General features: G+C 35.4%; 1 protein-coding gene and 1 pseudogene across 1 annotated transcript; both read left to right on the forward strand.

Moving 5' to 3' along the window:
• The first annotated feature begins 5332 nt into the window (after nt 1–5332).
• On the forward strand, nt 5333–51410 carry lingo3a (leucine rich repeat and Ig domain containing 3a). Its single transcript, XM_051094621.1, has 2 exons — nt 5333–6149; nt 49000–51410. The coding sequence occupies exon 2, from the start codon at nt 49044–49046 to the stop codon at nt 50859–50861; it is 1818 nt and encodes a 605-aa protein (XP_050950578.1). The 5' UTR covers nt 5333–6149; nt 49000–49043; the 3' UTR covers nt 50862–51410.
• Nucleotides 42568–54814, forward strand: LOC127153379 (leucine-rich repeat and immunoglobulin-like domain-containing nogo receptor-interacting protein 3; annotated as a pseudogene).
• The last annotated feature ends 808 nt before the right edge of the window (nt 54815–55622 follow it).

Raw genomic sequence — 55622 nt, forward strand, 5'->3', positions numbered from 1 at the left:
ATAAAAAACATTATTTTATATTGTAAAAACATTTTGCAATATTACTGTTTTTTTTTTTTGTTTGTTTGTTTTTTTTAATCAAATAAATGCAGCCTTGATGAGCATAAGAGACTACTTTAAAGACTATTACAAGTCTTACTGACCCCAAACTTTTGAACGGTAGTGTACCTACCAACATACACTGTAAAAAATTACAGTGAATTTTACAGTGAAATTTACCGTAAACTGACATTCCCAAAATTCCCTGTGTTACCTTTTTTTTTTTTTTAAATTTGATGTTTTTTTGTTGAAATAACCCTTTCTTCTTAGGTTTTTCTTAGCTGTTTTGTACATTAGGGTTCTATGTTACATCTAATGTTGTAAAATTAATGTTTATGCATTATTTTGGTTTCATGTGCGTTACCATGATGGTGTTTAGTGTTTGTGTGAATGACACTGTGCACCTTCTATATGTTAATATTTAAAAGCTGTTTGTAATGACCTTTGGTTCATCATTTGACTTTCTCATCACCACCTGCTTTTGGTGGTTATCAGTGTATTACAAAGGTACAAAACAGATTTCAGTACTTCAATAGGTCGGTACATTAACATTATATCAGTTAATGAAATTACGTTATTTACCTGTAAATTTAAGTGAAAACCGCAAAACATAAAATGTTGCTACCGTATTTTTTTTACGGTAAAAATTCCAGCAACCACAGCTGCCGTTTTTTACCGTAAATTTTACAGAATATTTTTTTACAGTGTATGCTGTTTTTTTTCACCAGGGTAGCCTGGCTAGCTACAGTTTCAAACATGCTTCAGACTGGAACTACAATTATCACTTTATAATTAATGTTAATTAACACAGTGCCCCCTAGTGCTTTAGATTACCCAGGTCACCATATGCAACAAGCCATCTAGCATTGTGCATGATAAATGCACAAACGTTAACTCTTCTCGATGCTTCTCAGTGTCCCACGCTTTATCACCTTGAAAGCATTTTAACAGGGTTTAGCGCCCTAAGGGAAAACACACACACACGCGTCAAGGTGACCTCTTCCAAGTGCCAAGGGAAGACCCTTGCCTTCGCCACATCGAGTGTCCCTATCATGGGTTTATTTTGCTGCGAGCTGTTCTCACTGTTCTCAGTAATGCAGATGGTCTCACCGGACAGAGCTCAAACACGTCCAGGTGCCCTTTTGCCGCCCTCCACCAAGGTTTGTTGCTTCAAATAAAGCGTGACGCACTCTGGCACTTCCACATCTCGGAAAGGTCAGTCAGTCTTTTTTTCCTTGAAAAAGAAGACAAAGGATGTTTTTCTTCTGCTGCCCCAGAATTCCCCTGTCTCTTCACTGTTCTCTAACCGCTTTTCACAGCTGCCACTCAAACGAAGCCATCTTAGAGGTTTTAATGCTCCGGCTGAGGTGTTGAAGTGTGTTTCAAAAAACACCCACATCTAAGGCTGGCTGAGGCCATTAGGAGCAGAGACAGCTTTGCTATGTGTGCATTGTTATCTGGTTGTTTTTAAAGAAAGGTGCCAAATTCTTTGGACTCTACACTTCAAGGTACCTCAATACAGTTTTCTGGACAGACTCTGATTATGATTTAGTTATGTAGTCTGTTTGTGACTGTCTTCAAAGAAGGCCTTCAGCAAAACCGAGAGGTTGGTCATTTTTTAACCTCTTTAAAAGAAGTCTTGTGTTTACCAGGGCACATTTATTTGCTTAGAGAAATGCAATAAAAACAGTGATATTGTGAAATATTATTATTACAATTCCTATGATACCATTACTCCAGTCTTAAAAAAGAAAATTTTGTCAAGCTGGAAGACCTTTGTTCATCTTCAGAACACAAATTAAGATATTTTTGATGAATTCCAAGAGCTGACCCTGCGTAAACGGCTACGCAACTACCATGTTCAAGTCCCAGAAAGGTAGTAAGAACATCGTTAAAATAGTCCATGTGACATTAGGGATTCAACCGTAATTTTTGTGTGCGGAGAAAACAAAAATTACCAGTTTTTTAGCCCAAAATATTTGTGAAAATCCCATTATCATGCTTTTGGCGTACTATTTTCAGCGTGCTATGATTTATGGTTTTTATTTCGGATACTATGTAGGACAGATGGGATGTGAACAGGGACGAAAGGGCCTCTCACAGTTACAGTCCAGTGCATGTGTAACTTTTACACCAATAAAAATACTTTGCTGTTATTGCGAGCAGCTGCAGTGGTGTGGTGCTTTGAGTTTTGGCTTAACGTGGCTGATGAATGTAGCTTAAATGGCCAATGTACAGCAGTAGCTGGTTATTTTAGGGATGCAGTTTCGTGCATCTCCTCTTACTGTTGCTATCTGTTTTACTCCTGTTGTACTGTCATTCCAATCCTCTATGGCTTTTCTTCCATAGATATGTTTAGGTAGATGCCACATTAGACCACTCCAGACAAATCGACGTGTCAGCCATCTTGTAATGGTCAACGTGTCGTCGCTCACAATAAAAAGAAATGCGCCACAACTTTATGCAGCATCTGGTTGAAAAACTGGCAAGATTGAAACTTTCACAGGTAAGAATGTGTTGGTTAAAATATATTAACTCAGTATTGCAGGTTTTTAAACTACAGTTGAGGTCAAAAGTTTACATACACCTTGCAGAATCTGGAAAATGTTAATTATTTTACCAAAATAAGCGGGGTCATACAAAATGCATGTTATTGTTTATTTAGAACTGACCTGAATAAGATATTTCACATAAAAGACGTTTACATATAGTCCACAAGAGAAAATAACAGTTGAATTTATAAAAATGACCCTGTTCAAAAGTTTACATACACTTGATTCTTAATACTGTGTTGTTACCTGAATGATCACAGATGTTTGTTTTTTTTTTTAGCGATAGTTGTTATTGAGTCCCTTGTTTGTCCTGAAGAGTTAAACTGTCTACTGTTCTTCAGAAAAATCATTCAGATCCCACAAATTCTTTGGTTTTTCAACATTTTTGTGTATTTGAACCCTTTCCTACAATGACTGTATGATTTTGAGATCCATCATTTCACACTGAGGACAACTGAGAGACTTATATGCAACTATTACAGAAGGTTCAAACGCTCACTGATGCTCCAAAAGGAAACACAATGCATTAAGAGCTGGTGGGTGAAAACTTTTTGAATTTGAAGATCAGGGTAAATTTTACTTATTTTGTCTTCTGGGAAGCATGTAAGTATCTCCTGTTGCTTCTGAAGGGCAGTACTAAATGAAAAAAACTATGATATTTTGGCAAAATAAAAAGAAATGCACACATCTTCATTCTGTTCGAAAGTTTTCACCCCCCCCCGGCTCTTAATGAATTGTGTTTCCTTCTGGAGCATCAGTGAGTGTTTGAACCTTTTGTAATAGTTTCATATGAGTCCCTCAGTTGTCCTCAGAGTGAAAAGATGGATCTCAAACTCATACAGTCAATGCTGGAAAGGGTTCAAATACACAAAAATGCTGAACCCCCCCCCCCCCCCCAAGAATTGTTGGACCTGCAGGATTTTTCTAAAGAACAGTGGGCAGTTTAACTGGTTAGCACAAACAAAGGACTCATGAACAACTATCACTAAACAAAAAGAAAAACACAGTTGTGGATCATTCAGGTAAGGACACTGTATTATGAATCATATTATGAACTTTTGAACACGGTCATTTTCAGTCAGTCACGTTCAGCGTTACATCAGAAAGACTGACGAATTGGGATTTGTCAGTCATTCTGACATAACGTCTCTGTTCCCTCCTTCAGGGAACGAGGGTTACATACGTAACTGAGACGTTGCAGACATACAGGCAACCTGCTCTTGAATGTTTACGAATTGGCTTTGACTGTTCCAATATGGCGGACAGCTTATGTATAGCGGCCTGTAGGGCATCTATTTATACGTTTTCTTCTGTGAAACAAAAAAAAGATATGAAAACATGCCTCAGTGTTTTTGTCCATTCAGTAAAAGTCAGTCAATCAGTCAATCACGTTTATTTATACAGCGCTTTTTAACAAAACAGGTTGTTTTAAAGCAACTTTACAGTTGTAAATAGGATAATAGTGTATCAATAATTCAGAAGTTCCATGTTGCAGCAAAGTCAGATTTCAGAGGACTCATCTGGTTCCTGTGGTCTTGCGCCAACGGCCGTCTAGGTAATAAGTTCCTCACTGTTGATCCGTCTCTGGGGCTCATCTAGTTGACATGGTCCCCGCTGACATTCAGGGATGTAGAGGTCGTCTCTAGGTGCTGATCCACCATCTGGGCTGGGTACGGACTGGATCCGGGGGACTGCAGTGACCATCTGATCTGATCAGTGAGTCTAAATGTTTTTTTGGCTGCCATAGACTTTCATTGTACAGACAAAAACAGTTCTTCAGTTCTTCAAAATACCAGTAGCAGCTTTGAAATTAGTAGCTAGCTTCTGTGAAACCATGTTTCCGCCTCAAAAAAACGTATGCATGGGCATATGGAAGTTGACCAAATGACAATGAGTTACTAATTCATAATTATGAGATTAAAAAGTCAAAACTGAGATACTGCGGCATAATCATGATATAAAAACAAATAAATTGACATCCTTAGTCAAAACATTGAGTTTCTACCTAAAAACGTATGCACTGATAAATCAAAATTGACAAAATGTCAAAATTATGAGGAGATAAGTCATAACTATAAGATAAAGAAGTCAAAACTGAGATACAGCATCATAATCATGAGATAAAAATGTATAGATTGACATACTAAGTCAAAATTATGAGTTTCCGCCTCATAAAACATATGCATTCATAAATGGATTAAAAAGTCCAAAATTTGAGATACTATATCATAATCATTAGATAAAAATGTCTAAATTGACATACTTAGTCAAAATGATGAGTTTATCATGATCATGAGAGAAAATTTTATTTTTGACATACTAAATTGTAATTATAGGGTAAGTCGAAACTAAGAGTCATAAATATGTTATAAAAAACAAAAATGACACACTAAGTCATAAGAAAAAATTCTAAACTGAGATGCTATGTCATACTAATCAGACATACTAAGTTAAAATGATGATAAAGTTGAAATTATGAGATATTAAGTCATAATTATGACCGTCTTTTTTGCCCTGTGTTATGACTTTATGATTTCGTCTTTATAATGTATTATCTCAACTGAATTTTGTCATTTTGATTTACTAAAGTGTGTTTTCATTCTTTTTTATCATGCTTAATGGCTTTCCATAAGCTACTCTTTAACGCTGATGAAATATTATCTCTCTCTCTCTCTCTCTCTCTCTCTCTCTCTCCCCCTCTCCCACTCAGCATCCACTAACCTCCCGCTGAGGGACTCTGGAGGAAAACAGATGGGGGAAAAAGCAGGAAAACTGAAAACAGGACAAAACATAAAAGGATTGTGCATTAAGAGGGACACATGTCTGCTAAAATTACATGATTCCAGCTGCTGGTCTTTGCTTGAGTAAAGCCCTCGTGGACCTGGAGAGCTTTCAGTGAGGGACTAGGTTGAGAAGTCAGCGGTGAGTATGAAAATATTACAAACCCACCTAAACAAAACAGAACAGTCGATTCCCATTGAACTTTCTGCAAGAGTCACTGAGTCCTTTAGGTATCACCTCAGGGATGCCAAGTGGATTAGATCCTAGTGGACACCTCTTGATTGTTTTATGTCAGTTTGCACTTTTGAGACGCTCCCTAAGCGATCAGTTAGCTGGCAGTGTGAGTTTTGAAGCCATACAGCCGTAGTGGAGAGTAGAAGAGAGGCAGGCTCGCTCTCATATCACCGCTTCACAGAGTACGATTCATCCCGCCTGATACGCTCACACGCGCTCTCGCTTTTCCCTCACACACTTCTGCAGAAAGCCACACATCATCCCTTCTGTCACTGGGACAATGTGTACGGAGAACCTGATGACTACTAGCTGGTGACAATAGAAAACAGAAGACGATCCAACGGCGGGATCCGGTTGGGATCTTGGAAGCCGATGCTGCAGCCAGGAGCATCTGCAAGCTTAATTGGGCGACTCAACCCGAGCAGCTGTGCACAGCCCACACGCAGAAGCTGAGAGGGACAGCCGAAACCGAGGATAGACGCGTACGCCGAGCTGACAGGGCTGGCTGATGTGGACGTACCACCTGTCAAGTTCTAGCCCTGGGTGAGCACTTTTATTTTCTCCAGAAAAGGGGCTGTTTAGTAGGGCAAATTGGTGGTGTCCCACCTGTAATTAGGGCTTAAATATAGGATTAGGGAAGTCCGACTTCTAACTTGTCATCTTTTCCGTTGGTTTGACACAGACTCGGCAGATGCCGTGTGGTTTATTTCAATCAGTTCCAATTGCTTTAGCACCTTCAAAAGCTTTTATATGTCTGATGTAATGCAACAATGCTGCATGCGTCCACTAACAAGAGCTTAATTACCTCTGCGGTGTTCGTGCATGCAAATAACGAGCCTCATCATTTAAACACGGCTGGACTGTCTTCAGTGGACGTCCTCTTCAAGGTGGTTTTAAAAGGGTAGCTCTTCTAACAATTAATTTTTGTAATTTCTCACTCACTCTCATGCTGCTTTGTAACCCGTATGCTCGGCTTTTTTATGGAATTGAGGTGTTTTGAAGATTTGTTATGCAGGTCTAAGTTTACAGTAATCACATCTGTCCAAAAAGGACAAAAAAACGAGTTTAGTCATACAGAATGTGTTTTTGCATTCAAAAACAAGATGCACGGCTGTGAAAGTGAAGAATGGTGCAATTCCCGAGACGTTATTTTTGACGTTGAATCAAGTTTAATTTGAGAGACAATTTCATAGTGACAACATCTGTCCAAATTGGACAAAAAGCCACAAGCCACAAAAAAACACATGATGCAGGGCTGTAATATGTTTTGGGGTGTATTTTGCAATAAAAGATCAAAATTAAAGTCTTAAAGATAAAAAAAAAAAAAAACTTTGAAATGCCATTCATGTTGTCCGATTCAAAAATCATCTATATTCCATATTCCATATTTAACGCCATTGATGTCAAACCTTGTTTCACATGGGTCGCAACCGAAAATCACATGCTAGTTTGAAGATCAGTGTTGGAAATTTGGATCTGTTCCTCACATAAAACAAGTGTTGGGAGTAATGCATTACAAGTTGTGCTAGTTAGGTAATCAGATTACTTTTTAAAAAGTAACTAGTAAAGTAATGGATTACTTTACAAAATTTAAATACTTTTTCCCATTTATTCAATGACACGTCTCCTGTCCCTTGTTGACAAAAAAAAGGAGCTAGTTGCAAAAGTACTTCCTTCTGGTTGAGACGTAATTGGTTTCACTTTCACCTGATCTCATGATGAAAACGTACCTGTGGGAACTTTTTCACAAGACTCTAAATGTGTTCCAAAAACTACATATCACTGCAGTTTCCAACAGAAATTAACACTAGAGGTGGTAAAACAGTGCACTTGTAATCGTTTTCATACACAGTCATGACTACAGCTCCATATGTTTCGCTCTCCACACATAACAAGTTTGCTCCATAGCTCAGGTGGCATGGAATTGGACGTAGGATGTGGAATCCATGGGTACGAATCCTGTGAAAAACAGGACTCACGATAAAGAGCTGAAAGATGAGAGATCGAAAACCAAGCTAAAACGGCACGCTTATGATTGAGTTTTTACGTCACATTCACTTCTGTTCATACTATCGGCTAGGTTTAGGTGTAGTGTAGATTGTATGTTATTTTAGCATTATAGCACCACTCAACAGACATTTCTGACACGTAAAAAAAAACAACGTCACATAAAACATATGTATGTTCATCTGTTCCGAACAGTCTTTTAGCACAGCTCAGTGGACATTTCACATTGAATATGTCACGAAATGTACATGGCGGTACATGTTTCACGTCTTGCGAAAATGTTCCCACAGCTATGTTTTTGTCATGACATCAGGTTGCCAAAAATATAACTTTTGGGTTTTTGGTATTAAAAACAAATAAGTAAGCCCAGCCCAGGTGACAAAAAGTAACCAAAAAGTAATGTAATGCATTATTTTCCATAAAAAGTAACTAAGTAATGCAATAAGTTACTTTTTATGGAGTATCGGAATATTGTAATACATTGCTTTTTTTAAAGTAACTTTCCCCAACGCTGCGTAAAATTGACAATAAAGGCTCAAGGTAGTTCATGAGTCAAGAGATAGTAAATTTTTCTGTAAAAAAATCAAAATTGAAACTACTTTAGTGCGAGTGAATGACGTTTTCATTGTCGTTCATTATCTTTTTTTTTTGTTTTCGTATTACAATGTACTTGTGCAACATGAACTTGCACTATTAACAGCATTCATGTTCTCTTGGGAAGTTCGTATTTACAAATTATGGTGTTGTTTTCTACCAAAAATGCCTCTACAAAATGATGAGTAATGTGCATTAGGTCTGTTTTTGCTTTGGTTTTATTGAATTGTTGAAGGTGCCGTAAACTGAATCGTACTCCTGAATTAAAATTTCCTGAAAATTTACTCACCCCCATGTTGTACAAGATGTGTCTTTCTTTCTTCATTCAAAAAAAAATTAAGGTTTTTGAGGAAAACATTCCAGGATTTTTCTCCATATAGTGGACTTTAAAAGGGATCAATGGGTTGAAGGTCCAAATTGCAGTTTCAGTGCAGCTTCAAAGGGCTCTACACGATCACAGCCAAGGAATAAGGGTCTTATTTAGCAAAACGATCTGTCATTTAATAAAAAATAAATAAACAAAAGTGTGTATACGTTTTAACCACAAATGTTCATCTTGCATGTTGGAAAGGTCACACGCGGTTAATTTTTCATCTGTTTTACCTTTTTTTGTAAAGAGTTCTGCCTACGTCATGCGTGACCTTTCCAACGTGATTACGTAAAGTCCTGGATGCAAAGCTAGTGCAAGATGAGCATTTGTGGTTAAAAAGCATATGCATTTTTATTTCTTTTAAAAAAAGGATCAATCGTTTCACTAGATAAGACCCTTATTCCTCAGCTGGGATCATGTAGAGCCCTTTGAAGATGCAATGAAACTGCAATTTGGACCTTCAACCCATTCGCTCCTATTAACGTCCACTATAAGAAGAAAAATCCTGGAATGTTTTCCTTAAAAACCTTAATTTCTTTTCGATTGAAGAAAGAAAATGCTCAAAGGTCATACATCAAAACCATATCAGACACATATTTCGATGGCAGTAAAACAGATGTGAGGCAATTTAGTTTTGCCATCGCTGGTCTTGAGGGCATTATTGAAATGGGTTCTTCAGCCCCCACTTACTGTAGGCGACAATCGCAGCCTTTATTGGATCAGCAGCATAAGATTTCATTGTTGCCTTCATGACAACAGTAAGATACGAAGAGCTCCTGATGAAAGGATGATGAGCGGAGAGGATCACGCATGTGGGCAGTGGAGGAGGAGGAAAAGACATCGTGGCTCTTGTGTTCAGATCAGTACAGACAATAGAGATCAGGCTTACAGCTGGGAAAGATTAATCACTTTTCTGTCCACTTTGATCAGTCCAGCTTATGAGAAGGACAAGGAACGTCCTGTTTTTAAATTGTATCTTTATAAGCTTGTTTATATGCTTGATCTTTCTTATAGTATTCTAGAGTCTTATTTTAGAAATGGAATCAGAATTCCCATTCTTAAAAGTTTTATTTTATATTATTTTCTACACATAAAATTTCTGCTCCTTTACCTAAGTCCCCGTTAATGTTATTTTTCCAGTCACTTGTGTTCTCTATTGAACCCTTGTAAACTGCTGCCTTGTTTCTTTAGTATCATATTTAATGATCTAGTTTGAGATCCCTCTGCATCACTGCAGGACTGGGGGCTCCTCTAAGCCAAAGTACAGTAATTGGACACTTAAAACATCATGAAAAGGGGACAAAAGCAGTTTTGAGCCAATCGTTCATGTTTTATTCATTGCCTTGGAACAAGGCTGTACTTTGCATATCTGAGGCTCCCGATGGAGTACAACAAAACATGAGATTTGACATTCAGCACATATGACGAGTATGTTATGTTTGTGGTTTGCATATAAATTGCTGGTCAAAGATCACTGTATGTGAAGCCTGCAAACTCAGCATCCAGATTAAAGGATTAGTTTATAAATTTGCACTCATTTATTTAGCCTCATGTAGTTCCAAACCCGCAGGACTTCTGAGTAGCATGAACATGTTTTGAAGAATGTCATGGATGCTCTTTTCCATGCTGTTGCAGTGAATGAGGACTGAAGCTTTTAAACTTCAAAAACAACACAGAACTCCACAAAAGCAGTTCATATGATTAATTCATTGTTTTAGATCTACTAAATCATATGATGACTTTGTGTGAAGAACAGACCTAATTGAAGTTGCTATTTGTTGATCATTTTCTCCTCAAGTGTGTTGTTAACAGCTTCACTGCAAAAATTACTTAATGAGTCTTTGGTAATTTTTTTTTTTAACGTATTTTCCATTTAAAATATATTTAAAAAAAAAAATTCAAACATGATAGTGATACTGCACATGATATTAATGCATTTTATAGATTGTATAAGTGTTTTCTTTTAGACATTTAAACTGTGAAAAAATAAAAAATAAATTATACATACAGAGAATTTTTTCTGATTTTTTTATTTTATTTTTTATTTATTACTATTTTTTTAAATCGGACACTTTCCACTTTAATCTAAGTGCCTCTGATTTCAGCACAGACTAATTTAAATTCTTCTGATTGGCCCATTTTTAGTGCTGACTAATCTAAGCACCTCTGATTGGTCAGTTTTCAGCACAGACTAATTCAAGTGCTCTGATTGGTCCATTTTCAGCACTGACTAATTTAAATTCTTCTGATTGGCCCATTTTCAGAGCTGACTAATCTAAGCACTTCTGATTGGCCCGTTCTCAGCCCTGGCTAATCGAAACACTTCTGATTGGGGCATTTTCAGCCCTGACTAATCTAAGTACCTCTGACTGGTGTGTTTTTAGCACTGATTAATCTAAGCACCTCTAATTGGCCGGTTTTCCATGCTGACTTGTCTGTGCGCCTCTGATTGGCTAATCTGTCCTCTGCGTCATCAGGTTTTCAGCGCTGACTAATCTAAGTGCCTTCTGATTGGCCTGTTTTTAGCACTGACTAATCTAAGCACCTCTAATTGGCCATTGCATTCCTAAGTTTAACAGAAACTCGTGTAATTGATTATAAGGCTCAACGCTGCAGAAGACAGTGTGTAAAAAGCAATCTGATGTAGTGTAAGCGAATCTAAATGAATTTCAGCGAATTGACACTTTCATTTTCACATTTCATTTTAATCACGATAGCCATAATATGTTGTTTAATTGCGCAGGGACAATTTATGCCCCTTTGCCTTGTATTTGTGGGGCATTTTGGTGGCATTTTGCCACAAGCCCTCGCTCATTTCCAACCCTGATGCTAACGAAAGTGAGAGATGTTGAGACTTTTGACAAAATTGAATTAAATGGCTTCAGAAGTCTTGTAATGTGTAGCTTTAATCGTATGCACTGCTTTCAATCCCATTTAATTCATCAGATATCTCCTTTTGTTTTTTACAGAAGAAAGAGTGCTATGGTGCTTAATTCATGTACCGTAGTATAGTATACTAGGGTATAACAATAGTGCCAGGTTCACTCTGTACTGGCAGTGTTCACTGTAATTGTGTGTTTTTTTTTTTTTTTTTTTTGTACTTGTAGCTGCTGTTATTGCTTGAGGCAGGTCAGCCTGTGTCGCCTAATCGCACCGTGGGGAAATGTGACGCACGTAATGCTTTTCCCAATATCTTCGGCTTTAATGTGACACATTCCTCCAGCCGCTGACATCGACTTTCTTCCATTGGGTTCGGCGGACGGCGTGTAGTGCTTTTCCTCAGCTCAGTCATACACTAGAATTACCTTTTCACCGTCCTTGGCTACTTTCTGCTGTTCGTTGCGAAGCTCAGGTTGCATGTCTTCGGTGTCGCCCTGCGTTGGGCTTTCATTTCTGCCAGCTCTTTAATTATGTAATTGGATTAACAACCTACGCATCAAACAAGCCCTAAAGCTGTTTGTCCTCTTCTATCAAGATGAGATTGATTTGATGGGAAGGTATTCGATAACCCATCCCCTTAATTTCCACTCATCGGTTGCTGGCAGATGGAGGTTGATTAATTTTTGAAATGTTAGTCCCCAAAATAGCCCCTGTGGGTCGGACGTCCACCCACAGGTTACACAAGAGGCAGAAATTGCACGCTAGATGACATTAGTAGACGTTTCCTGACTGCTGCCGTGTTGATGTTGACATTAAATCAATTATTCATCGCGCTCTACAATTGGCCATATCTGATACAACCGGAGAGATGACATATTAAGGCCACGTTATGAACGCGCCTCAAACTTTCAGGCCGTCAACAGTCACATTCGCCATTCAGTGTTATGAAGGGTAATGATGCATAGAGACTAATAACTCTGTTCTGCTCATTTTCATGCATGAGACTCATAGTATCAATTTAAAGACTTCTATCTGCCCTCTGTTCTGCATTAAAGTCATGACTCATTTCATCAGGCAATTTTACTGGCTGAGACGGAAGCAGAAAAAGCCATTTGGCCTGGTGTCGCTTCAACGTGTAATTCATATCCATTCTGTGGAGGAATGATTGTGATAATGACAGGAAGTGAATTTGTAGTGCCTTCATTTTCTTTTTTATTTCTGTGTAACACTGGAAGGTTGCTAGAAGGGTCATTCTTTTGATTGTCGCTTAGTTACTGGGTTAAGTTTGCCTTTGGACGTCAACTTTTACGACAAAGTTGAGAGAATTGAGTTTAAATGAGAAATGTTTTGAGAATTATGATAATGAAGTGATTACTATTTTAACATAGTTTTTACTTTATTCTGAAAATATTAGTCCTTTTCTCAATTTTCACTTTTTTTCTAAAAAAAAAAAAAAATACTATTTATTTATTTTATAATTTTGACTGTTCACAAAATATTACTACTTTTATCAGTATTACTACTTTCATAATCTGACTTGGAGTATTCGCAAAATATTACTATATGGTTTTGGCTTGTTGACAAACTATTGTTACTTTTTAAAATGATTTTTATTAAATTTATTAACAAAATATTGCGAGTTTCCTCTCAAAATATAAAATATGACTATATTCTTCATAGTTTTGATTTGCTCAAAAATATTTTTTTTAAATATTAGTACTTTTTAGTACTTCTCATTTTCAACTTCTCAAATTATTGCTGATCTATGAAATTATTACTACAGTGCTCATAATTGTGACTTGTTCACAGAATATTGCTATTTTTTTCTAAATATTATTGTTTTATTCTCATAATTCCCAATTTTTTTTTATCTTATTCTCTAATATCACTACTTATTTCATTATTTTGACTATTCAAAAATATTACTTCTTTTCACAATATCTCACAAGTACTTTACTCTTATTTGTAATCAGAATATTGTTTTTTTTTAAATATATATTACAATGTTCATAATTCTGACTTGTTCACAGAATATTGCTATTTTGTCAAAATTTAGTTTTTTTTTTTTAACCTTATTCTCTGAATATCATTACTTATTTCAATATTTTGACTAAAATATTATTACTTCTCACAATATTACTACTTTATTCTCATAATTTCAACTTTATTAGCAAAACATTGCTACTCTATTCTTAATGTTGCTTTTATTTACAACATATCGCCCATTTTCTCAAAATATTAGTACTTTATTCTCATTTTTAACTTGTCAAAATATTGCTAATTTAGTGTCAAAATATTACTGCTTTGTTGATAGTTCTGACTTGTTCACACAATATTGCTAATTTTCTCAAAATATTGTTCCTTTACTCTTATAGTTTTCATATTATTCTTAAACTATTACTACGTATTTCAATATTTTACCTATTCATAAAATATTACTACTTTTCACAATATTACTTTCAACTTGTTTGTAAAATATTGCTACTCTATTCTTACTATAAATGGTATTATTACTGTACATTTTTCAGAATTTTCACTTACATCGCCAATTTTCTCAAAATATTAGTACTTTATTCTCACTTTCAGTTTCTCAAAATATTACTGTTGTTCATAATTCCAATTATGTTGCTATGTTTTCTCTAAATATTGCCACTTTGTTTTTTATTTAGATTTGATCACGAAATATCACAAATTTTCTCAGAATATTAGTACTTTATTCTCATTTTCAATGTCTCAGAATATTGCTAATAATAATTTTTATAAAAAAATGTTCATAATTCTGAATTGTTCACAGTATGTTGCTAATTTTCTTAAAAAAATTATTCTTTTATTCTTATAATTTTTACCTTATTCTCTAAATATCATTACTTATTTCATTATTTTGACTATTCACTAAATATTACTTTTTGCAATATTACTACTTTACTCTCATAATTTCATCTTATTTGTGAAATATTGCTACTCTGTTCTTAATGTTGACTTTATTCACAAAATATTTCTAATTTATTCTCAAAATATTACTACATTGTTCATAATTTTGACTTGTTGACAGAATATTGCTAATTTTCTCAAAATAATATTCCTTTTCTTACAGTTTTCATCTTATTCTCAAAATATCACTACAAATTTCAGTGTTTTAACTATTCGTAAAATATTACTTCTCACAATATTACTACTTTATTCTCATAATTTCAACTTTATTAGCAAAATATTGCTACTCTATTCTTAATGTTGATTTTATTTACAAAATATCACAAATTTTCTCAAAATATTAGTACTTTCTCAATTTAACCTCTCAAAATATTGCTAATTTAGTGTAAAAATATTACTGCTTTGTTGATAATTGTGACTTGTTCACAGAATATTGCTAATTTTCTCAAACTCTTATTCCTTTATTCTCATAATTTTTACTATTTACAAAATATTACTACTTTTCACAATATTACTACTGTATTCTCATAATTTCAGCTTATTTGTGAAATACTGCTACTCTATTCTTAATGTTGACTTTATTCACAAAATCTTGCTAATTTATTCTTTAAAAAATTACTACATTGTTCATAATTTTGACTTGGTCTAAAAATCTTGCTAGTTTTCCCAAAATATTAGTACTTTATTCTCATTTTCAATTTCTCAAAATGTTGCTAGTTTATTCTCAAAATATAACTACATTTGTTCACAGAACATTGCAAATTTTCTAAATTGTTCATAAATTTGTCTTGGTCACGAAATATCGCCTATTTGATCAAAATATTACTGTTTAATTATCTTTTTGTTTACCTTCTTAAAATATTGCTAATTTATTTAGTTAAATGTATTTAAACTTTTACTATAATGTTCATAATTTTGATTTGTTCACAGAATATTGCAAATTTTCTCAAAATATTATTATATATTATATTATTATTTTTATTATATTAATATTATTTTTACTTTTTTTTTTTATTACCTTATTCTCAAAATATCACTACTACTTTTTTCGTTTTCAACTTCTTAGAATTGTTGATAATTCTGACTTGATCATAAAATATTGCTAATTTTCTATATTGTTCATCATTTTAACTTGGTTGTAAAATATTACCTATTTTCTCAAAATGTTTCTATGTAATTTGCATTTTCAGCCTCTCAAAATATTGCTAATTTATTCTCAAAATATTACTACAATGTTCATATTTCTGACTCGGTTAAAAATACTTAAAATACTTTATTTTCAATCTGTTCATTTCATTATTTTGATTATTCACAAAATGCTGCTTTTCAGAATATTACTACTTTATTCACAAAATATTGCACATTTATTCTCAAAATATTAATGTTATAATGTTCTCTAAACATTATAATGTTACATTTAAAACATTGCAGCCTTTTCTCTGAACATTATTCTAAAATTTTTTGGAGGTGTGGGATGGGATTAGTTTTATTTATTTATTTTATTTATTGTTATATAACAAGCCGCTCTTTGAAAATATTCTGCTAGCATTGCTGTTGGACAGTGTTATTTTAGAAACATTAACAGTTTGGATGCTATTTCATCAAATATTTAATAGCATTTCATATAATTTTGTTTTTCTTCTTCTGCACTGCCTCAGTTGCAGAGTGCAAAGATCCCCAGTTGATCTTTTTGGTTTTTCTGTAAAAGAAACTATGCCACAGTTATTCCAGAAACTTTTGGACTTGAAGAGGCTTTGATGTTGATCATAAGCAAAACAGCCTTTTCCCCAAGGATGCTTTAATTGTTCATCTTCCTTTATTGGATGGTTCTTGACAATGTGGCGACAGATGGTGAGAGAGAGATCAGTTTAAACCCACACCCCTTCACTTCCCGTCCCCTGAGGAAGCCGTCAGAGAGACCTGGATCATTGCATCAGATGGATTTTGTAATGATGCTCCAATTCCACACACCAAAGTGAAATATCTGCAAGAGAGTTTGTTTACACAGCATATCGTGGTGTCTTCAGCATGCGGTTCTGGGGCGGCGTCCAAAAATGATTCACGTGCGCTTTGTGGAAATGGATCCGCTCCGTGGAGAGCTGGCCAGATGTCGTGTTGCTTGTCTGTGCTGTTGTCAAATGGAAGAAGGATGTAGAAAGAACAACTAAAGGCGATTGATTTTGTTTGTGTTGATGGACGGGACGCCTTGTTGAGCTGCAGAGCTCCGGGTCATTCCTTTGGGACGTTCTGTAAAGCTTATCGGACCTGAGCAACACTAACCAGTGGGCTGAAAGGACTATTGTTAAAAGCACAATCAGGTGCTTCACTGTCTGTGTTCGATCAGGGAGCGTCATCTTAAATGTTCTCAAAATGTATCTGTTTATTTATTTTTTTAACCTAATTTTTTACTACTGTTATTGTATTGCTAGTTTTCTCACAATATTGCTGCTGCTCATAATTTTGATATTTTTTTCTCAAAATATTTCTGTCATTCCCAAAATTTTGACTTTATTCTTAATATATTACTATTTTTCTCAAAATATTACTCCTTTATTCTTATAATTTTCACTTTATTCTCAAAATATTACCATCATCAAAAAAAAAAAAAAATTCCCGAAATTTTATTTCACCATTTTTTTTTCCAAAATATATATATATTTCTATAATTTTGACTTTTGATAAAATATTTTCTTTATTCTCAGATTTTTACTTTATTCACAAAATATTACTACTATCCTCAAATATTACTAATTTATTTTCACAATTTTGACAAAATATTGCTCCATTTTTTTTAAATATTACCAATTTATTCACATAATTTTAAATTTATTTTATCTTTATACATTATAAATTTTCTCAAAATATTCACACTTAATTCTCATCATTTTAATTTTATTCACCAAGTATGATCACTATCGTCAAAAAGTAAATATTATTAGAATTTTGACTTCACAAGATATTACTATTTTTCTCAAAATATTACTCCTTTATTCTTATCATTTTCACTTTATTCTCAAAATATTACCATCATCAAAATATTACTAATTTATTTTCATAAATTTTATGTCACCATTTTTTCAAAATATACTTTTTTTTTTATACTATATTTTTAAAATATTTTTCCTTTATTCTCAAATTTTAACTTTATTCACAAAATATTACTACTATCCTCAAATATTACTAATTTATTTTCGTAATTTTGACAAAATATTGCTCCATTTCTTAAAATATTACCAATTTATTCACATAATTTTAAATTTATATACACAAAATATTACTACTATTCTCAAAATATTGCTATGTTTCTTTGTACATTTGATTTTTCTTGATTTTTTTAATATTTATTCACACTTAATTCTCATCATTTTAATTTTATTCACAAAATATTATCACTATCATCAAAAATTAATATTATCAGAGTTTTGACTTCACAACATATTACTAATTTTCTCAAAATATTACTCCTTTATTCTTATAAATTTCTCTTTCTTCTCAAAATATTAGCTACTAATTTTCTCGATTAGCTACTAATATCGCTCCTTTATTCTCAATTTTCACTTTATTCACAAAAATTACTTAATTTTTCAAAATAATACAAATTTTTTGCATAATTTCACTTTTTTTTTTTTCAAAATATTACTACTTTTTCATAATTTTGACTATTCACAATATATTATTGCTTTTCTCAAAATATTAGTACTTAATTCTCACAATTTTAACTTCGTTCATAAATTATTGCTACTATGATAAAAATATTACAAATTTGTTTTTAGAATTTTTAGAATCACAAAATATTACTATTTTTCTCAAAATATTACTCCTTTATTGTTTTAATTTTCACTTTTTCCTCAAAAAATTAGATACTATTTTTCTTGAAATATCACTCCTTTATTCTCATAATTTTAACTTTATTCACAAAATATTACCGCTATCATCAAAATATTACTAATTGATTTTCATAATTTTGACTTTACAACAGATGGCTCCATTTCTCAAAATATTACCTTTTTTATTTTTGCACAATTTTACATTTATTTACAAAATATTACTACTGTTCTCAAAAAGTACTTTTTCATAACTTTGACTATTCACAAAATATTACTACGTTTTTCTCATAATTTTAACTTTGTACACAAAATATTGTTACTTTTCTTAAAATATTAGTACTTTATTCTCATAATTTTAACTTTATTCACAAAAACAAAAAACATTATTCTCAAAGTATTTCAGAATTTTGACTATTTACAAAGTATTACTCAATTTCTCAAAACATTAAACATTCGCATAATTTATTTACAAAATTTTAGTACTATTCTCAAAACATTATTACTTTTTCAGAATTTTGACTGTTCACAAAATATTACTGCTTTTCTCAAAATATAAGTATTTTAATCTCATAATTTTAACTTGATTCACAAAATATTGCTACTATTATCAAAATATTGCTAATTTATTTTCAGAATTTTGACTTCACAAAATATTACTCTTTTATTCTTATAATTTTCACTTTATTCTTAAGATATGAGCTACTTTTCTGAGAATTGTACTCCTTTATTCTCATAATTTTAACTTTATTCACAAAATATTACTACTATTCTCAAAATATTAGTACATTATTCTCATAATTTTAACTTTGTACACAAAATACGACAATTTTTGAAATATTACTACTTTTCCACTATTTTGACTATTCACAAAATGTTACTTTATTCTCATAATTTTAACTTTGCACACAAAATATTGTTACTTTTCTCGAAATATTAGTATTTTTTTCTCATACTTTTAACTTTGTACACAAAATATTGTTACTATTCTCAAAAAAATTTTACTTTATTCTCTTAATTTTAACTTTGTACACAAAATATTACTGTTTTTTTTAAATATTACTACTTTTTCATAATTTTGACTATTCACAAAATATTACTACTTTATTCTCATAATTTTCATTTTGTACATAAAATATTGTTACTTCCCCCCCCACAATATTAGTACTGTATTCTCATACTTTATTCTCAAAGTATTACTACTGTTCTCAAATTATGATGTATGAATTTTACATACTGTACATGCAACAGAGTATAACTTTTCTGTGCTACAGCTTCCAAAATGCTCTCAAAAATAAAGTTTCCTAAAGGGGGGTTTTGCAGTGATGCCATAGATGAACCATTTTTGGTTTCCCAATAACTGTTCACCGAAAGAACATTTTATCAAACAGTTCTTAATAGAACTATTTCTCCGTTTGAAGTAAATGTTACAATTCTAAAGAACTTTCTTCCACTATAAAGAATCTTTTGTGCAATGGAAAGATTCAAAGGCTTTTAAAGGCCCTTCCTGGAACCATCATTGCCAATAAAGAAGCATTATTTTTAATAGCGTGCCCTTAACTTCCTGTGTCAGTGTGTTGTTCAGCTGCCCACAGGGCCTCGAGGAGGCAATATAATGACCCCCATGACAATGCATCCGTCTAGGCAAGGCCGAATTCAGAATAGACAGTGCTGATGGGACCTTGGGTCCTGTGAGGACCTGCCATGAATTTCTCATGTGACTTAAAATAGAAAGTACAGACAAGCTTGAACGTCTCAAGCCTGTTGCCAGGCATTGATGAATTATTCAGCTATAATGGAAAACACACTGTGATCATAGAGCCACATGTGGCCGTTTCAAGCAGCAACTACAAATTCTCACTTTGTTTCTGTCTCCGTCTCCTCCTTTCTTTTAATCTTTCACTTTTTTCTTCTTACACTAGCTTGGCTAGCCTGGTCGTGCTTTGAGGAGTGCTTTTGATGTGTTTTTGACTTTGTCATTGTGGGGACATTTGTCAAGGACACAATCGTGTTCTCCATTGTCTCTGTTCGATCAGGGTAATGTAAAATTGCAGCGCTGTCAGAAATCAAAACTGTCACGCAAGAAAGGAAGCAAGAGCTGTAATTGGGTAATCCATCTTTTTTGTCACATGCACATCATTTCTCAAGTAAAGCCATCTGTGCAGTTTGCCGTCTGCTTTTAATGAGAAAAAAGGAAAATGTATGTCCTAGGATTTTTAATTGAAGAGATCTTTTGATCTGTTACAAAATATTACTGCTTTTCTCAGAATCTTAGTATTTTTTCACATAATTTTAACTTTATTCACAAAATATCGCTACTGTTGTCAAAATATTACTAATTTATTTCAAGAATTTTGACTTCACAAAATATTACTATTGTTCTCAAAATATTACTCCTTTATTGTTATTGTAACTTTCATTTTATTCTCAAAATATTAGCTATTTTTCTCAGAATTTCACTCCTTTATTCTCATAATTTTAACTTTATTCTTAAAATATTACTACTTTTTTCATAATTTTGACTATTCACAAAATATTATTTACTTTCTTAAAATATTAGTGTTTTATTCTCACATAATTTTAACTTTGTTCACAAAATATTGCTGCTGTTGTCAAAATATTACTCATTTATTTTCAGAATTTTGACTATTCAGAAAATATGACTTTTTTCTCAAAATATTGCTCCTTTATTCTCATAATTTGAACTTTATTTTCAAAATATTACTACTTTTTTTTTTAAATAATATTGACTATTCACATATTATTTCTTTCCTCAAAATATTAGTGTTTTATTCTCAAATAATTTTACCTTTATTTACAAAATATTGCTGTTATTGTCAAAATATTAATTTATTTTCACAATTTTGACTATTCTCAAAATATTAGTGTTTTATTCTCTGAATTTCACTCCTTTATTCTCAACATTATAACTTTATTCATAAAACATTACTACTATCCTCAAAATATTACTTATTTCGTTTATTGTAATTTTGACTTTTTACAAAAGATTGCTCCATTTCTCAAAATATTACCCTTTTTTTGCATAATTTTAAATGTATTTACAAAATATTGCTACTATTCTCAAAATATGAATACTTTCTCATATTCACAAAACAGATTAGTAAATATTAGTAAAATATTAGTACTTTATTCTCATAATATTGGACAAAATATTATGCACAAAATATTGTTACTTTTCTCACAATATAAATACGTTATTCTCATAATTGTAACTTTGTACACAAAATTAACACTGTAACGTTTTCATCAGTTTCAACTTAAAAATCTAAGTTCAGCGGCTGCCTTAAAAATGTAAGTTAAATCGACTTAAAAGTACAAGTCATTTCAACTCACATCTTAAATCAACTTAAAAAGTAGTCATTTTACCTCATTTTATTGTAATTATTGTAAAAATTTAAGGCAGCTGGTTAACTTAAGTTTTTAAGTTGAAACTGGTGAAAACTTTTTACGGTGTACATAATACCTGTTTGAAAAAACAATTGTACACAATATCGGTTTGACACACAATTCAAACCAAAAATTTTAGTTTTTTGGATACATTATATACAGAGAAGATTAAGCTTTTTTTCTGAAATATCAATAGTATTTGCTTTGTAATATTATTTTCATGAAAAGCACATTTTCACTCTAAATTCTCATTATGGTAATGTGGGATAAAATTCTCATTACTGTAATGCTTCAAATTATTAAAGAAAACTGTATAAAATCTGTACACTGGGGTATATTTATCAGAATATTATTTTTCATTTTTTCCTCAAACTCTTTTTATGTTTTGACCCTGGTAACCTTCTATAATGCAGTTTTAATAATAATTATTTTAAATTTCCTTTTTAAAAAATATACACAGTTTATTACTTATTGAATGTATATAAAAATATAGAATTGTTATTTTTGCATCATAGAAGGTTATAAGGATGAGAACTTATGCAGGGCTTGGGGCAAAAATATCACTGAAAGAGACAAAAAACTAAATATTTAAAATGGGAATAAAATTCCCTGTTAGTGAGTTCTTTTGATTTTTTTTTTCTTTTCTTTTCTTTTTATTCTGTTATCCAGTATCATATATATTTTATTGTATTCTATTCAAGGCCTTTCTAGTGTTAGACTTAATATCTTTGCAGACACTTGAGTGTCTGCAATCTACGTATTCCTTGTTTCAGATGTGAGTGTACTTGAATGTGGAGCTAATATGATTTTATAAAACCTCTCAACATTTTAAACTGCAAAAAATATCAAGCTACCGCAACAGCAGAGAGCAGAATAATCAAACACAGTTAATTATTTACAATGTGTTCCAGCAGAATATTTATTGTATTTAACAGTGTAGCTCCTGCTATTAGCTACTCAGTCATTTAGTGTTTAAGAAATGTACAACTATTTTAATCATTAGATAACAGGTCCACATAAAGGTTGTCATGTTCAGAAATAACAAAAAAAAGACTACAGTCCTTGAATTTACAGTGCTTGCTGGAAAAAAAGCCACACGTTGGATGTTCCTCTGCACTTTCTTCGTACTTCATATCTCATTTCATCCTCCTTCCTTTCTTCCCTCTTAAGCCTGTTCTCAAAGAGGCCTTAGGATTGTCTGTCATTTGCAGTGGCTCAGCGTTAATTCCCCCCCCCGCCGAATGCCGGTGCTCACACCCACAGGATTTATATGGTGACAGCCAAAACGCTACGTTTGAGCTCTCAGGGAGAGCAAGAAGAGAGCACCCGTCAAGTTCCCATTGAGAAGGAGGCTTTGTGAAATTCCTCTCTCCCCGAATCCCCTCTTTCTTCCCATCTTTCCCCCAAGCCTGGTTATGTCACGCTGTATAATCTCTCCGAGCGTAGTTTCCCTAACTTTGTATGTGAACGAATCATGAGCCTATAGCATTCAAGCGAAGAATCATTTCATTGATTGGATCTAGTATACAAATCTGTCTTAAAACGAGTCTTTTACTAGATTTGTAGGTATCTCTAATAAGAATATTGTATTTTTATTAGCCAGTGTTGGGGAAGCTACTCTGAAACTGTAGCTTGACCAGCTACAAGCTACTCGTAAATTAAAGTAGTTAAGCTACGTTCAAGCTACCCTTCTGAAAAAGTAGCTAGCCACACAAATTAGTCAAAAAATAGCTAGCTACATTGAAACTACTTTCAATTTCAATTTTTAATTATTATTTTACTTCTTTTTTTTACATTCATTACAAATAACTGAATCATTAATGAAAAATTATAATGACGTTATAAGAAAGATATCTGGTGGTGAAACAACACATTTTTTGGAATCGTCCCACAACCATCCTTTGCCAAATGATAACCACACTACAAAATTGTTTTTTTTATTTTCTGCTTGATTAATGTTCTAGGGCTGGGAATTGATTCCGAGAGTCGATTCCAAAGGTCGGAATCGATTCCATCAGGGGGAATCGACTCCCCATTCAGAGCCGTTTTCAGCTCAAAAAAGCGTAGAAGGGCGCCTCTCTGCATCATACGAAGGCTGCACATCTTGGCTGCTGTCATCAAACGTCGCTGAACGTCGATTCACGAAAATAAACTGAATGTAAAGAGTCAGAACTGAGCACGAGTTTGAGGATGCAGCCTTCCGTTAAAGTGCCCCTATTATGCCATTTTAAAGGTTGCTAATATTGTTTTAATAGACTCCCAAAACAGGTTTACATCTATGCAAGGTCAAAAAACACTTCAGTTTTTGCCAAAAATGGATTTAAATTTACCCCATTTCTAAATGATTCATAAACAACTCGTGCGAAGCAGTTCGAAGAATCAGTCTCTCTAAACCCCTCCTTTCCGTGAGCCCTCACTGCTGTGATTGGTCAGATGGCGCAGTCCTTTATGATTGGTCTACCGCGTACGGTGTGTCGGAAAACGAAACGCCCATTGCCATAACTGATTGACAGCACTGGATACTTGTCAATACATAGAAAAGATGGCATCGATTTTACCATACCAATTCCAGCCAGAGTCTGACGATGAAACGGCTGAAGTGGCTGATCGACAAGTTAGCACGGTCTACCGTCGAAAGTGCTGCCAATTTGCTTATGTGAGCAAACCGGGCACACCTCTATGCTGTAAACTTCAACATTGTATAAAGCATTAAGGCGGCTTTCACACCGAATGCGGAAAGCGCTGCGCTGGCCGCTGGGTTCAGTGCAGCCCTTCAGACCGTTGCAGCAAAAGTTCATTTGAACAACTCATTTGAACTTTGTCTGCGGCGTGCGCGCTCCAGTGCGCGTCCGCTTTGGCCGAGGCAGAAACAAGCCGTCCACGCAGGGTGGAAGAAATTGAAATGAATGGGTTTCATAGCACAGCGCTTTCCACATTCTGTGTGAAAGCCACTTCGTGCGCCATCCTTTATCATTACTCCAACTGATGAGACAGACAGACAGTCAAGCTGCATCAATCACAAATTGTCAGACTACAGTGGGTCCACAGCTGAACCACAGAACTACAGAAGCGTGATTTAGTCGGTGAGCAAGACATGTGCAGGGTTGTTACACAACATAACATACACAACCACGTATTTTGAACGATCGCTAGAAAAGACAATCTTTGTAGATTCATCATCTTTTGGAAGTGAATATAAAACAGTTTTACTCACAGTGTAGGATACAGCGTCTTCTGTATAATGTACGTGTAAATTTTCATGTGACGTAAACCCCATGGAAATTTGACTGTTTGTGGGCGGGCAAGTTGTTCACGACGTAGAACGTGGGTGGGCATTATGCAAATGTGTTACTTTGTGACGTGTGGCCATAATAGAAAAAGATTCGAATTGCTGACGACTCGTTCAGGCAAATGTGAGTCGACTCTTTTTTTTGATAGACAATAACTTTATTTATCGTGCACTGTCGGCTTCACAACTTTGCAGATAGTTTATGTTCACATACAGCTACGTGACACACTGCATGAAAGATCATATTTGAAAAGGCATAATAGGGGCACTTTAAAGGGTCATGAAACCCCCCTGTTTCAGCACTGGTTAGTTCTCACTATAGTTTTGAGAAATTCTGTAAAGGTGGGCGTGGTGCACTGCCGAGCGGTGGGGGAAGAGGGGAGAGAGTCAAGCTCGGGTTCAGACAGTTTCATTTCACTCCCATTGAGTTAACAACACAAATAAATCCACAGGCATTTGCACTCTGCATCAAAGACATATATATGAACGTGCTGTTGCACCTCTATTAACTTTTAAGGCTTATTTTGCGGCATTTATAATCCTTTTGATAGGTTGCGTTAAGGACCCTGGTGAAAAAAACAGCATATGCTGGTAGGTATGTTTTGATGCTGGTTTAAGCTGGTCCTTTGCTGGTTTTTGCTGGTCATGTTGCTGGTCAAGGACCAGCATGAACCAGGAAAGGACCAGCATAAACCAGCTAAGGACCAGCATAAAGCAGCATCAAAACATACCTAACCAGCATCCCAGCATCAAAACATACCTACCAGCATATGTTGTTTTTTTCATCAGGGGAGTTGTAAAAACCGCTATTACATTCACCTTATGAATGAATTGCGTTTGTGCCGAACTCTACTTACAAAGCAAACAAGAACAGTCTCCTTCGATCCATTAACGTTTCTCTCAGTTATTGTATGCAATCTCACTGTCTGAAGCGTCTGTCATAGCAAATCAACAGGCGCTGTTGTGAATAATTACACGAAGCCTCTTCTCATAGGATAAGAACGCGCAGCCTCATGAATAATTATGAGACACCGACGCGTCATCGATGTACTATAGTCCATTGCCACGTCACAAACTGTGACCTCAGCACAATGAAGATTTTAAACCCGGAAGATGAAAATAGAGCAAAAAAGCTCAAAATTAACCCGTTTTCTCCAACAGTTAAAATTAATGGATGCTAACATTGTCTCATATGATGTGCAACACAAACACCTCTGCTCAAATCTCTGAAAAAGTAGTCTGGGGTTTCATGAACCTTTAAGCACTTATTAATTTGCTTCTTGCTCCCGAATAGTGATCAGAAGTCGTTTTTCACGAAAAGGTTCTTTCGGATAGACAGTTTTAATGAACCAGTTCAAAAATGATGCAGAATTGTCCACATGAGCGCTGCACAACAATTGATCATGACGTGATCCAGGGTCTTGGTCCTATTTCGTGCTATTTTTAAGCTTTCTATCAGCCTGTGAAAATTCTGAAAGCGCTGAGAGCACAGATAAGTGGCCGAGAGCACATCTGACTGACAGATAAACCACAAGCTCTTATATCAGAGTTGTTGTTAATGTTCTGGTTATTTTGTTTCAGTGTACAGTTTAAGTTAGTGCAACGCATACGGTTGAAGTAGACATCATTCAGCTGAACTGTACGCATGTCTTGTTTCATTTATGCAATAAACGCATGTCCACTTCTCAGCTGTGGGCTATGACTAATTTCATGGGTGATGCAGATAAAAAATAATTGAAATACAGATATGTATCATAATTTTTTAAAAACAAAGCTTCATATTATGATAAGGTTACTTTCCTACAGTCATGGCGAAATTAGGTTCCTCCAACCTTAAAAAAAAAAAAAAAAAAAAAAAAAAAATCAGCCATTTAGTGTTCACTACAACTGGGGGGCCAGATAATATTATGATGGTTCATCATTGTAAAATATACTTTTGTTAGAGTGCAAAAGCAGGAAAATTAAAAAGGCTATTATTCACTATGTATGTGCTTTAAGTCTTCAACGTAGACTGCAATTAAATCTTTGATTTTCATAAATTACAGTTGATTCATGTGAAATATCCACTCCTTTGCAAACTCATCAGATGATCTTTTGTCAGTAGACAGATTGTAAAGCCGTGAGATCGCAAGCATGCCGTTTTAGCTTGTTTTTCGATCTTTAATCTTTCAGGTCTTTTATCATGAGTCATAGTTTGTCACAGGATTAATACCCGAGGATTCCACATCCTAAGTCAAATTCTGTGCCGACTGAGCTACCGAGCAAGCTTGTTACGTCTGGTTTTGTGCCTGTGTTCCACCCCCGCCAAATTATTACCCCCTCTTGTTGAAGTTGCTACATAATTGCCTAATCCTAAAGCTCAAAGTATACTTCGTTTTTGAATGCGGACACTAGCGTATGTGTAGAGTCGAGCGCGTAGCCTTTCATAGTATACTCCATCTGATGTTATGCATGAACGCAGACAGTCGACACATGCGGTCTAAAAAAGCTTCATCCACGTCCAGTGTCTGCTCTATTTTCTCCTATAAATTATGACCGATAACAAATATTTTTGAACTCTTCTAAACCAAATCTGAGCTGTTTCATCATACCTTCTCGTTTACATGCGCTTGTGAGCGTCTGTTGTTACATGCGCAGTGAGCGTCTGTTGTTGTTGCAGTCGCTGCTATTTTGTTGTTATTGTTCCATCTCTTTAGTTTAGTTTTCTACTGTGAAATAATGGCCTGGGACAGTGTTGCCATCTTGTGGAACAACTGGTTACTGCAAAATAACTTCAATGCACATATGTGACCCGCACGTACAAAGCATGCACGGTTGATGCACGCAGAGTAGGTGCGTACTATTCGATGACGAAATTTGCGTCATGTGCACTGTACGCTGTTCCTTGCGTACACATCAAAAGTGAAGTATACTCTGGGCTTAACCCCACTTCTAATCCTAACCCTTCCCTCACACCTAACCCTAAATCTACCAATACTAGGGGTGTAGTAATCTATCGGGGGTCAGAATTCACCACAACACTGAGAGAGTGAAACTTATGGAGCTGTAATCATAACTGTGTACGCAAACGATTACCGCCTCTACTGTTAATTTCTGTTGGTAACTGCAGTGATATGTAATTATTGGTACGTATTTTGCTTTGTGCAAAAATGTTCTCACAGGTAAGTTTTCGTCATGAGATTGGCTAGACTATAACCTCCAAATAATTGCGCTTTAGTCGTCATTTTGCAATTGTGTTTTTTAATCAACATTTTTAAAACATTGCAAATTTAGGCGAAAACCTGTAAAGGAAACACAGCTAATGACAAGTGCAGAGAAGATATTGTTAAATAAAGTCGCTATTTTTGTTTTTTTGCGCGCAAAAGGTTTCGTCGTAGCTTCATAATATTATGGTTAAACCACTGCTGTCACATTAATTATTTTAACAATGTCCTTACTACCTTTCTTGGCCTTGAACGTGTCAGTTGCATTGCTGTCTATGCAGGATCAGAAATCTCTTGGATTTCATTAAAAATATCTTAATTTGTGTTCAGAAGATGAATGAAGGTCTTACGGGTTTGGAACAACATGAGAGTGAGTAATTAATGACAGATCTTTCATTTTTGGGTGAACTAACTCTAATGCATTTCTTCGGCTATTTTTCAGCATTATTTACTAATTAATTCTAAGATTTTATAATTATTTGAAGCTGAAATTTGCGTAGACTTTTCATACAATAAATAGCAACCTGAGGATAAAACACAAAATCCAAAAAATTTCTATCCACAAGATAATCTAGTTCAGTATTGTGGGTGTTAGAGAACTGCAGCAAAACACCTCCTGATGTGTTTTCTGGGCCAGAAGGGATTGACAATAGCAGAACTGCGATAAATCCCACAAAGCGCAAAAACATTAGCGATGCAGCAGGTTTTACACGGGACCTCCTCTGTTGCTGGTTAGCCCGCTGTCGTGTGGTCTCTTTCCTAGAGACAGGATAAGTCTGCCAGCTGTCAGCGCTAGGCCACTGTTGTCTAGCCATTGCAGAGATTAGAGCTGGTTATTGGAAACAGCAAAAGCAGGCGGTGTGCCATAGGATTAAAGAAGACGCTGAAGTAGGCCAGGCTCACATCCAGAACAAAAATACGGGGGCCGCTGTCCCAGAACATCGCCCTGTGTAATAACGGTTAATCCTTCTATTTTACGTTGGCACATGCGTGTCATATTTCTGGCTAGGTTGGACTTTATGCAGCATGCTGCTGTTGTGACCAAAGGGAACCAAAACGAGCGTATGCTCCTTGGTTTTTCTTTCATAGGAGCTTGTATTAATAATTCTAGTTTGACACAGAGTGGGTGGTAAACATCATTACTTTTGGATGCTGCTGGTGTTTTTGAGTTTTCGTCATTGTTAGCAATCAGTCTTACAATGAGATAGGAGATGCTGGAATTGTATTATCCAGCAAGCTTAGGGAAACTCATTCAAGGTTTAAATTACCTTCTCTCTTGTTTAATAAAATCAAGCGCTTATTGCTTGAGATGCCTATTTGTTGAAGACTCTGCACACAGTTCTCTAATGAAGCCTGTTTTCAAAAAATTCAGAGGTAATTATGGTGTTACTCACAATTGTGACACTTAACAGACACATTTTAGATGTTTTTTCTAGTAATTGCTAATTGGCAATTGTTGCTATGTCTCATAATGTGACTATTTCTGACAACTGCAACCTGACATCTCATAAATCACATTTATTTTTTAAAGTTGCTTTTTTCTTGTAATAGGCACTTTTCACTGTGTGACTATATAATACATTGCAGCTTTATTTTTTGTACTTGCACATTTTTTCTTGTAATTGGGACTTTTATATCTCACAATGTGCCTACCATTAATTGCAGCTTTATTTTTTTGTAATGACAACCTATTTCTTGTAATTGGGACTTTTATATCTCAGTGTGAATATATATCATGGAGTGCACCTTTATTTTTTGTAATTGCAACTTTTTTTCTTGTAGTTGGGACTTTTATATTTGACTATGTGGCTAGCTCATGAATTGCAACTTTATTTTTTTGCAAGTGCAACTTTTTTCTTGTAATTGGAAAGCAGGGTTGCTAGGTTTTTGCAACAAAACCCACCCAATTGCTAACCAAAATTAGCCCAAAAGTAGCTCAATCACGGTTTGAGGGCCCCCCCCTTAAGAATTGCATTCCGGGGGTGAAATACATGTTTTTGGCGAGGTTCCCCTAGTAAAATTAGCATTCAAGAAGGTACATTTTATGTTATTGAGGTAGCTTCAACCCACAGACATGATAAACAACCCATGGCAACAGTGTTAAAGTAGCCCAATTCTTGGCAACACTGCTAGGAATTTTATATCTCACAGTGTGAGTATATATCATACAGTACAGCTTTATTTTTTGTAATTACAACTTTTTTCTTGTAATTGGGACTTTTATAACTTGCAAAGTGACTATATGTCATAAATTGCAACTTTTTGTAATTACAACTTTTTTCTTGTAATTGGGACTTTTATATCTCAGTGTGACTATATATCATGCTGTGTAGCTTTAGTTTTTGTAATTACAACTTTTTCTTGTAGTTGGGACTTTTATATCTGACTATGTGACTGTCTCATAATTTGCAGCTTTATTTTTTATAATTGCAACTTTTCTTGTAGTTGGGACGTTTATATCTTGCAATGTGACTATATATCATGCAGTGCAGCTTTATTTTTTGTAATTACAACTTTTTTCTTGTAATTGGGACTTATATCTCAGTGTGACTATATATCATGCAGTGCAGCTTTAGTTTTTGTAATTGCAACTTTTTCTTGTAATTGAGACTTATATCTAACTAATGTGACTATATATCATAAACTGCAACTTTATTTTTGTAATTAAAACTTTTTTCTTGTAATTGGGACTTACGTGTTAGTGTGACTATATATAATGCAGCTTTATTTTTTGTAATTGCAATTTTTTCTTGTTGGGATGCAGTGCAGCTTTATTTTTTGTAATTGCAACGCTTTTCTTGTAGTTGGGACTTTTATATCAGACTATGTGACTGTCTCATAAATTGCAGCTTTTTTGTAATTGCAACTTTTTTCTTGTAATTGGGACTTTTATATCTCACAGTGTGACTATATATCATACAGTGCAGCTTTATTTTTTGTAATTGTAACTTTTTTTGTAGTTGGGACTTTTATATCTGACTATATGACTATCATAAATTGCCAATTTATTTTTTGTAATTGCACTTTTTTCTTGTAATTGGGACTTTTATATCTCACCAATGTGACTATATATCATAAATTGCAGCTTTATTTTTTGTAATTACAATTTTGTTCTTGTAATTGGGACTGATATACCTCACAATTTGATAATATCATAAATTGCAGCCTTATTTTTGTACTTGCAACTTTTTTCTTGTAATTGAAACTTCTATACCTCGCAATGTGACTATATATAATAAATTGCAACTTTATTTTTGTAATTACAACTTTTTTCTTGTTACTGGGACTGATGTACCTCACAATTTGATCATCATAAATTGATATTAATTGCTTTCACAATTGTGCCAATTTTTTTCTTGTAATTGCAGTTATATCTCACAATGTGTCACTAATTTACAATTGTGACTATATCACAACTTTTACTTTCTCATAGTTGACATTGTCTCACAGTTGTGACTTTTGTTTTGTTTTCTTGTCATTGCCGCTGACAGTTATGACTTTATATCATAATTGCAGTTTTATTTCTTGTAATTGCAACTTTTTCTCATATTTGAGTTTTTAATCTCACTTTATTTCTTATGATTGCATCTCTTGTCTTTGCAACTTTATCTCAAAAAAAAAAAAAAAAAAAAAAAACATATCTATATCTATATATATATATATATATCTATCTATATATATATATATATTTCTTTTTATAATAAGGACTCCATATTGCAGTCCTAATGTGACATGTGACAATATCTCCAGTATCAATTATCTTTTAATTTCAGTTTTAGGTGAAAGCTGACTTCAATTAATCACCACCAATCAAAAGCATGTCTAGATTCTTTTTCCATGAGGACTTTTTCCACTTGCATGTCATAATGGGTGTCCCATGTTTTGTCTGTAACTCAAGCTGAGACATATGAAGCTTATATGGACCTGTATTTTCAAGGAACCCAGTTTGACTCGAGTCACTCCAAACTTAACCTCAGGCTCATTATCCCGCAACAGCTGCTGGGGTCAGTGGTGACCTGGTGTCAAATGGTTGTCACCGTGTTCTCAAATTTATAGGCCGACTGAATGCAGTGATGAATGCATGGAGTCGTGTTCTAGTGTATACTGTAAATCCTCTGTCAAAAGCTCTCAAAACTTTCCACGAGAAAAGCATAAAAACTAGTCAAGGAGAAGTTACAACCTTTCTCTTTAATTCACTCAAGTGAGCCAAGAGTGTGTGCGTTTGATTTGATCAATGTGTATTTTCCAGGCTTCATCTTTGCAATTCAGTCCTAGAGTTCAAACCTCTCAAGGCAGTTGAACTCAACTAGTGTCAGACAGAGATTAGAGCAACCATTGATTCTGAGACACTTTAAAAGCAGTTTATTCTTTGACATGCATTTCAACAGCAAAACCTCGAAACACTCAAGACACACTTGAAACTGCAATTTTATAGATGTCATTCCATTCTCACTGCCACTTTATGGATTCCTAGCCTTTTTTGGTTGATGCTCTGTCTAAAAACATAGTAAGCTGCATACAGAGGTTGTATTTTACAGGACACAGGCTCTTCTGAGTCTTCAGGTAGTCAAAAAATGTTGTCATTTAAAGGAGAAGTCCACTTCCAGAACAAAAATGTACAGATTCTTACCTCCTTGTCATCCAAGATGTTCATGTCTTTCTTTCTTCAGTCGGAAAAAAAAATTGTATTTTGAGGAAAACATTTCAGCATTTTTCTCCATATAGTGCACTTCAGTGTGTCCCAATTTTGAACTTCCAAAATGCAGTTTAAATGTGGCTATAAAAGATCCCAAATGCGGTTGTAAACAATCCCAGCCGAGGAAGAAGGGTCTTATCTAACGAAACAATCGGTTATTTTCATTAAAATAATACAATTTATATACTTTTTAATGTCAAACGCTCGTCTTGTCTCGCTCTGAACTGTTTTTGTTCCGGTTCATGACAGTTAGGGTATGTCGAAAAACTCCCATCTCATGTTATCCCTTAACTTTAAAATCATCCTATATCGCTGTTTTACCTTTTTTATTGAGGGTGTTTGATCTTCTTTGCATGTTTATGTTGCAAAGACTGTGTCTGTACTTCTGCAGTGATGTAGGATGATTTTGAAATGATTTTTGAAGTTGAGGGAGAAAATACGATTGGAGTTTTTTGACATACCCTAACTGTCTTGAGCCAGAATACACAGAGTTCAGGCAGAGCAAGACAAGACAAGCGTTTGAGATTAAAAAGTATTTAAACTGTATTTTTTTTTAATGAAAATAACGATCGTTTCACTAGAAAAGACCCTTCTTCTTCAGCTGGGATTGTTTACAACCGCATTTGGGATCGTTTGAAGCTGCATTTAAACTGAATTTTGAAAGTTCAAACTCAAAGCACCACAGCAATCTATTATATGGAGAAAACACCTGAAATGTTTTCCTCAAAAAACATCATTTCTTTACCACTAAGAAAGATATGAACATCTTGGATGACAAGGGGGTGAGTACATTTTCTGTCAGATTTTGATCTGGAAGTGAACAACTTTAATTACTCACCTTCATGTTGTTCCAAACCTCTAAGACCTTCATTCGTCTTCAGAACACAAATTAAGATAATATTGATGAAATCCAAGAGCTTACAGACCCTGCATACAGAGCAACACAACTGACATGTTCAAGGCCTAGAAAGGTAGTAAGGACATTGTTAAAATAGTCCATGTGATAGTGGTTCAACCATCATTTTATGAAGCTTGAATGTTTATTTCATGCCTACATTATGCTTAGCAACATAACTAACTAATAACGAGTCACATTTCTCTCCTATTTTGTGAGTTATTGCCTATTTAGTGCACTCTGAAATAGTTACATAAGAGATAGTATGACTGCTAAGATTCTGCCTATATAGGCAGCTTGTTAGTTTTTGAAACAGAAGAGAATTTGTGTTATTTTTTGCCAAAGGGCTTCTGATAATTGGGAGGAACAGGGTAAATTACTGAGGTAAAGACTCAGCTTCAGCTTTCACGCAGCGGGAGAATAAGAAACGGCTCTCATTGGTGCTTGATAACTCCAGCTAATAGTGTCTAATTGCTCTCGCTGATTTGTAAGCAGCTAGAACATTGATTAAAGGCGATGATGTTGCAAAGAGGCAGCAGACGGGTTGCCAACAGCCAGAGGGTTTGATTGTCATTGCAGCTGCTGCAACTAGCAATAAAGGATTGCCAATCTCAACCAGAGGTCACGCTCTGACTAAATGAACAACTAGCGTATCTATTAGGCCATTAGCATAGCAGTGCACTAAGTTACCGTGTGAGTAAAAGATGTTTCAGATGATCCCATGGAAGTAAAACTGATCCAAAATGTTTTGTAAGGCAGCATAAATGCTAATCCATTCTGGACTTCCTAAACAAGGAAGTCATGCTTCAAAACAGTTAGCGAACAGTCATCTCATTATGTGCATATATGTGTGTTTTTGTGTGTGACTGATTCTGAAATCACATGGTGTACATTAAAATCCACTCTAACGAAAGGCTAGGCTAACCCGCTAGGCAGTAGCCTGGCAGTCTGAAGTGATTCGATGTGACAGGGTTAGAATGCCAGCCAGTGAAGGGTGTCTTCTAATCCATTCAAGCCAAAGAGACGACCGCAGGACGGCGTCCAACCTCCGCCATGCGACCTAGCTAGGTCGTGGCCTTTTCCAACACTACCTGAAGACATTTCTCATGCAATGCCAGGCTTCATGCTTGCCTTTCTTCAGCTCTCTCGTCTGTCTAATTAAAAGCTTACGCATCTTCAGTGTTATATTCGCCCTGACGGAATGCGTTGTAATTTTATCGCCGTGTGTTTACGTGTAATTGGCCCCAAGAGTCAACTGCGCCAATGAATTGGCAGTTAGGATAAGTATCTTGAGAGGTTCAGAGCGGAAGGCATCATAATTAGATGCGTCCTTTGTTGCATAAGTATGGTTTTTGCTTTTTCATTTATGTTCCTGGTGTTTTTTTCTTTAAGAAAGTGACTTGAGTAATATGCATCTAGGATAATTAATCTCTGGGTAGTTTTTTTGAGGGTTTCACTGGCATCTCAATCTAGATGAATAAATGAAGAGTTTGGTTCCAAAACGCATTTCGATTAATTAGAGTAAAAATGTGTTTTCTTTACCAAGAAAACCATTTTTTCTCCGTTTCAAACTTTCGCATCTTTAGGTTGTAATAACATTTAAAAATTCCATTCCAGTTTTTGATTTTCAAAGATTTATTATAAAATAAATAATAAATGCAAATAAATGCAATAAAACATGCAATACATCTCTCGAAAATGCAATAAATCCATCAGGGCTCTACGCTTACTTTTCTTTTTAGAAGCACTTGTCAAAATTTTAGGAGGACAGTTAACATTTTAGGAGCACCTTCCAAACAATAGTCAAAAAACCTGATCAAAAATTAGCCTTCCCATTACGAGGTGATATTTGACTCCTTAAAGTGAATTAAAGGGGAATTTTGTTACCTTTGTAATGGCATTTTTTTAAACTTTATTAAAAGTATGTCATCTTTTATGTCAAATTTTTTAAAAATTATATTTTTTAAGCTTGTATTTATAAAATTTCTAATTAAAACAACAGAATAACAATAAGTTACCAATCAAATGAAATCAGTATTAATAAAATAAATTTATAAAGAGGTGGCACAGAAGAACGCATTTTGCGTAAAATTGCCTTTTTAATACCGTCCAGTTACAATACTTATTTTGGCAGGAACTCCAAAAAAAAGGCGTTTATCGCGTTTTGGAACCAAACTCTTTAAATATTATGATATGTATTTCTTTCTTTCTTTCTGGGGGATGTCACATGGACTATTTTATCGATCTCCTTTCTACTTTTCTGGGCCTCGAATGTGTCAGTTACGTTGCTGTCTATGCAGACTCAAAAAAATATTGTAATTTGTGTATGAAGATGAACAAAGGTCTTACGGTTTTGGAACGACATGAGGGTGAGTAATTAATTTTTGGGTGAACTATCCCAAGCTATTGGTCAACTGCATAGCATTGAGTCACGGTGATAAACGTTTGCTGTTTATGACCCGGCACTCGTGTGTAATCACAATCTTCATGCCATTTCTGTAATCCTCTTAATTTATTTCCTCTGCTCTGAGGATCCAGTGACTGGCGGCACTCCTGTCAGTGGCGTGTCTCAATTTGGAGGGGCTTACAGAGAGGATGTTAATTTACGGGTACTGCTGGCTGTGCCCAAATGCCAGGGGTGCCATACATGGCTGACCTACTTTGCTACTGCCCTGTCCACATGCATGCTGACTGCAGTGCTGCTAGGACCTGAACTACCCAGTGGAACTCATTAGCCGCTGCGTAACTACAAGGGGACCCGATATTGTGAAATACCGACGCAGCGGAAGGTCATTTATGTTTGGTGGAAAATATTGTGAGGTGTGCGTTTTGACATTTTAAAGATGATACCATAGGCACTAATTATTTTATTTGCCCGAGAGATTACTGTAAATCTGGAGATGCTTCAGGATTTGAGCTCTCCGGGATGTCGCTCCTCGTTAAATCTGATGAGTCATGGCATAATGGAGTCTGACGTCCACCATCATTGTAATCTGAGCTACTTCATCCAGTGACTTAGTGAGTTTTGGAAAACATGAGTATTTGCAATGTTTTCTTTTATAACAGCCATAAATTTAAGACCTTAAAGGGACAGTTCACCCAAAATGTTACTAACCCTCAAGCCATCCTAGGTGTATATGACTTTCTTCTTTCAAACGAATACAATCAGAGTTATGTTAAAGACATTTCCTGGCTCTTCCAAGCTTCATAATGGCAGTGAATGGCTGTTGAGATTTTAAAGTCCAATAAAGTGTATCGACCTCTAATAAAAGCCATCTGAAGTGAAGCGATGCATTTGTGTAAGAAAAATATCTATATTTAAAACTTTATAAACCGCAATCTCTAGCTACCACTAACTGTTGTATGCGTATTTACGAGAGAGTGGCGTTCCAGCAGATGATGTAGGTGTAACGTAAGCTCTGGTGAGAATATTCTAGTCTCGTGAGAGCTCAGTTTTGTTTACAGCAATGAAAAACTAGTCTCCTCTTGGCTTATATAAAAATCCTTCGACATTTTTCTTTATAAATCCTCGTTTTGTACTTCTAATTTGTGACTGTTGTTTTGTTTTGCTCTTTCCACTGCGGTTCTGCTTCTGTGCATAGACAGTTAGCGGAAGCTAGAGATTATGGTTTATAAAGTTTTAAATATGGATATTTTTCTTATACAAACACATGGATTCACTTCAAAAGGCATTTATTAACTACCTGGGGCTGACTCGAGTACTTTTTATGATTGATGGATGCACTTTATTTTGCTTTAAAATCTCAACACCCATTCACTGCCATTATAAAGCTTGGAAAAAGCAGGAAATTTTATAATATAACTCTAAATGTATTCTTCTGGAAGAAGAAAGTCATATACACCTATGGCTTGAGGGTGAGTAAATCATAGGGTAATTTTCATTTTTGGGTGAACTATCCGTTTATTACTGAATAACTTACATTTTAGACATTCTTTTCCTGAATTAAATAAAAATATATATGAATATGTCATTGAACAAATTCATTAAGAGTGATTCAATGATTCATTGATTAAGGCAGCCACTTGTTTAGTTCCCCAAATTAATCAGTCTTCAAGGAATTGTTTTTAGTGAATGATTCAGTGATTCGCTCATAAAGAAAGTTGTTCAATCTCTTAATGAATCAGTGTTTTTGAGTCAGTTTCCATGAATGACTCAGTGACTCACTCATAAAGACAGGTGTTGTGTTGCATTCCTGAATGAATTTTTAGGAATTGGTTTTAGTAAGTTAGTTTAAGTAAGTCGATTTTCACAATGGAATTAAAAAATAAGACTTTTATTGCATAGTTCACAATTTTTTCTCACAATTCTGACAAAATTGTAATGTAAACAGAAAATTGCAAGATATAAACTCAAAACTGCAAGATAAAAACAATTGTGAGGGGGAAAAAATCAAGATCGCGAGATTTGGATTTTTTTCCTCACAATTTTGAGTTGACACTGTACAATTCTATGGAAGCCCATTTCCACCACTGAATAAAAAATAATGACTTTTTGACTTGTTGTGAGATATAAACTTACAACTGCGAGTTAAAAAGTCAGAATTTCAAGATATAAACTCACAATTCTGATTAATAAAGTCACAATTGCATGATATAAACTCATAACTTAGTTATAAAGTCAGAATTGTGAGATATATACGCAATTCTGTGAACATAGTCTTTTTTTTCTCCTTAGAACTGGATTTTATAACTCGCAATTGCGAGTTTGTATCTCATAATTCAGAGAAAAAAACTCAGAATTGCGAGATACAAAGTTTATGTCTTGCAATTCTGATTTACTAACTTGCAATCGGGCGTTTATATCTCACAGTTCTGAGAAAAAAGTCAGAATTGCGAGATGTAAACTCAAAATTGCAAGGAAAAAAGTCAGTAAGATAAAAAGTCGCAATTAACTTTTTTATTTTTTATTCAGTGGCGGAAATGGGTTTCCATGCAATTCTAAGTTTATATCTTGCAATTTTCACTTATTCCTCAAAATTCTTAGTTTATGTCTCTCAATTCCTTTTGTTTCCACCATGCAAAAAAGGGCAATTGAGACATTTTATTTTATAATACTCACTTTTTTTCCTCACAATTGCAAAGTTATATCTCATATCTCACAATTCCGAGTCAGAACTGCGACCTATAAACTTAAATAAAAGTGTGAAAAATGTTGCTGTTACTTGTACTTTTTATTCTATAGTGAAAACAGACTTCAGTGACTCAAGAATAAAATTTAGTTTATTTTCTGAATGATTGTTTTTTAAACGTAACCTTTTAATACGAAAGCCAAAATAAATATGCTTGAAGTTTGTGTTAAAGGCCGATTGAATAATTCTTTAGTAAAGGCAAATGGCCCTTTAATGACAAAATCATTAGATTGCATCTCAAAGTTGAACTTTCGTACTGCTGCGTATTGAAGACTTTCAATTATAATTGTGTAAATGAGTCAGACGTGGCCCGAGGGGCTGTGAGTCAGACAAAACCATGAACACGGTGAGCCTTACGTCATCAGTTTCTCTCTTCAGTCACATTCATGTGACTTTTTTGGCCAACAGCCATTGTTTTCAATGTCATTATCAACATCCTGTGGAGAAACTGTGCTGTCCATATGTCGATGGAAATTGGCTGTAAATAGCATTTGTTCGAGTAATGAAACCAAATGGCAGCTTCCTCGAAAGCTGGATAGTTTTTCAAGGTCAAGGCGATTTGGCCTTCATCACATACTTTTTTCAAACCACATGTGCAAAAGTCCTCAAAATTATGGAATGTGGAAAAAATATAAAATATTTAAAGAGATTTAAGCTATTTGAAATATGTATATTTGAATAATAATAATATTATTTGAATTATTTAAAAATGACTGTGGGTTGTAATCCATCCTAGGCCTGGCTACGTCAATTCAAAACAGTTTTGATTAGAGAAAACGACACCATGGAGACGATGCCAGCAGTGGTTGTCTGTTTACGTTTTCTTGTCTTGATGGCCATATTTAGTTAGAACCAAGCCTATCTTTTGACCTAATTATCTAGTTCCCGTGCCATAGCTCGAGCCAGGGATCGGGTCATCCAACCCGACTCTCTAGGCGAAGATAAAACCAGCATTAAGCGCCGTGCCAAGCATCTGTCAAGTAGAGCATCCGTCAATTTATTCACAGGATTGTGAGCCAATAAAAGAGCAAATGCTCAATACTGTACATCACTATTCTTGTTGGAGTTGGTCCATCTGGGAGCCGTGGTCAGTCTCTTTGTGCTAGTAGGTCATGTTCATGCACCGTGATAATCTGAATAATTCATCACATCAGGAAACTGAGCAATGCCAATTGTTGTTAGCATAGAGGGCCTTTCTGTTCTCACCTGTATCAAATATGCATGTTAAACAAGTCATGTTCCCAGGCTGCGCTGAGCCATTGTCTGTCTTCCCTGAAACACAATTGACACTCTATCCCCTCAAGAGTTGTGTGTGATTGTCCTGCGCCGCTCCTACAAAAGCATGTCATCTCTCATTAGCTTTTAGCTGATTAGCATGCCTGTTCATGGACCAGATCAGGTGAAGCTTCATGAATGTTTTTAACCTTCTTTTATTAAAGGTGACATGATTTCCATGTTCAAATACTTCCTTTCCCAGTTTATGTGCTACAACTGGAATAGGAAGTAGGGCTGCACAATTTGGGGAATCTTAATATTAGTGCTGTCAAAATTAGCGTGTTAAAGGAGAGCTCCACTTCCAGAACAACAATTTACAAATAATGTACTCACCCCCTTGTCATCCAAGATGTTCATGTCTTTCTGTCTTCAGTCGTAAAGAAATTTTCAGGATTTTTCTTCATATAATGAACTTGATTGGTGCCCCGATTTTGAACTTCTAAAATGTAGTTTAAATGTAGCTTCAAAGGGCTCTAAACGACCCCAGCCGAGGAAGAAGGGTCTTATCTAGTGAAACAATTGGTCATTTTTTTTTTTTTTTTTTTAGAAAAAAAAATGACAATGTTTTTAATTTGCCCTGCTACTGGTGTCTCTATTAAAAGCATTTTCCCTCAGTTTTACCTATTAATTATAGCCATTCAACATTACAGTATAATTGAAAGCTATTATTTCTTAATTTTAGGCATTTAGGAAATGTATAACAAAGTGATTTGAAAACAATCTTAACATAAACTCTAAAATGTATATGCATAAGCTTGGATGGATCTTTATTCAAGCCACAAAAGTGATTTCTCTTTTTCTTTTGTTCTTTGATTTACATCAAAGACAAACTTAAGCAGGTTAGGTTTCACTTTAAAAGCAGCGCGGTCTCTTTAAAACCTGATGCACATGACGCGGATCTGGCTAAACTCTTTACAGTCATTTAATACTTTATAACTAATTTAAGAATACATTACATTTTCGTCCATTGAAGCGTTACTGGTGCGCTGTCTGAAGCGGCTCAGTCTATGCGTACAGCCGAACGCACAGCCTTTCAAAATATAGGGGAGCGAGGGGCACAACACTTTTTAAATTTCTTAGTTTGTGTAAATCCACTTGGGGTTCAGTGTATATTTTATATCCACGTTAATTTCACACTTGTCTAGTACAAATATGTCGCTTTGTTTCATAATTACACTGCATATGTTTTTTCGTTATTTACCTCAAAAGAAAGGAAGTGAAAAGTGACGATGCCCTGTATGTGGGGTACATTGTAACATGTGAGGGGCATGTTGTAACATGACCATATGACAGCTTAAAATGTTATCTGATCGAATTAAAAAAATATACACGACAAACTAAATTGTTGTCAATAAAATAAAATGATTAACTTTTTCAAATAAAATAATGGCGTTTTTTTTTTTTTTTTAAGAATTAAACAAAAAATCTAACTTTTGAGCTTCACAATGAACACATCGCAACCATGCATGGGACGGCCCTGATCGCAAAACACAGCTGTACAATATAGTTCAAACAATGTGCGCAAATACATAAAACACATTCAGAAAAACACTCCCCTCCCTCCAAACACAGCTCTCATGGAACACGAGACACTGATATTTATGTTGTACAATCTGGTGTTCCTCAAGGATCGATTTTGGGCCTCTACTTTTTAGTATTTACATTTATCTACTTGGTTAATTTTTAAATATACTTGGTCTCAACTTTCACTTTTATGCATTTGACACCCAAGTATAATTATTGCCATTAAATGAAGTTAATAAACGAATAAGAGTGTAAATTTTGTAGCATCTTTTTGGTCTTTTTTTAATTTACTCAATATACCAAACCTGGTCTTGTTCATGTTTACAAGCCTGTATGACTTTATTCCTTCTGTGGAACATAAAAGAATATATTTTGAAAAATGTTTTTGAAAATTACATTCAATGGCGTTCGAAACTAAAACATTTGGACACTGTCAATGTATGGGGAAAAAAAAAACATTGACTTTTTCAAAATCTAGAATTTTTTGTTCCACAGACGTTTGAAAGCTGTTCAGGTTTGGAACAAAACAAGGCCTTTAAGGTTCTCAAAATGGCTTTAAAGCTACACTCATTTGTTCTTCACACAGTCAGCATGTATAAAGTCAGCATTTCGCAGTGCCTGCTCCTTGTTCGTCATCTCCTTGAACTCCCAAACGTCGTCTGAATCCGAGAACGTCCCTGGTCTCTGATGACTTACATTCTCCAACAACACGCCGATGCCCTTGTCGGCTTTTGTTTGGCCAAGGATACCGTCGCCTCTGTGAAGTACGACGTCCTCTTGAGACGGCACCTCCAGGGAGTTGACATTCACCCTGAGCATCCGTCATTTGCCCCTTCTTCATCCTTGGTCCGCTTCATCCTGTCTGACTGTCTCCTCACGGGCCACTGTCGGGTTTCCCCGAGCTGCAGATGATAGATGGGCTTGCGGAGCAGCGAGAGACAGAATGAGGAGGATTCGTACAGTTATGTAAAGAGATGTGTGGGCAGCATTTGAAATCGATGTGAGTTGAAGAGTGCCATCAGCAGCACTAAACTAGTGCAGATCCAGTGGTGATATATGGGAAAGTTGACGCCTCCACACACTTCCCTTCAGCTCACGGCCCCCTCCACGAGTTTTTGCACCTGCCCTAGAGTTTTTTTTTTTTCCCCTTTCTAGTGTGTGTTCATTATTCCTTTTAATGTGCTTTCTCTCTAATTAAGGTACTAGGCTGCCTTAATTGCTCCCGGTCTGTATCATCTGTTTAAGAGTTTCTTGTTTTTTTTCCTTCAACCCAGATAGAGTTTTCTCTCTGATGTTTGTGTGATATCAGTCTGTGCTTATGCTGCTATTTTTTCCATTCTCATCATTAAACCTGGTCTTGTTTATGTAGGACAATATCCCGGATTTGACAGAAACATCAAGCACCACCTAGTTAAGTGTTTTTCACTCTCAAAACAAGCAGTGCTTCAAAGATGTTTTATGTTTTTCATTTCCTTTCACTCCGACTAGCTCTAAATAGTATGATTCCAGGAGTCATTTATCTTAGGCCTCTTATGATTGCATAAAATGACTACCAAAAAATTACTCAAAAAGTACACCTGTCTCATCAGAGCAAATTGTTAAACCAAGTCACAATGCCTGCATTTAAGGTCACTAAAGATTTGTTATTCGCTTCTGATTCTGGCTGTTTTTCTATTTTGATCTTTCTTGATCTCAGTGCCGCTTTCAACACTGTTGATCACTCAATTTTACTTACTCGCTCGGAGTCTGTTTTTGGTGTTTCTGATACTGCACTAAGCTGCTTTAAATTCTGTCTTTCAGATCACAAGCAGTTTTTTTTTGGTATGGGTGGTTGCAGGTCTAATATTGGTGTTGTGCAATCGGATCGGTTTTGGGGCCGCTATTTTTTAGTATCTACCTTTGTCCTCTTGGTCAACTTTCAAGATTACTTTCAACTTTCAATTTTATGCAGATGACTCATGGGTGATAGGTTTTTTTTTTTTTTCAATTGCTCCAAAAAAATTTGGAATTTACTTTTGAGATTAGGTGAGCAGAATCCCTTAGTGTTTTTAAAGGGAACCCCGTGTTTTAAGACTTGTTTGGCTTAATGTAACGTAAATTATGTCTTTTACTAAAATATGTAGTAGAAAACCCTTGAAAGTTTACGTTATTTTAAAAATCCACATTGTTTTATAAATATTTTGGACTATGGGGGGGTACCATTATTTAGATTCTGTAAAATGGTTGCCCTCGGTGAGGTACTGCCGCTACCTGTTGATATGTGGCGTCATGACAGGCGTCGACATGTTTACATCCTGCCTGGATGGCATTTAGCGTTTCTTGTCTCTGCCGTTTGTAAGCTCTATTAGTAGCTGTGGTCGACTAAAAGCCTCAAAAGCATCAGGGCTAAAGTGGAGAGAACAAAGACGTGTGTCTTCAGGATGTTTTATTCGTCCACAGGCATCTTCCCATTCTTTTCCCCTCTTCTTATTGCTAGGAAAGCAGTGAAGACTTCCGTCGCTTCTCTTGTTGCCCTTCTACTAGAAATACAGCCAAAAGCCACACAATGTGGTCAGTGTATCAGTATTTTATTTTTGCTTATTCTGGGTTGTGTTGCGGTAAAAATAGCAACAGGTAGCACTATTAGCTCACCGAGTGCCCTATTTTACATCATAGAAATAATGGCGCCCCCCATAGTTAAAAATATGGATAAAACGCTGTGGATTTTTAAAATAACACATCCTTCATGGGTTTTCTACTGCATATTTCAGTAAGAGAAATAATTTATGATATATTAATTCATGCAAGTCGTAATATCTGGGGTTTCTTTTAAATCTTCAGTTAAAGCTTATTTTTATAGGGTAGCTTTTTCCTAAATATTTTTGTAATTGTCTTACTTTTCCATTAATTTGTTAAACTTTTGATGGTTTGTTTATACTTGGTATTTTATCTTTGTCTGTATTTCACTTTATTTAAAATGCATTGTTTGTATAATTGTATGCCTTATTTGATCTTATTCTTGTGAAGCACGTTGAGATGTTACTTGTAAAGGTGCTATAGAAAAATAATGTTTATTATTATATTGTTATTTATTATTGTATTATCTGGTTAAGTAGACAAAAGCATACTATAGCGTACTATTATACTATTCTAATATTTTAAAAAGGCTTTTGTTTCTATATATTTAATTTTCATTTCAATTTTAGGTACTTTTTTATCATTTCATGTAGAATATGTAAATATTTCTATTTAGCTTTAAGGGTTTAGCTTGAGCTTTTTATATATATCTCCCAGTTTTAGTTTATTAATTTTAGTACTTTTTTAGTACTATTTTAGGTAGGTGCCAAGGCAACATTTCTAATTTGCATTTCATGTTTTCATCTAATATATTTCATGTTATTTCAGTTACTAGAAATGATTTTCAGTAGTTTTAGTTAAAGATAACACCGTATCAAATCAAATCAAGTGGCATTTATTTTAAAGAAAAAAATAAGCAAAGTGTTTCCAAAAAAGTTAGGTTAGGAGAAAAAATAAGTCATTTTTGCTTGTCAAATGGAACGCGGTTAATGATGAACTACATGCTAAGAATCACCCTGACACCAGATGATATTTTGCTTCTAATGCAATGACATTTAGACATTTATAAATGTGATTAAAATGCCCAAGTACTTTTTTGAGTCTACTGTAGATTTTTTTTTCTATTCTCAGTTTGTTTTTAGAACATTGATCTTATTTTGTATTTATATTTTATATTTAACCAGCCTCCCAACAGCTGTTACGGGAAAATAAACACTAATTGCTTGATTTGCCCTTCACGTATCGACTAACAGCTGTTATGTGATTCTCAGGTGACATGCTACCTTGCTGAGGTGAACAACAGAGCAAAAAGGTAGCCGTGTCTCTCATTTACTCCTGACAACTTTCAGGTCGAGGTCAGCTCTGTTTAAATTCCAATGCAGGGGAAGACAAAATTGCAATAAAATGTATTTAGATACGTTTTTATGTTCCCAATCTTAAAGATATTTTTAAAAAATATCCTTTTTTTTCTGTCCATACAATGAAAGTCAAAGGGGTCCAATGTTGGTTTTATGTCTTTAGTGCTCTGCAGAAAAAGTCATACAGGTTTGGAATGACATGAGGTTGAGTAAGTAATGGCAGAATTGTTATTTTTGGGTGAAATATCCCTTTAAGGGGGTGATATCTTTTTTAAGTATGCAGTGGTATAGTTACAGTATTTGTTTCCAATTTGGAGTTATTGCACATCTGCATGGACGTATAAATTCATATGAGAGCACTTTGCTGAAGACAGTTAAATTTAATAAACAGTTGAAATATGCTTTGTTGACAGCTAATGAGGGGGAGAGACAGTGGGGGTGGAAAGAAAAAAGTGGCAGGGTATTAATCATCACCTATTATTAGTATTCATGATTTTCTGACATAATGACCCGTGACACAAGCTTTGACACCTGAGTCATAGTCAGGTGTAGTTTTCTATTCACCTCACGCTGCTGATTGTCTTATAGCGATTCTATGCACTCCACTTTTTGTTTGAAGCGGTGGTCTGTGCTGATTGGACAGCTTCGTAGTGTTAACTGATATGGGTTTGAACCAGGGGCTGGTCATGCGTTTGGGTTACCAGAGATGATGGGGGAGGGAGAAGAAGGGTTGTGCTGGCCTGGGGTACATCGGAAATGTCACTGTTCAATAACAACCTGGTAATAAGGGAGTGGATTATTAAACTTCTGATCTGTGGGTAAGTCTCATTATGTTTAACTTTAGCACCAGGGTGGGCCTGAATATTCATGTCAGAATGCACTGACTGGGATGTCCTCCATTCCATTGCAAGTTAACATTAATGTATATTTTCTTATATCTAAGGGTTGTTAAAAACACAAATCAAGCATGATCTTAAAGCATTTTGAAGCCATGTCTAGCTCAAAGCTCGATGTAGTGCATTTATTTCTTGGCTTATAAAGATAAAAAAGAAATCATGATTTTAAAGACGGTCATCTGAGATTTTAGCCTGTATGTGTGTGAACTGTTCATGACACTTTTGTCCTCACCATTTCAGTGAAAATAGCTGGGTGCTGCAAGTTTGTTTTATATTGCATTTAACCTTAAATAACACTTTAAATGGCTTACACAGGGGTCATAGAAGGTACTTAAAGTGGAAAACCCTTAAAAATAGCAACAATCCTGAAGAGGTATTTGAAAAGTGCTTGAATTATTGAAAGACAATGTTTTTATGAAGTAAGTGTTTAATTTATTCAGTAAGCACACATCTTTTCAAAAACATCATACTAGTTCATGTTGTGTAAACATGGCTGAAGACATGAAGAGAAGAACAGATGAGCTAAATCATTTTGAGTCATTTACGCTGGAACTGCTACAGATGATTTAAACTCGTAATTTCAGTTATTAATTTAAAGCGATTTACTAGCAAAACCCAGATCAAATTAAAAGAGCCATTCATTTTTTAAATTCAACATCACTTGTAATGATATTAGAAAGCTCAGAGTGAAATGGAGCTTTTCAAAACTCAGTTGAATCACTGCGCCACAAAATGTTTCAATGTTTCGGGACGCTCCAATCGGATCACTTATTGCGTATCTCATATTGCAAAACAATTATTTCAGATCGTAACTTCAAATCGAGTATTGCAATCATTTGATTCATATCAGGACTTCGGAGCACGGATCTCAAATCATTTGCTTTAAACCAGAACAGGTTTGTGAATCATTTCTCGAATTTATTTATTTAAATCAAATTATTATTATTTTTTTTTAAGGTTTATTTTTTCTGTATTTTTGCCTTTATTACGACAGGACAGATTAGAACTGACAGAAAGTAAAGTGGGAGAGAGATAGGGGACGGGATTCGAACACAGGACGCCCATAGCACAACAGCGCTGTATGTCGACACGCTGCCCACAAGGCTATCGGCGCTGACATGTTTCCCAATTTTAAGTTCCAATCTAAATCATGATTCGCAATATGCAAAGTTCTGATCTAAGTCAAATGATTTGTGCTTCATGCTCCGAGTCCTGATCTAAAATAATGGTTTGCGAATCATTTGATTTAGATCAGAACTTCGGAGCACAGATCGCAAATCATAGGATTCACTTCGGGACTTCTGAGCGCGTATTGCGAATCAGATCAGGAATTCGGAGTGAAACTGTAGAAAACATTAAACCATTAAGGCAGTACAGTTATCAAAACAAAACAAAAAACAACAACAACAATAAAAATACTATAGTAAAAGTGTAGAATACTTTGTAATACTTCAGAAGTAATACTTTGAATGTGCTTCACTTTATTTTATTAGTATGTTTTTATTAGTTTATCTTTTTTTTTAGAAGTTGAAAGAGAAGACATTGTTTGATAAGTGAGACCTCTGATTCAAGTCGTTAAAAATCAGTAGTAGAAGTAGTGCTTGAAAAGTCCTTGAAAGTTCTGGAATTTCATTTTGCAGTATCTGTATGAAGCCTGCTTACATTTTTAAAGGCCTTTTTCTCACAAAGACAAATGTTGGTCATGAGCATTTGGTGCAATGTAATCATCCAGCTGTCTATTCAGATCCATGCAAGAAGAATAGCAGGCTGGGTGAATGAAAATGCAAATTCACTCTCTCGCAGTATGTGGAGCTTATAGTAAAGCAGAAACACCCCAGTAAACACAAAACAATGTAGTGCAACTTTCAGTTTCCGACAGACATCTCAATCTCGGTGTGAAGATGTCTTATTTTGATACAGTCGTGGCCTAATGATTAGAGAGTTGGGGTTGTTACCCAAAGGTCGTGGGTTTGAGTCTCAGTACCGGCAGGGATTGTAGGTGGAGGGAGTGAATGACTAGCTCTCTCTTCCACCCCCAATACCACAAATGAGGTGAGACCCTTGAGCAAGGCACCCGAACCCCCAACTGCTCTTTGGATGGGCAAAATGCAGAGCACAAATTCCAAGTATGAGGCACCATACTTGGCCACACATCCTTTCCTTTCCTTAATTCATTAGAATTGCAGTTTTTGAGGCCTTTAATGAGATAGGATGGTGGAGAGAGGGGAGTGGGATCGAACTCGGGTCACCGTGAGCGCAGTTGCACTGTATGTCAGCGCACTGACTACCAGACATTGGCTTGACCTCAAGATTGTTTATCTATGCTAGTCTGAAAATGTGCTATGTCTTCACAAATATATTTTATCCAGCTTTTGACATATGTTTTCTAAACCATTAGTAGTAGTCATGCTCATATGTACTGTAAGTAATCTTTTGACCCGGGCAGCTACTTTATTTCACAATGCTGTAGAATGATGTAGATGAGAGTTGCAAATTTGCAGTTAATCACTACCTGTTTTTTGTGTTGTTTTCTCTAGGTGTGAGGTGCAGTGATTCAGCCCCAGTAAGGTAGGGAAGGGGCATGGCGGGTTGTCCACACCTAAGCTTACCGGGGCTGTTTGTGCTCCTAATCGCTGCATCCCTAACACATGGCCAAAGCTGCCCACAGCGCTGTGACTGTATCCCTCATCAGAGAGCCGTGATGTGCCAGAACAAACGCCTGGGCTCTATTCCTGGGGGCATCCCGGCTGACACACGGCTGCTGGATCTGAGCGGCAACAGTTTGCGCTGGGTGGAGTACAACGACTTGGCGACTCTGTTGAGACTTGAGGAACTAGACTTGAGTGAGAATTTAATCAGTGTTTTGGAGCCTAACGCCTTCTCCAGTTTGCTTAACCTTAGGGTGTTGCGTCTGCGAGCCAACCAGCTTAAACTCGTGCCCATGGGTGCCTTTTCACGTCTCACCAACCTTACCACTCTGGATCTAAGTGGGAATAAACTAGTCATCCTGTTGGACTTCACCTTTCAGGACTTGAAGAACCTCCGCAATTTGGAGGTTGGCGATAATGACCTGGTGTACATTTCAAACAAGGCTTTTCTGGGATTGGTGGGGCTTCGGGAGCTAACCATCGAGAGGTGCAATCTGACCTCTATAACTGGACAGTCTCTCTCCTACCTTCGTGGCTTGGTGACTCTCCGATTACGCTACCTCAGTATCGCTTCGCTGGAAGAGCAGAACTTCCGCAAACTTGGTGGACTGCGGGGTCTTGAGATTGACCACTGGCCCTTCCTTGAGTACATCTCTCCACACAGCTTCCAAGGACTCAACCTTTCCTGGCTCTCCATTACCAACACCAACATTTCCACCGTGCCTACAGGAGCCCTTCGCAACCTAATTCACTTGGCTAGCCTCAATCTGTCGTACAACCCTATCTCAGTTCTCGAGTCCTGGGCCTTGCGGGATCTTATCCGCTTGAAGGAACTGCACCTAGTTGGTACGAACCTGATATCAGTGCAACCCTACGGTCTTGGAGGCCTGCAGCAGATACGATTGCTCAACTTTTCAAACAACGGGTTAGTGACTTTGGAGGAGGGATCCTTCCACTCGGTCAATACGCTGGAGACGTTGCGTGTAGATGGCAACCCTTTGTCCTGTGACTGCCGCCTACTGTGGATCCTGCAGCGTAGGAAAACCCTCAACTTTGACGGAAAGTCACCAGTTTGTGCCACACCCGTTGAACTGCGAGGAAAAGCACTCAGTACCTTCTCGGACTCTGCACTCTTTGACCATTTCACCTGTCAGCGGCCTAAAATTCGCAATCGGAAGCTGCAACAGCTGACGGCACGTGAAGGCCAGGTTGTGTCTTTTGTATGTCGAGCGGAAGGAGACCCAACTCCGGTCATCTTTTGGATTTCACCTCAGCGCCGGCGTATTACTACCAAGAGTACTGGGCGAGTGATTGTCCTGCCTGAAGGTACACTGGAGATCCGCTACGCCCAAGTAACAGACACCGGGACCTACATCTGCATAGCAAGCAATGCTGGTGGAAACGATACCTACTTTGCCACCCTGACAGTCAGTGGATTGCCATTGGATGGTGCTTTGGCAGCCAATCGCACCTATTATGTTGGTGACCTTAATGACACAAATTTAAACGACACGCGTGTCTTCCTCAAGTTCACATTGGACCTCAAGACCATCCTGGTGTCCACAGCAATGGGTTGTATTATGTTTCTGGGTGTTGTGCTTTTCTGTTTCATTCTCTTGTTTGTGTGGAGCCGAGGACGAGGTCAGCACAAGAACAATTTCTCAGTTGAGTATTCATTCAGAAAAGTAGATGGTCCCGCCGCCAGCGGGGGTCAAGGAGGGGCACGAAAGTTCAACATGAAGATGATATAAACATGGACAAACTGACAGTTTAAAGGAGTTAAACGCACATTATTATTATTTCAAACTGAAATACATTTCTAATACCAGACTTTGGATTTTAAGACACAGAGGGTTTTAATGGGAGCAATGAATAATGAAGTTGCTGAGGGGTAGTTTCCATCAGCGCTATTTATAATCTAACCTTACTTTTGGTGTCTTGGGGTATTTTACACATTTATTAAGACATTATGATAAATTACATACTTCTGGCTGGCATTAGGTACCATAACTTTCTCATGTGAGAAGGCCAAGCTTATAGTGATATATTAAGACCATTAAAATGCTACCATGCAATTTTCTACAGAATATGTCCTTCAAAAATTAAAGTTCAGTTATGCTCTTAAAGGGATAGTTCACCCAAAAATGAAAATTACCCCATGGTTTACTCACCCTCAAGACATCCTAGGTGTATATGACTTTCTTCTTTCAGACGAATACAATTGTAGATATATTGTATATATATAAATATATATATAAATGTCCTGGCCCTTCCAGGCTTTATAATGGCAGTGAATAGGTGTTGAGATTTTGAAATCCAATAAAGTGCGTCCATCCATCATAAAAAGTGCTCCACATGGCTCCGGGAGGTTAATAAAGGCCTCCTAAAGCAAATCATTGTGTTTTTTCTAAGCAAAATAAAACTTTATAATCTCTAGCTTGTTCACAAGAGAACGCCGTTTCAGCAGATGAGAAGTGGCAAACAAATTAGAAATACAAAACAAGGATTTGTAAAGAAAAATATCAGATATAAGCCAAGAAGAGACTGGTTTTCCTTTTCTGTAAACAAGATTTGTTTCTCGCGAGACTAGCATATTCTTACTGGAGCTTATGCTATGTTCTACATTATCCGCTGGAACTCCATTCTTTGTGAATGCGAGTATGACTAGAGATTGTGAGAGTTTATAATGTTTTAAAAGGAAATTTGTAATGCATCAATTGATTCAGGAGGCCTTTATTAACCCCCCAGAGCTGTGTGGAGCACTTTTTATGATGGATGGACACTTTAATGGACTTCAAAATTTCAACACCCATTCACCGCCATTATAAAGCTTGGAAGAGCAAAGATATTTTTAATATATATCTCTAATTGTACTAATCTGAAAGAAGTAATCACATACACCTAGAATGGCTTAAGGGTGAGTAAATCATGAGGTAGTTTTCATCTCTTTAATATTTTGGAGGTTATTGTGAGGAAAGTCCAGAATGATTTGGATTACAATTAATTAATGGGTGCTTTCTGCTTGCCAAGAAATTGCCAATGCCCTCAAAAGTTAAAAAATCGTACATGATTGCATTTTGCTAGGCAATTTAATTTATATGCTCAGTAGTTTGTAGGCAATAAAGTGGGCATACACTTCACACTGCCAATTTAACAAGGATTTGTTGTCGGATTAGCCCCAAATCTCAGCCTGTTAGCTACTTTGTTGGAAACATGAGATGCTAGAAGACTGTTCAAAAAGTTCATACTGTTAAATTATATCTTGCTTAAAGACTTGATTTAGTTTGCTATGGATAATAAGGCCAGATACGGAGTGCTTCTATATTACACTGCCACATACGTCTGAATCATGCCCGCGTAAAATTAAACACACACGCACATACAGAGGTACTGTAGTAACAACAAAAAAGCACACTGTCTTTATAAAATCATTACATATTTATCAGCTAAATACCAATAGCCTCAGTATCTAGACTGGGTTTAAGACATTTTGTATCTTACTGTAAATATAGCTGTTTTGTGTGTTCATTATGGTGCCCTGTTTTCATGTTAAAAAAATAATGTAAATTGCTTTTATTCAATATAAAATGTTCTTAAATGAATCAAAGATGATGTGAAAAACTCTAAGGATTTTAGCATTTGAGCATTTTATTACTGGTGGCTTTCAGTTGTACAGTTGTTTGTCTTTACGCCTCTTCTATGTCAGTGTAAGTGTGTTTAAAAGGGAATGTCAGTCTCATTTCATGTTAATTTGCATGAGTATACAATACATGTCAGAGACAAAAAACAGTCAGAGCTTTTTGTGCACAAGCCACTGATCTTTTGATCCATCATGGAGTTCTAACGCTTCTATTGTCTGTTTATAAATAGCATTTATGATGAGTTAGACACTGCTCAAGTGCTGCCGCTTAAAATGAAACAGGAAGGCACTTTATAAAGCTGTTCTGCTGCCCCCTAATGGTAAAATACGACAGTTTAACAAGCACAGGGTATCAGTTTCAACCTTACTGCCTTCTACCGGTGAGTCTATTTAACACAAAGCTTAAATTAATTCGATTATGAGCCGTTTTGCTTGAACAACCAATCAAATGCGCCCTGTACTGTCTTGTTTTAAGCAGCGTTGTCTATGTACATTGCAAACTGCCAGAATTTGTCAAATACTACTGTAAAACTAATTCAAAAAGCTTTTTGATATTTTTGTAAAAAGTCATTTTACAGTTGTTTAATGTAAATGGGGATCCACAACATTTTTATGTTCTAGGTTTATTCTTAAATATGTTAAGAATATTGTTCTTATATTGTACCGATGAAAAAAACAAAACAAAACAATGCTGTTTATAAAAGCATGTATCCAAATCCCTGTTGGAATTTCTTCTTTTTCTGATTCTTCATGTCATTATGAAGTAATGTATGTTAATGTTTTATGTAATTTATGTAATGCAATGCATATATAACCTTTAACGGTTCTTGACTTTATTTTTTAATTTTGCAAATGACAAGATGATGTTCAAAATAAACATTTTTTTCTTTTCAGAGTGCAGAATAATGTCAGATAAACTTTCCTTTTTTAGGTCTGCATCAGTAATAGCCAACTTACGAGCCACCAGCCCTGATTCTATAAACAGTTTTAACTATTTTAGCCGAAAGCGTTTCAGTAAAGGCTTGTCAGCATACTTCAATTCGGTCCCACAAACTTAAATGAAATGACAGCTGAGCAATGGTTGGCCATAAGCATCTGTTACAGTCATACGTGCACAAGAAAATTTCTTGTCATGACACTTTTCTACTCATACCATCTGTTTTATAGAACAAAACAAAGTTTTGTTTCCTGCAGGATGTAAAAAGCACAGCCATGCAGGCAAATTATATTCAAAACAGAAGTAAAATATCTAAAGAGATGACCTTTTTGACATGGCTTCTAACAAAACTAAGGTCACACAGGTAAGTACAGCATTCTCACACTACATTTCTAACACGACAGCCTTCTTATTTACACATAATCAAAAGAAAAGTGTAATCGTAATGCAAAACGAGTGGTTTTGATATCTTCATGAAGTTGTAGATCTACTAGCCCGTGGCCAGGTATCTTGCACTTAACAGTCTATGAATAAACTGAAAAAGAGAAGTGTTGTGTTTCACTTTCACACCATAGATGTAAGATCCATATCAATGCAATATTTATATGCTTTGCTCATTATAGATTGTGTACAAAACCAGATAATCAGCCGTGCAGGTATTGTTCTGTTTTCAAAGTCTTTTCCACTATGTTTTCGTTTTAATATGCACTGCACATTTGTTATCGTGTGATTGATGGATTTGTGATGGAAGTACTGAATCATTATTCCACCTACGAAATGTCTACTAGTGTTGCCGTCTGGAATATTCATTTTCATGGTGTAATTTAGCGCTTTTGCTAACCTATGATGTCACTGCACAAAGCCTGTGCATATGGCAGGCTGTGACTCAGACTGAAAGAAAAACGTGTGATGGATGAATCAAGACTGTCATTAAGGAAGGATGTTTAAGAATGTGCTGTATAATTTTTTTTTAAGCATTCATTTCTTCTGAGCTGACATAGCTAGGCTAAGTTTCTTTAAATCAGTCTGTGAATAAAATATAACAATGGCACTGTTTATATCTTTGGTGAATGACAGAAAAGAGATGACAATTATGAATCAATAGAATGTGGCATGTATTTCTTTAAGCAAACTTAATTTCTTTTAATTTCTTTAAACCAGTCTGTGAATACAATATTCTTTTTTTAAAGAATTATTTTTGGTGTTTTTGCCTTTAATATTACTATAAATAACAGAGGGGGCGGGATCGGGAAAAGTCCTTTAACCGGGATTCAAACACAGGAACGCCCGTAAAGGAACGGCGGTTTATGTCGGTAAGTTGCCCACAAGGATATGGATGTTGTTTATATATTTAATGAATCATAGAGAAGAGTGATAGAGTAGGTCTAAACACTTAAATATGGATTTAAAATCGGTGCTAACTGCTAAGAAACAATTAGCATTAGCAAATCTGTTGCAAGGAACATAGAGCAATCATTGTACACAAAATATTTGCAAAAAGTGACGGGATTGACCGATCAGAATTTTTAATTTTACAAAGCTGTGTCATGTAATTTAGGATTAGCATTATTGGCCAGTGTTAGCTTGTAGCTTCTGCTAGCACCATTTGTAGGAACCACCAGAAGCTTATATTTGGTCAAAGAACTGGTTAAAATAGATGAACATAAATGATAAACACAAGAAAACAACTAGATTTTGCGCTAGAGGATGTGGTTTACAGATGTAAACGATAAAGACAATATACTTTTAACTTCCTATTTCTTAGTTGTAGTTCTCACCGTTCATCTCTCAGGTGGTTACAGCAGGAAAAAATAAGAAATTAATAACGTTTAACAGTAAAGTAAGTGCGAAGTGTAAGCTAATCCAGTTGTACACAACAAAAAAATGCTTAAAGCAACTTTGGTCAATGAAGCAATTTCAAAGTTATGCAAGATT

The sequence above is a fragment of the Labeo rohita genome, chromosome 22 (assembly GCF_022985175.1).
Source record: "Labeo rohita strain BAU-BD-2019 chromosome 22, IGBB_LRoh.1.0, whole genome shotgun sequence".
Taxonomy (NCBI): domain Eukaryota; kingdom Metazoa; phylum Chordata; class Actinopteri; order Cypriniformes; family Cyprinidae; genus Labeo; species Labeo rohita.

Coding starts and splice junctions, on each gene's coding strand:
- lingo3a (XM_051094621.1), top strand. CDS start 49,044: ATGGCGGGTTGTCCACACCTAAGCTTACCGGGGCTGTTTGTGCTCCTA.